This window comes from Lactuca sativa, chromosome 3 (assembly GCF_002870075.4).
Source record: "Lactuca sativa cultivar Salinas chromosome 3, Lsat_Salinas_v11, whole genome shotgun sequence".
Lineage (NCBI taxonomy): Eukaryota > Viridiplantae > Streptophyta > Magnoliopsida > Asterales > Asteraceae > Lactuca > Lactuca sativa.
Genome location: NC_056625.2, coordinates 265,645,801 through 265,717,889, shown reverse-complemented (window position 1 = coordinate 265,717,889; position 72,089 = coordinate 265,645,801). Strand labels below are relative to the sequence as shown.

Sequence of the window (72,089 nt, the reverse complement as noted above, 5' to 3'; positions counted from 1 at the left end):
TAACAAGAATTTATACTAGCATGCAATTCATAAAGCTCATATGCATATAACAGGCACATAAGGCATCCTTCCTAGATCCTCAGTCCTAGTCTAGCATGCAGTTCTCATACTCATATCATAACATAAACTTGTATGGGTAATTTGGGTTACTTCCTTGAGCTTGGTTGATTGGATGCACCACACCCTTTTCTCTTTTCAAAGTTCTTTTCTTTATACTTTTCTAAAGTTGTTTTCTTTGCTCAAAACCTTTTTACATAATCGATTTTCCTTTTTTAAAATTTCTATACCAATTCCTCAGTTTGAGTCCAGACACACCCGAGGGTGTATCCGAATCCCTCAAACCAAGTCTCTGATACCAACTTGTAACAACCCAAAAATCCATAACAAGAATTTCATTTTTAATTTGATAAACAAACCACAAGTGTCAACCATTCATACAAAACATATCACATCAGAGTATCATGTCCAAAACATTATTCTATTTTATCAGAGTAAAACATCCTAAGCTAAATAAGCAATGGTGTGTGCCATGCGATCACCCCGAGCTCTTCCCTCCTCAACCAGAAGTACTTGAAACCAACATTGAAAACCGTAAGCATGAAGCTTAGTGAGTTCCCCAACCTACCACATACCATGCATAATCACATACTGCAAGCATCGGGCCTCGCCCGCTACTTCGGGCCCCGCCCGATCCTAGGCCCCGCTTGGTATACAGATCTGTTTTTCTTAGGCCCCGCCTGTCTCTGGGCCCCGTGCGCTAAACACATACGAACATATAACCCTAGCACATAACACATAGACTGGACATACCCTACTGTATTCCTGTCCTAAGGCCTCGCCTGTCTTGGGCCTTTCCCCTGTCCTGCTACTGGTGAGCCATGGAACCCCGTCCAAGCTCCTGCTAATAGCGAGATACGGGCCCCCACCCACACTCACCTTCCTCTTATCTCGGGTGTCGCCCCTGCTCTGCTACTATTGAGACACAGAACCCCATCCACACTCTGCTAGTGATGAGATACGGGACCTCACCCACACTCACCCCCTACTAGGCACATATAAGTATCACACAGACAACAAGTATAATCTAACATGCAAGCATTCCTCAGGCACCCGCCCAACATCGGACCTTGGTCCGGAATATCATACTAGCATGCATTGCCTAGGGCTAACCCCCGGGTCTTCGTACTCATAACTACATGGGCTGGCATTGTGGCCTTAGACCCATTCACAAAGTGAGGATACTTAACTTGCACTGCTGAACCCTTGTTGATATCCCTCTGGCTGCTATGTGACAAGTCCCGAACTGCTGCTCCTTCGGCTCCCCGAGCTAACAACACCAAATATCACTTAGTCCAATACATTAATCCATCTTAGGGTAAAATGACCATTCTACCCCTAGTCCAACTTGGTCCATAGCTAATGCCCAAAACCAAGGCCCAATACTAAGTAAGCTTCCTAAGCCCACTAATGCCCCAATTTGCCAAAATGGGCCCAATCCCTTTAATGGGCCTTACCTAAAGCCCAATTATATTCCTTGGCCCAAATTATCTGATTTCTGATGGCCCATTAAGTCCCAAATACTTAAACATGCCCCAATCTGCAACCCAATAATTCATGACCCAAACAGACAAAGTACGTGGGGCGTACATCTACGTATGCTAAGCGTACAGGCAAGATGGTGCGTACATTCGGCGTACCTGCATGTACGCTCAGCGTAATACCTCTGTTAAGACCTTTTCCCAATAAGTGCTTAATACCCCGTTCTAGAGGCTACAAACTCAGATCCAAGTCCTCTTCCACGTGTTAACCCATAAAGTTGCTTACTTGATGTCTTGTAACCCATTAAATAAGCCCAAACTCCAAATGTGACAACCTACTTCCATTAAAATGGTCCTACCTCTTACATGACTCCAAAAATACCATGAAGGTATCAACCTTCTGCTCTAGGGAGTCATTTAGCACCAAGGGTGGCAACCCCTGGCCTGGAAATCGGATTTAAGCTATAAAGCTTCCACCTTTGGACCAAAAACTACTCCATAACCAAACCACACTAGATCTAAGCACCCATAAGTAAAGTTGTGAACTTTATACCTCCAAAGAGTTCCAAAAGATGATGCTATCTCAAATCTACGAGCTCCAGCTTCCAAGGTTCCTCCTTGCCAATCTTCTTCCTTTCCTCTTCCAAGCTTACACCACCAAAATGAGCTTCTTGAAGTCAAAATCACCCAAGGATGAAGAAATTGTTGGATTAGTGTCTAAGTCCATAACTATTTTGGTATGTACTTGACCCGATGGTGCATGGTCCTTTTGGGTTGCCTTCCCAAAGCAACTTGATAGGATGAACTATGGAGAGAAAGGATTAAATATGATTTATTAATATATTATGGGAATAATATATTAAAGGAGAAATCATATTGTTTAATTAATATTAGTCAATAATTAATTGGTAATTAGTTTTGTGACTAAAAGAGATTAATTAAACTTAAGGGACTGGAATTGTAATTATAAGATAATTGCAATTGGGCCATGGATTGCCTTGTATTAAGGAGTGGACGAATTCTATGGGGAAACCCATAAGGAAATCGTCCAAGGCCTTAAGGAAAGTGATCCATGGGTTGCTTAGGGCTTAAGCATCCAAATTAGGGTTTCCTTGTTAGATAACCCTAATAGCCTCCTATATATATAGATCCCTTATGACCCAAAAACGTGGCTAAGCATCCTTCTAGGGTTTCACACATTTTTGGCAGCCTCCATCCTCTCTCCTGTTCATCCTCTTGCTCTTGGTGTTTGTGAACCATTAGAGGAGTGACATTTGTGACTCTAAGCTTTCTAAAGTCAATACAAGAAGGATTTGGGATTGTTATTGCTACATAACAATCAAGGTATGATCTAAACCCTAATTATATGTTATATTGATTGTCATATTCTAGATCTAGGTTTTATAGTCTTGGATAACTTGCATGTACAATAGAGAAACCTAGATCCAAGCATTAGGGTTTGTATGAGCACATAGGATGTTCTTAGAACCAAAACTCATCAGAAATGAGGCGTTCTAAGGCTTCTCTGGGGTTGAGGGACAGATAAGGAGGCTAGGGTTTGGGCCATTATGTTCCTTATATAGTGGCATGCCCTAAAATTAGGGTTTCTGGACGCTGAGCGTACGCTGGGCGTACGCCAAAAAGGTCCCGCGTCAACCTCCTTTCATACGTTGGGCATACCCACGCGCCTCCTACTTTCCTTGCATGGCCCTTCTCGGCCAACTTTTCCATTGAGGGACCATAAATGTTAACAGCTTCAAAATGCTATAATTGCTTCTTCCTAAGTCCGTTTCCGACGAACTTTATATCCACGAAAAGGTGGCGAGAAGCCCTATGCTTCTAGCGACACATCTCGGCCCAAAACTTCTTGAATAAAACACCAAACCCTTGAAAGACCAAAACGCCCCTAGCCTTGGCCTCCGAAATCCATAAATGAATACTTTCAGAACAGGGTGTCACAAGAAACAACAAAAGTCCCAATTTTTTTCCAACGAATTAGGAACTAAAACTGAATACATTTGCTGCTTTTGCAATAATATAACTTGCCATGGCAAGGTTTTCGATGTGTAAATTTCTATGCTTATCTTGAAAATATGTTGTTCATTTGAGATTTTTGTTTTGTGTATTTGTTCTTTGGTAGTTAGTGAACAAATTTGGTTAATTCTGGTTGTTTATGTGCCCCTTAGTGTGATTCAGGGATGTTTATATTCTATTGATCTCAAGATTATTTCTTTTCTCATATCATGCAATTTAGAAGAATTCGATGATGATTATGATATTGAAGATGAGTACGCGTTAGAAGATGTAGAACCCAAAGTAAGTTGCTGATTCGCTAAGTACTTTAAACAAATTCACACATTTTATTAACAAAGCATAAAGAGAACGATTAAATGAAGCTGAGGCTGATGGACGTATTCCTAATATATCAATTGAGGTACTACAAAGAAATTATAAAAAATTTACCCATTTTCATAAATGGGTTTCTTGGAATTTCTTATAGCAAAGAAAAAGAATTTATAAATTTAATGTCGATTTTTATTGGATTCATAGGAAACTAAAAACATCTGTCAAGCCTACAAGCGATGATGAACAACTTCAGACAGTGCACAAAATGTTTTCTCACTGTTTCTTTATTTTTAAGCTATTGCTTATTATTGGTTTAATCTGTGATATGAGGTATGAAATAATAATCTACAAGGCACCATTTTATCTCTAATTTTCAATTCATATGTTCTTTACTTCTTATATTGACTGTGTTTGTGTTAAATCTTCTTAATCTTTACTTGTAGTTGGATAAACAGAAGGAATGGACAACGGAAGAACCACAGGTGGTTTACCGTAAATACGTATGCATAAAACAAGTTATTAACAACATTAACACGACGACTAATGTGTAAAATGACGAGAATGCCCTTGGTGTTTGTATCAGATGTGGTGGAGAAATCAGTAAAAGTTACATGTCTGTATTGGTTATCACAAAATTGAATGATTTGTTTTGAGGAGGTTAAAGAGAAAGTAGGAAGAATGCTCGTACAGAAGTGTGAAGATTTTGTGAAGCCTTTCCAAATAAACATGGAAGAGGTATGAAAATGATTCATACATACATACATATTTGATTTGGTTTTATAATAAATCCAATAACAATTTGTTTTTATTATTCTAGGAGGACTGTTGCTTCACAATGAGCGGTTGAGTACTGGATGTTTACCCAACACCTCTCCACAGATGTTCAACAGCCTATGATTTTTGTAGCTTACTACCAAGATGTCACTGTTATGTATGAAGTTATAAGCACATATTTTTGGATTATTCCTTTAACAAAAAATTTAGAAAACAATCAACTCACTTTTCTTTATCCACTTTGTTGTGTTCAGTTCAACTCTAACACATTGCAACCAAGGCACCACAAATTTGAGAGTGTCAGATTATGATTTCAGACCATGGGAAGGATTTCAAAGCGTCGTAGCTTTCAAATTTCTAATTTCATCTGTTTCTTTTGTAGCTTTCAAAAAATATGAAGTGGTTTCAAACTTCTGATTGAAATACTTATTGGACAGGTATTTGTTGTTCACTCATTCAAAAAAAATCTATGTGTTGTTATGTTTTACCTTCACAGTTGCTGCTACTTTTATATGCTACAATATGATAAAAAACAACCACATATATCTAAAACTATGTCTTTTTTTAACATGTTAGGTGATTTTTCTAAGGAAAATCTTAACCAAAACAATCTATTATTTGATTAGTCAGAAGGATTATATGTCATTTTTATAGATAGTGTAAAATTGATAGAAGTGGGTTAAGTTTTAACCTTAAAAAATGCATATATATATATATATATATATATATATATATATATATATATATATATATATATATATATATATATATATATATATATATATATATATATATATATATATATATATATATATATATATATATATATATATATATATATATATATATATATATCCATATTATTTTTTTTTTAACATTTTGGTTATTTTCTATAGTTCATAGCCATCAATCTGTCAAGAATGAATCTTATTTTCAGTAATGCCCACATATATCATATCACTTCTCATTTTTTCATTGAAGTTTTCTTTCTTGCGGTATACAACAAGTATTTAATACATGCTAGATCACGTTTAACTTTTTAACGACTCATTGTTAAATGATATTAGGATGTTAAAGAAAAACTAGCAGGATTGGACCCATAGATGTTTGAAGATATACAAATAAACTGGAAGAGGCAAGGTATATATAATATTGATGTTGTGGATATAAAATGGGTTTTAATTTGTTATTTAAATGGTATATGGTGATAATGGGTTTCCTTTTTCTAAGAAGTGATGATGCCTCACACTTACTAATTGAGCATATATCTTTAACATAAAACCTAACCACAACAAAATGGGTTGTGAAACCGAACTATTAAGCCTTCAATCGGTATATTTTACCCTAATTACATTTTTTTGTTTTCCTTATTTTTACAGATACAAGGAGGCTCTCAATGATGAAATTTTAAACTGGGTATGCTATAGAAAGCATGTTTGATGGAAGCAAAAAAAGGATTGAACATTAGTTTGTGGAGGTAAGTCAAACCTCATGCACCGTTCTTTTACCTACTTTAGTTGTATTTATGAAATTTATAGTTTGATTACCGCTTTTTTGTATTTCATTATGGTTGAGGAGTGATGAAGTAAGTCTTTTTGTGTAAACAACGTTGTAGTTTGGGGATAATAAACGAAACATCTGTTTTTTCTTTCGAGTATATGAATTGTTTCAACCAAATGACCATTTTACCCCTTCTTTTCATCTATGTTTCCTTAATATTTCATCGAATTCATGTAATCATGATTTCTGTAATTGTGAAGGACAGAAGAAAAAGAATGACACTAAAAGGGTAAAATCCAACTTTTGGACTTACATACCCTTTTGTTGAACAGCTATAATTGAGCCAAACAAAAGTATATTTTGTAATCTTAATTATACATTATTAAATGAATTGCAATTATACTTATATAGCCTTATGTTTTCATGCTTATTTTGCAGGAAAAACAACTTTTTGAGCAATTTAAGTCTCACGATATAATAAAGGTAGCATTGGATGCTAAACTTTAAGCCTACTCAAGCTAAACAAATGGTCTCTGTAACAAAATTACATAAATTAGGTAAACAATGGGTACTTACTATCTCTTTATATTTTATTATACTCTATTTGAGTTAACTACAAACTATCTATTTTATTAACATGGATTCTTTGAATATACAGGGATTAAAGTGCATTATTACTTATTTATACATTTTTATTAGTAAATGTTTTTAAAGAGGCAAAGTTTTAATTTGATGCATTCCTAATATGGGCAAGACATTACAACTTTAATTAAACTTCAAAAGAAACATATTATATGACAAAATTTACTGCTTAACATCCTGTCTTTATCCATTAGAGTACATTGCCTAACATATGAATATTTTAATGAAAAAATAATATGCCCACCAATTGCAGTTTTAACTTAATTTATGTGGACCAAGTTTAATGTAATGTTATTTTCCATTTTCCAGTTTTTATTTTGTCCCTTTGACAATCCAAGAGGAGCCCTTTCAAATGGTTAAAAAGGCTACAAATGTAATTACACAAAAAAAATAAGTAAAAGAATTAATGAATTGAGAACAGCAATGTAAACATTTAGATAATCACACAAACCTCTTTTCTGTTTCCTAACCAAACCGCATTCTATAGTTAACTCTATGGTAGAAAATTAATATTTTGTACAAAATTCATAGTCAAGCCATCACATTCTGCAAACAAATTGTCTATGCAAGAATATCTACATAAGACAGACCAAATTACCATGTAATCCTCTCTATCGATAACAAGCATGAAGTGGCCAAAATGATCGGAGCTGTCCAAATTCATCCCAGCAAAGTGGGGCTCCTCATCTAGTTATAGATTATCCTTTGAAGCTTCCAGAAATCTACACAAAATTTCTGAAAGACTCCAATTTTAGGTGGATTTCATTAAATAGATGGAGGGAACCGGTTGTTGTAGTATTGATACATATAGTAATGTGACACTTGAAGACAATTTAGAACGCAAACCTGAAATGAAATAGGCTAAAAACAAAGACTTCACCTCTTCGAGGGTATTTTTGCCCTGATTGCCCTCAATAGAGTATTCCTAGATTTGCTTGTGTACGATTTCCCCTGCCGTACATTTGAGTTTTGAGCGCCTGCCCAAGTCCAATATTATTTAGTAAAACTCCAAAAAAAATATTATCTATGTGAAGACGACCAACCTTTCTTTTCTTTTGAATAGATTCAAATTAATACTTATTTTTAAAGTATGTTACCACATATTAAGCCAAAATCCATACCCATCCTCATTAACGTTGTTTCCAACATGATGGTTCGCTACCTAATCTCATATAACAGCTCGTAGAAAAGAGAAGGCATGCAATTTAGGACGAAAACACTACTAGAAAAGCTTGGGTTTTCCAACCATAATTGGCAACTAAAAATTTTCGTCCGTAAATACCAACGGAATAGTGATAAAAGGTGAAACCTTAATTTTATGATGACCAAATATCCAGCACTTGTAATCTGCCATAAATACACAAAATAGCGACTGATGTTTAAAAAACTTAAATTTAATTAGTTTTTAAAACTCCATTGGTAGTTGACAATGCTAAAAGAATATCAATATTTAGTGGAGACGGGTGTTGCCTCTAAACATCCAAAATGTCGCCCCTAAAGGACGCCGTTGTTGGTTCATCGCTAATGCTCTAATGGTCGCCTCAATTGCCTTCCATCTCCATTAAAAGTCCATCGCCCCTAATGTCATATGTCGCCATTAATGCTCTTTGTCCTCAGTAAAGATGTCGCCACTAACTTTCGTTTTCTCTTTCTTTTTTATTTTTTAGTTTTTTATTATTTAACATTAAAAATAAAGAAAAACGGTATAAAAATATAAAAATTGCTACGAAATCTTAGTCGTAGAAATATTGATCGAAACATTAAAATTTAACAATACGACGTCCCAAAGCATTAAGCTAAACATTAAGTGCAAGTTTTGCTTTAATTCGAACAAAACATTACGTAAATCCTACAAGTAGCTACATGTCATCATCACTCTCCATGCTCCCTCGCTCCTGTCATTCCCTACGGTATCAATTCGCAGTGGCAATAATTGAAACATTTCTTCAACTGTCACACTATATGTCGGGTCTTTTAGCATTGTTTGAAACATATCGATCAAGAAAAGTAACAACATAATCTTATAAGTTAGCAAGTAAAAAAACATAACCAAACCAACAATTACCAATATATATAACCAACTAACAATTGTCAAACTACAAATGCTAACATATTAAATTATATCCAAACTAACAATTAACAACATATCAAACTTTACCAAACTAATCATTACCAAAACATAACCAAACAAACAATTACCAAACTACAAAATATCAACATATCATACTATAATCAAACTAACAATTACCAACATATCAAACTATTATCTAACTAACAAACATAATCAAACTAACAATTACAAAAATATAACCATCTAACAATTACCAAACTATAAAATACCAATACATCAATACATATAGAAATACACATACATACAAATACATATAATGCATAGAGTTTTTCTATTTTCAGTGTAAACATATACATTTATACATACATATATACACATATTACATACATTTATACTTATATTACAGATACATACATCATAAGCACATACATGGTCAACATAAGAACTAGACAAAAATACTTCATGAAATTGAATAGAACATACGGTGGAACAAAACCAGAATGGTGGTGGTGTTTTAGAGGGGGGTGTGGTAGCAGCAATACGACAGAGGTAATGAAAACCCGAGCAAGGAGGTCAATAGTGCTTAAATCAAACTATTATCTAACTAACAAACATAATCAAACTAACAATTACCAAAATATAACCATCTAACAATTACCAAACTATAAAATACCAATACATCAATACATATAGAAATATACATACATACAAATACATATAATGCATAGAGTTTTTCTATTTTCAGTGTAAACATATATATTTATACATATATATATATATATATATATATATATATATATATATATATATATATATATATATACATATTACATACATTTATACTTATATTACAGATACATACATCATAAGCACATACATGGTCAACATAAGAACTAGACAAAAATACTTCATGAAATTGAATAGAACATATGGTGGAACAAAACCAGAATGGTGGTGGTGTTTTAGAGGGGGGTGTGGTAGCAGCAATACGACAGAGGTAATGAAAACCCGAGCAAGGAGGTCAATAGTGCTTAAATCACAAAATCAAACACTCAAGCTTACTAGATGCATTGTCACAAGAGAGAAAAGAAAGAGAAAAGAGGGGAGGAGAAAGACATGTAGTCGACTTCCTCTATAGGGAAAGCCGCTAATGAGGTTTTCCATCTCTTGTGATACAACTGCTATCACCGATGATGTAGGTTATTGTCATCGATGATAGCTGTTGCACCTTCTAATCAATCATCGGTGATGCACGAAATGGTATAAATCAGGAGAGCAAAAAGAACAACAAAAGATAGGAAAGTGGGGAAAGATGAAGGTATATATGCGAGGAGCATTAGCGTTAACGCATGGGTTTTTGTGGCGATGCTAGGCTTTTTGTGGAGAAAATCTGGAGGGAAATTCTATCGCACAATTATTTTCGAGTATTAGCGGCGGCAGATTGTGCCGCTACTGATGTTAGCACTACTAATATGTACGACATTCGTTTTACAAGTGTTGGATTACGTACCCGATCAACATAGAGGGCTTAAAATCAGCTTTTGTCGTGGATCGGGGTCAACCACCTTTAGCGGCGATATATAACATGAAAGTTATACGTCGCCGCTAAAGATGTCGCCACTAAAAGTGATTATTCGTGTGGTGGGATGGCAAAAAAACCTCAAATCCTTTACTATAATTAAGAATTATACAAATACACCCATGTACAATTAATCATAAACATACATATGTAATTCCTTTTAATATAACAATACACATACCAACATATATAACTAATAATCATAATAAAATCTAGTAAAAAAGTTTGGGCTTCGCCATGAGTCGATTTTTTTTTAGTATAGTGTTATAAGAAATTTAAGAAATTTAAAGATTACTGGAAATATATTAGAAGAAACCTTGTTACGTAAACAAAAATTTAACTTTGACTTCACAAAACAAACGTACATGAAGTTTGGTATATTCCAACAGCAAGTGCATACTACTTGAAGTCCAAACAACGCAAATCCCATGTAAGTTTAAGTAAAATATCCTAAAATTCAAACAATGGAAATCTCTTTCACCCAAAAATGTTTTGTACATATATGAAATCATCAATACGGTATTTAACTCCTACGAAAGGTTTACATTTTGACAAACACATGGTGTTCGTTACATGCTAAAATAGAGCAAATCTATTTAATTTCTCTTGAAAAAATGTTTCTACAACTGATCTTGCATTTTAAATGGTAGTAATAAATTAGAATACAAAAGTATCATGATTATACTTGTCTATGTGGATTGTTTAGCTCAACAACATCATGATTCATCATACTTAACCGATCTGTGACAATTTGGCCACATTGAATTATTTTATATAAGATACCTAAAAGTAAAAATATATAGTTTGGAAACACAAAAAAAAAAAAAAAAAAAAAAAAAAAAAAAAAAAAAATTCAAAAGCTACAATAAAAAGCACTTTCCTCACCTACACCACATGTCTTAAAAGAAAGTTATACACAAACAAATGTCATTGATGAAAAAAAAAAAAAAAAAAAAAAAAGGTAAAGATAAATGTTAAGAATTTCATACCAGATCACGTGGATAACGTTTTCATTGTTGTAATTGGTCATGGTCTTTTAACACTTATTATCAAGAAGATAGTTGTAAAGGGAACCTTTCTAATTTAAACTAAAAAATTAGAGAAAAAAAAACCTTAAGCATAGCTTTCAATTTTGGTAATTGAGAGAAAGGGTTAATCTTGATTTCTTGATATGGAATGAATTATAAAACGTTCGTTTTTGGATAATCACTTGAGAAGCCTCATTAACTTCAAGATCATATCATGTTGCAAATTCAACTAGGATGAATCCGTGGAAAAATGATGGACAAAAGAAGAAATGTTATGCATCGGAAAGCACCCTTGAAAATCATGTTCTTAGCTCTGCAACGCATAGTCAAGGATCACGGCCGTGGAGTGGCTAAATCCTAAAGAAATCGGTAGATGAAGGGAGGAAACCACAGTTGCTGGTTTTTTTTTTGGTTGAGAATCAATTCAATCATCTATTAGACAAATCAATGCCGCTAAAAACCGAATTAGTGAATTAGCAATCAACGAAAGAAGAGACGATTAGGAATAGTCTGAATGGGCAATTCCTTAACCCGAGTTCAATGGATTTACAAAACGGAGAAGGGGGGGGGGGGGGGGGGGAACGTTGAGAGATGGAGAATGTTTTTCTGAATTTAATTGGAGAAAAAATTAAGGATATGAGAAGTAAGTGATGAATAAGAAACATGGAGTATTTTGAATATTTTGTAGCAGTTAAGACGGTAGAGAGCATACCAGAAGTAGAAACTTAATTGGAAGCGAGGGGAGGAAGGGACTAAATTTGTGAATTGAAGAAAAAATTGGCCAAAAATGTCAAACTAAAAAAATTATTGTTTATAACGTTGGTTGTCATTTAATATATATAACTAGAATATGACATGCAACTCCCCGCTTTTGGACTATGTCATAGAAGTTAAATATCAGCAAACTTTAAAAGATGCGTTGAAAGTGTAAATCGCCACAAATAAGGGAGAAAACCGACAACCCCTAAAAATAGATGTCAAAAGTGTATAACCTGTAAGGTCCTGATTGTGATCAATAGCAAACACAATCACACAAAACAAGAATAGAGACGAAAAGAGAATAAACCAAGCTTGCACACGTTTTATAGCTATAAACGTCTGATACAACTCGATAGAAAGCCGTGAACAATAAGGTATCAACAACTACAAAACATCTGACTAACCCTCTATTTATAGGGACCACGATCGAGAAGAGTTTACGGCTGTAAGGTGTTTACGGCCGTAAACTCATTACAAACCGTAAACTTGCTATAACGCCTACTAACATACTCCATCTAAACCAAACTACTATTACATTGCAAAGCCTAGACCAAACCACTAAATTGAGCCCTTCAATCTCCCCCTTGGTTTGGTGCTAGCTTGAAGCTAACCTTTATTGACTACCATAACATCTGCTTGCCCCATTCCACATACGCTTGTTAAGAATCTCAGCAATCATAGTCGTATACACCTTCGCAGCATCCTCAAAAGTATCCTCTGCAACCAAAATCTGAAAGTTGCTTAGGTGATGAATATCCCATTTTCGAAATTGTAATAAATCTCTTCGATCATAGAGTCGAATGCATCCATTCTTGAGCTTGATGACCGCAGCAGAAGTAATTTTATCAAAAACCCAACACTCCATTGAACTTAGAGATCCATCTTGATAATTTTGAAGCACAGGGAACTGTTTGACCTGCTTGGTTGCGGGCCACATCACAACTTGCAAAGGCTTGTCTGTTTTAGGATCAATGATATCAGGATGCTCTACTATAATAGACTCAGCAGTTTTCATGGCAGGAAACCCTTTCTTAACTTGATCTTCAAGGAAGTGCTTGAACTGAGTCGCCTGTGGATTGTTTGTGAGATTAGAGAAAGAAGCTCGAGACAATTTTGTCAGATCGACCCTAGTCCATGAACTAAAATCATGACTATCTCTGTAAAGCTCATAGTTGCCACTTTTCCTTAGCACGATCCACATCTTCAGAGGATCATGAAATCCTCACGAAAAAATTCCCGATCTATCACCGAAAGTATCTCTGAATCAAACGACTTCAAGATCAGTCATTGTAATCGCAGGTTCATCCCAAGAAGCATTCTGATTAGGGTTTCTTTTAAACAGCAGTTGCCCTTTCTTAGCTGCTTCCTGTTATGCATCGTGAATGGTTACTGAAACATGGGGGGGGCTTGAGGAGGCTCATCTTCAACACGATTAACTGCTCCTGATGTTTGACCAGTTGGCAAAGAAACTAGAAAGGCTTGAACATGTAGATTGATCTTGTATTCATCAGTAGACGTCTAGTATTTATCATCGAGGTCCTCCTCAAGTTTCTTCTTTAGCTCAAAATAGCTTGAAGTCAAGAGATTGAAGTGATCTTGAAGATCAGAAATATGTTTTGACTTAAAATCTTTGTCCTTAGTAAGATCAGCTACTTGCATACCAAGTTTTGAATTATTAGATTGAAGCTCAGACACTTGAACATTAAGCTTTGAATTTTCAGCTTGAAGACCTGACACACGAATGTCAAGCTCAATGTTTGTCTGACTCAACACTGATATATCCTTCTGTAGCCCTGAGATAGTTAGGTTGTCTCCTCCAGAACCACCATCCCCTATACAAATACCTTTACCGCGAGGAGAGGGCATCAAAAATTGCTCCTCAGCCAAATGCATGGCTAATCTCATAGAAGTCTCATCGTGATCAGATCGAGGAGGAGTAAACCCTAGTGGAATAGAGGAACCACCAACATCAAAAGTAGTGTCTGGACCCATAGTAAAAAGTTTGGTTGTGGTAAGACTGGGAGTAGTGGTAGATGGTACTGGGAGGCCGCTAGCGATACTTGCAATTAGCTCACTCTGCCTCGGATCCCTTCTTCTTCTTTTCAACGGGGGTTGACCAGTCTTTGTTGTTGCAGAATCACTCACAAATAGCTCTGAAGTAGGAGAAACAGAAACAGGAGGGGAAATCCCATAACCATCTCCAGTGGAATGGAAACACGTGCCATTTGGTTTGAAGTAGGGGTTGCAGTTTCAAAAACTTCATTAGACTCCCTTGTCTCCGTTGTTGGAAGAACAACTTCATCGACATTGTTAAAGATTCTGTCAAGTTTCTCATTCGACACCAAATTAGAACTACTGGCTAGAGAAGCTGCAATATCATCGTGATCAAAACCAGTGAGATCAAGATCACTAAAGGAATCATTTTTATCTCCCTCAACATTTGCTTCAAACTCCACATTCATTCCTGAAACATCACCTTGAGCACGATCAGACATTAAGCCATGTTCTACCACATGAGCGTCAGGAGTAGGAGTATCTTCCTTTTCAGTACTTTCATCATCAGATACATCAATAACAGCGTTGTTTGGAGATGACTTCTCAGAAGATCCAAGCTCAGAAGAAGCCTGGTCAGATGAACCATAAGATTCTACAGGTTTATTCAGTTCAGTGAACTTTCCAAACTTTTCAAGCAGGTATTTTCCTTGAAAAATAACCTTTCCTCTTCGATTCTGTTTGATGAGTCCTACAGTGTGAGGACCCAATGATTTCATATCCTGAATATCACCTTCTTTTCTCACATCCGGAAACTGAGCATCGATGAATAGATGAATGAATCTAGGATACAATAAGAAAGTATCCCGAGTTGAAGCTTGAATGTTCACAACAAACTCATCCAAGATGAATCTCGAAAAGTTGAACTTCACTCCTGTAGCGAGAGAAACAATTGCACCAGTATTCCTTTGAGAAATCTCATCTGCTCCCGATCTTCTCCCTGGAATGCAGCTAACGAACATGTGTGCTAAAAATCTCCAATACGGATGTAAGAGCTTCTTTAAAGTTGGAGGTGCAGTGCCTTCATAACTCATTCTCCTTAGAATTCTCTGAGTGTCCTCAATCCCAATCTCCGTAGGGAAATTAGGTTGATCATCAATCAACAACGTCTCTCTGATAAAGCTTTCATTAATCACAATTTTGCGTCCTTGAATTATAACTTTAACAGTAAAATGACCGGCATCACTAATATCCATGTTGGCAGTCGCCTAGAATTCTCTAATTAAATTCTGGTAAACAACAAGATTTACTGTAATAGCATATGTCAAACAACACTCCCGAAGTCTGTGAATCATCGACCGAAGATTCGAGTGAACAGCTGGAGGATCCACCAAGACAATAGCAAGATTGTGCATATCCACAAATTTGAGGTTCACTTAACCATACAAAGTAAGACAGAAAAATAAGCCAAACGAACAACAAGAATTTTAATTTAATTTTGATCCCAAAAATAACAATATTAATTATTTTTTTATTTAAAAATTTTGGTCAAAAATTAAAAAAAAAAAAAAAACTTTCATTTAAATCAAATCTAAATTTGCAGTCAACACTAATTTGCGGTCAACACCAGTTTGCGGTCAACACCAGTTTGCGGCCCAAGAACAGAGTTTGTGGCCGATGAACTAGGTTTACGGTCGACGAACAGATTTTACGACCAACACATGAAGATTGCGGTTAATAAGGATTTACGGTCGCAAATCGGGACAATAGACTATCAATCATTCGGAGTTTGCGGCCGTAAGCTTAGGCCGTAAACTCCCTCGTGTCCTTTTTCTCGATTTCTGCGTCGACAACTCGGTTAATCACACAATACAATACATATTCCTGATCCAGAACTCACTACCTTCGAGACTATCGGATTAGATTTGCAAGATTTGACGGAAATTTTTTTGAAGAGAGAGAGAGAGAGAGAGAGAGAGAGAGAGAGAGAGAATGGGAGGGACGTTTGCAGCCGGAATCAAGGATATGGAGGAGATTCCGGCGATAAACTCCTTTTTATACTCATTTACCATTTACCTGATAACCACACAGTATTGAACAGAGTCCAACACAGTCAAAAATCTTAAAATAATTCTTTCTGAGGATTTTTCTAAAGGTAAAGTTAAAATAAAATAAAATAAAATTAACTATGCATAAAAGAAAAAAATTAAAATAAGATAAAATAAACTTATAAATTTTAACCGAAAAAAAATAAAATGAAATAAGTAAAAATAAAAATAAAAATTAAAGATAGAATAAAAATAAAATTAAAATAAATAAATATATAAATAAAATAAAAACAAAATTACAGTAATTTAACTTCAACTAAAATATAATATTAAAATTTAACTACTGTAACTGAATTTGTGACGCTGGGATCAAAGTTGTTGGACAACCTTATTCCACTTGTGGGTACCCTTATCTTCACATCTTCGTCTGATCGATCGTCAGTATTGTGGTCCACTTAAACACGAAAAATTTGTGACAAGATTTGGACAATTTACCAATGACATGATACATGCATATATCTGATTATAACTTTATTATCATGATTGGCCCAAATTCTTAAATAGATTTTTCTTATGACCATTTAAGTGACTACAACCAGGGATATTGTTGTCCACCTAAATCGAGCAGCGAGATCTACAGACAATCTGTATGTGTTCAATTTTAATTATACTAGAATGTGTTTCCCGCTTCCTGATATGCCCCAGCCATCAAGGACTTCTAGAGTACTCCTTACATCGGGTGAGCAAAGAATCATTAGGAGAGAGGATAGATTCAGATTGTTATTACTTATAGTTTTAGAGGGATTGAGAAGTAGAAGGTTGCATATGTTGTGTTCCAGGTTGGATTGTTAGTCACGCAAGGGAGACAACATATCGCTAACAGATAAGAAGAATTTCATAGATATAATATGCAGAGAAATAGAGTTGCATATGTTACAGTCCAGGTCGGATCTCCCGATCACGCAGAGGAGGCAACATATGACCAACAGACAGAAAGAAAGAAAACAATTTTCTACAGACCTAATTCATCGGAATTTATGAGTCGCCCCATCCAACCGGAATTAAGGACAGAATCCGCACATCAAGGAAAAGTGAATCCACAGTTCTAGATTCAGGTTATTTAATGTGACCAGTAGATTCCCATGTATATCTCCCTGCTCAACCTATCTGAGCGTCGTGAAGTCAGGCTAAACGAATCTAACTAGGTCAAAGTTTGTCAAGTCCTTAAATTCATTAGGTTCAACTTTCCATAGTCAAGTCCATTTAAAATCTTCCGTGCCTACCAACGCATCGAACACAGAGCGTAGACGATTCAACTTAAGTACGTTACGTCGATTCAGATTGCCCGTTATCACTTGCTAATTTCATTTCCCGTCACAACACCTACAAACAAAACTATCAGCAATATTTTTAATTTTCTGGGTTTTTTTTATTGTTTTTGGATTTTAGAAATTTTTATTGTTTTATTGTTTTTGGATTTTTGATTATTTCTCCCCCTAAATTTGTGCATGTGTGAGAATAAAAATAAAAGAAAAAGAAATGCTCAAATTTAATCTATCCTAAGAAATTAAAAATTAAAAAATAAAAAATAAAAAATAAAAATAAAATTGAAAAATAAAATTGAAGAATAAAGAAAAAAAAACTTAATCCTCAAAACGAATCATTTTCAGAAAACCTACAAGCACATCGAAGCAAGCTTTGTTAAATGGCTTTGTGAACAAATCTGTCACATTATTATCAATGTGGACCTATTCCAGCCGGATTAGCGAACGTTCATAACAGTCTCTGATGAAATGAATTTTAATGTCGATGTGCTTGGTTTTATAATGTTGGACTAGGTTTTTGGCAATTTGAATAGCAGCTTCATTATCACAATAAATGGGGGTATCTAAATAATTAAAACCGTAGTCCAACAGCTGATGTTGGATCCAGATAACTTGAGAGCAGCAGGCCGATACAGCAACGTATTCCGCCTCTGCTGTGGAAGTTGAGACAGTGTGTTGCTTCTTGCATTGCCATGAAACTAGTTTGTCACCTAGGTATTGACATCCTCCATAGGTTGATTTCTTGTCAAGATCACAACCTCCATAATTACTATCAGGTCGGCTTGTAGTAAGATACATCAGCGATCCGATCATCGATCGATAGTGAGTCTAATCTACGGATTCGCCTTCAGGATCTGGAGTCAGAAGAGGTCATTCAACCATTGGTGTTGAAGCAGATTTAGCATTGTGAAACTCGAATTTCTCAAGAATATCCTCCACATACTTGGCTTGATGTAGCAGGATTCCGGTTGAATTTTGTTTAACCTGAAGCCCCAAAAACAAGGTCATTTCTCCCAACGAACTCATCTCGAACCGCTTCTTCATTACACCTTCGAATTCTTTGCAGAGCTACGGACTGGTCGACCCAAAGATAATGTCGTCAACATAAATTTGCACAAAAATTTGATCATTGCAGACATGCTTGATACACAAAGTCTGATCGATGGTGCCACGAGTATAGCCATGCTCGAGCAAATGCTTAGTTAGAGTTATGTACCATGCTCGAGGAGCTTGATGTAACCCATACAATGCCTTGTCCAACTTGTAGACATGATTAGGAAATCTTGAGTCAACAAACCCAGGAGGTTGATCAACATAGATTTCTTCCTTCACCTTGCCATACAAGAAGGCAGTCTTGACGTCCATTTGATACACGGTAAAGTTCATGTAAGAAGCATATGCTAGAAAGATACGAATAGCCTCCAGGCGAGCTACTGGAGCATAAACTTCAGTGTAATCAAGACCCTCGACTTGCCGAAACCCGCGAACTACCAATCGAGCTTTATTTCACACAATAACCCTTGAATCGTCCTGCTTATTGCGATAAACCCATCTTGTGTCAAGAGACTTCTTCCCCTTTGCTAACTCAACAAACTTCCAAACACCGAGTTTTTCAAATTGATGCAGTTCCTTATGCATTGCATCTACCCAGTTCGGTTCATTCAGAGCCATTTCAACATTCTTGGGCTCTATTTGAGAAATAAAGCAAGAGTATAGACAAGTATAACATCACCACTCTGACTTCTTGTTTTAATACCGTCACCCAGCTGACCAATGATGTTATCGATCGGATGATCGCGTTGAATTCTTGAAGGTATCTCTTGGCTCATATCATTGAGAGAGACAGGATGAGTGTGAATGTTGATACCTCCTTCATTTGCTGATTGAGCCGCTCCAGAAGGCTCTACTACAAACTCATTTGAGATAAATACAGGAAAGAGTAGTTCCATAAAGTTTGAAGAGGTTGTGGAAGCATTATTAGGCATGAACTCTCTCTACATAGGTGTAGATGGTGTAGCTTCAGCATCAAGAGTATCATCTTGGACTGGAGATTTAGAACTATCAAGTTGCGCAGATGACTCCCTCTCTAGTGAAGCAGAGAACTCCCCCTCAGGCATAGCAGAGGACTCCCCCTCAAACATAGTAGAGGACTCCCCTTCAGGCATAGCAGAGGATTCCCCCTCAGACGAAACCGAAGACTTCCCCTTGAATGAAGAAGGGGATGCAGATGGAGTTCTGTAGACAACTTCTTCGTCTTCGTCTTCAGAAATCTTCTTCAAACCAGAAACAGATCCATATGAGCCACTCGAAGACACATTTATTGATTTGAATAGCGATGTGTAATCAAACAACCAATCCAGACCCACTCTAGCTTCCGTCTCATTTTCTTCCAACCAACGCACGTCATACGATTCCACAATCCGTTTTGTCTTCTTATTGTAGACTCTATAGGCAGTGTGAGCAGCATACCCTATGAAGTAATAGTCATCAACCTTTGCATTAAACTTCGGGTTGGCATCTAAGTGAAGAAGAGTGCAAGGGCATCCAAATACACGGAAATGACTGACTGATGGCTTGTGACCATAGAGAATCTCATACGGGGTCTTTATCTGAGCTTTGTTGATCAACACTTAATTCTGAACATAACAGGCAGTGTTTCTCGCCTTGGCCCAAAAGAAAACCGGTAGCTTTGAATCACACAGCATCGTCCTTGCAACGTCCTTTAAAGTTATGTTCCTTCTTTCAGCAACACCGTTTTGTTGGGGTGTGTGTGCAGAACTGAATTGACGCAGGATACCCTTTTCTACGCAAAAGTGATTGAGTACAGAATTCTTGAACTCTGTTCCGTTGTCGGTACGAAGCGCCTTCACTCGATTGTTAGTTTGGTTCTCAACTAATACAATGAACTTCTTGATCAAATCAGCAACACCAGCTTTGTTGGATAGAAAAAAGACCCACGTAAACCGAGAGAAATCATCAATCACAACCAGACAAAGAACTTTTGTTGATGCTGAGGACGTTTACTGGACCAAACAAATCCATATGTAGCAATTGAAGCACCTGGCTAATTGAGTTGACCTGTTTTGGAAAGTGTGGTTTTCTATGATGCTTTCCTTGTGCGCATGACACACATTTTTCAAACGTGATGAAGTCTTTGACAGGCAATCCACGCACCATCTCATTTTTCGCAAGACGATTCAGATTCTTGGTATTAGCATGACCTAGTCTTCTGTGCCACAGCATTGCAGTTTGTTCGGAGATCTTGGAGAAAAGGCATGTAACTTGTTCTGGAAAATTGCTATTTATATCAATGATATAGGCATTTCCATCCCTTTTAGATTTTACAAGAATCCATTCTTCTGGGATGACAAAGCCTGCCTTGAGAATCATGCATTCCTTATCAGTGAAATGTGTAAAATAGCCCTTGTCACAAATCTGAGAAACACTTAACAAACTATGCTTTAGCTCGAGAGCAAAATTAACATTCTCGAAACTTAAAACCCCATTTGAGACAGTTCCTCGTTGAGTGATTTTACCACCTTCTCCACCCGCAAAGGAGATATATCCCCCATTAAATGATTGAATGTTGTGCAGTTGGGCGATATCTCCTATCATATGTCGGGAACAGCCGCTGTCGACGAACCAGGGTCTGACGACATTTCCCCGCAACTGTCCCTGCAAAATGTGCGGGTTTAATTAGATTTGGGAACCCAGGTCATTATTTTCCTGGGTGGCCCCGATGCCTTTTTAGATTGATAGTTTTTGAATTTTTTAGAAGACACGGAAGATGAATTAGAAGGTAGTTTGGGCAGCCATTTATAATTTGGTTTTCTAATAGTCCCGGGTGTTTTTGAGATCGAGTGTTTATCAGTTTGCTTAAGGCATGTGGGTTTTCTACCAGATTTGGTTTAAGACTCACTGCTGATCTTGACGAAACCGACCTTGGCTTGGCCATGCTCGGTTTTGGCAAACTGCCTGGGACTTTGTAATAAAAAAAACCTTTTTATGCTTTTGAAAAATGGCTCGTTTTCTACTCCGATCATCTTTCCAATCATCATTCCGGGAACGATTTCTAGAGGACTTTCTAGTTAAAGACCTTCCTCTGGATTCGTTCTTTCCTCTTGGAAATTCGAAATGTACAAACATACGATTTTGACAATTTCTAGCTATAGGACCACCAGCACCACAATTTAAACAAATATGTTTGTTATTGTTATAGCTTGTGCTACATTGATCAGATTTGTTTTCCATACTATCACCCTTGCTTCTCTCACAAGAACATGACGAAGAATTAGGTTGTGAGGCAAGTGAGGGTACATTAGATGGAGAAGTTTGTGAAACTGGTGGTTCTTCAAAATTATTATCACATACATCAGAATTGTCAACCAAATTGTTCAAACTAGACACTTTCAAACCATCAAAACAGTATCAGAAGTAATAGAAACACCACCGCAAAAAATATTGTCACTTAAAACATCAGAAAAATTATTTTCTTTATTAAAAACTAAAACTTCTGGTTCGGACTCAGTTTTATTTTCAGAAACAAATCCTTCAACTTCGTGCTTTGACTGATTTAAGGATTGATCTGCAGGAGAAGTAGAAATGTTAGTACTTTCAACATTAATAAATCCTCCCGAAACAAAACCAAATGGCTTGCCACAAACCATGAATGGTTCATTGGCAATCTCTTCTTTGGACAGGGGCCTATGCTGATATGAATGATTGAAAGGAGGAGGCACTTGATTATAACCTAGACCCTTTGATTGATTTCTCTTAAATTGCATGCAGTGGTCTATCATATTAGCAACTACCTCACTCGAGATATCAAATTTCCTAAAATCAAAACCAGCGGTTTCAAATTTGCCCTTTAAGGATTCAATTTCAGCCACTAGTTCAGCATTCTGTTTCATTACATAATCATAATTTTCGCATTTATTACTGTAGTCTTCCTGAAGTCTCCTAAAGTGCTTTATTTTTTATTCCAATTGAGCTTTAAGTGGTTTTTACCCTTTTCTGAGTTGGTACCCTTCATATCTAAGGTCTTCTACTTCCCTTTTTAATGAGTCATTAAGTTCACGAAGAACTTTAAGGCTTTCTACTTCACTATCTAATGTCTCAATTTTCTCATGCAGAATTTTAACATAATCAATACAGGCTTGAGAACATGATGGTAGACTTACCTCGGTTGTATTCGGTTCATGAGAAGAGGATACCATCAACGCAATCTCAGTCGGAGTATCATCACAGACCTGTGCCACAATCTCAGTCGGAGCATCATCACAGACCTATGCCAGGTGAGCATTTTCAGGTGCAGACAAATTCAGGGCCTGCATCTGATCCTTCCAGTCGAAAGACTGTGCAACCATAGCTTTCTTGTTGTTTATCTGAGTACCACTTCGATTGTTTCCAACTGCAACTATTGTCCTATCATTATTTGATCTTTTGTCTGGCTGCGGACAATCACGAGCAAAATGCCCTGGCTCGTGGCAGTTGAAACATCATAGCTTTCCCTTGTTGAACCCAACTTTCTTGTCAGCACTCATTCCCCAGTTGTTCTTTCTAGTCTTTCTGGCAAACGTCTTCAGGGTGAATCTGATCAACATCGGCAAATGATAGTTGGGGTGGAAGATCCCCGGCTACGAGTGCATTGTAACAATTGAGAAGCCCTGAAGCAAGAGCAAGATTTTCATCACCCTTCTTTCCCTTTGAAGAAGAGGCCCCAGTTGAGGATGAAACAACTTGAGAAGCCACGAACGATTGATTCTGCAAGAAAGGCATGGCTGATGCAGAGGAAGCTGATGGAGTGGGGAAATTCTGAATCTGAGCTAGCGGAGTAATAAATGATGAACCTACAGAAGGAAGAGAAAAAGAAAAGGATGAAAGAGCATTGTTAGAAGAGATGCCAAGGTTTGCAGCTGAATATGAGTTCACATGGTTTATCTCCCGCTGCTTGTCCCAATATCACACGCCTTGATGACTGCCATCACTTCAGCGAGAGAGAAACGACTGAGATCCTTATTCTTCTTGATGACAGCTACATTCATGTCCCAAGATTTTGGGAGAGCATTTAGTAGCTTCTTGTTTATCTCTGACTTTGTATAGAAAATCCCAGCCACAGTCCTTTCTATATTGAGAGATGCGAACCGCTGCAGCTGTGCTTCAAGAGTCTCTCCAGGAACATAATTGAACATATTGAATCATTGTCGCAACATGTCTTGGCGACTCTCTCGCATGTCTTCATTCCCTTCATAAACCTCAATTAGGGCTTCCCACAAAGCCTTAGCAGGCGTATACTCTCTTAAACCTTGAGCAATATATGGTGACAGAGCCATGGTCAAGATGGCCAACGCCTTCTCCTGCTCTTCCACACTCTCAAAGTCTTCATCAGTGTAACTTTCTATCTTCTTGTCAACCACTTGCCCTGCAACTGAAGTGGTTATTCTGACTGGATCCTTGATGATGCATTTCCAGATCTTGAAGTCTTTCATTTTTATGTATTTCTCTATTCTGTACTTCCACTCGGGAAAACCATCAGCAGACATTAACCTTGGAATTTGTGTAGTGGTGCCCATGACAGAATCAAGTTCTTGAAAATGATTTTGACTTTGAGATTCCATTTTTTATTGTTTAATAAATGTGAAACAAAAAAAAACAAATTAATTAAAATTTAGATTGAGTTCTTGGTCAAACACACTTAAAATCTGATTTACTGTCAAAAAGAATTTACTGCCCAAAATCAGTTTGCGGCCGTAAACTCTAAGTTTGCAGTCAAAAAGAGAATACAGTCCAAGAATGTAGTTCACGGTTGAAAAGAGAATACGGTCCAAGGTTCACGGTACAAGATCAATCAGTCTTCGATTCCGTGTTTACGGCTTAGGAATGCAGTTCACGGTTGAAGAACTATGATGAGATTGTGGCCGTAAATAGTGATTACGGCCGTAAGCTCGAGCCGTAAGCAACGATTTTTTTTGTAGTTTTTTGATGAAACCAAAAACCCTCTTGCAGAAAAACACGAACTTGATCTCAAGCCAATAAAAACTCGCTTCAAAAACGATTGTAGAGTGCCTTTGACGCTGGTTCTACTCTGATACCAATTGTAAGGTCCTAAGAATGGATCTTACCAGTGATCAATAGCGAACACAATCACACAAAACAAGAATAGAGACGAAAAGAGAATAAACCAAGCTTGCACACGTTTTATAGCTATAAACGTCTGATACAACTCGATAGAAAGCCGTGAACAATAAGGCATCAACAACTACAAAACATCTGACTAACCCTCTATTTATAGGGACCACGACCGAGAAGAGTTTACGGTCGTAAACTCATTACAAACCGTAAACTTGCTATAACACCTACTAACATACTCCATCTAAACCAAACTACTATTACATTGCAAAGCCTAGACCAAACCACTAATTTGAGCCCTTCACAACCAAAAGAAAGAACATTGATAGACATAAACGAAAAATGTTGTGGATATATTGTGGAAGTTGCCAAAGTTGAAAAAATATGATGGCAAAAGTCTAAATGAGGTTTTTTTGTGTTTTTTATGTCAAAATGTAAATGTTTTGACTGCAATGTTGAAAAGTGTCAAAATCACTAAAAATTTGTGGCAAAAACATCAAAATATAAAAGATTTGACTGCAATGACGAAAAGTATCAAAGTCACTAAAGATTTGTGGCAAAAGTCTAAAGGCACAAAAACTTAATCAAAACTTAAAAGTTTAAAAGTTTTCACTTCGAGGACTAAAAATGTCAAATTCATCAAACAATTGTGGCAAAAACCTAAAACAAAAAAGATTACTATTCATAAGGTCCCTTGGATTTAATATATATATATATATATATATATATATATATATATATATATATATATATATATATATAATAAACAGGAATAATATAATAATAATAAAGATAATAAAAATTAAATAATATTTTAATTACTATTATTTCTACTATTTTAATTTTTATTCTTAAGCTAAATATTATTATTATTATTATTATTATTATTATTATTATTATTATATATATATATATATATATATATATATATATATATTAAAGTTATGAAAAATTGTAACAGTATTTTGATTTGATTGGTTGAAATTTTTTTTCCATTAATGTTACAACATTCACCTTTCACCTTTATGTTTTTGTTCACAAACAACCCTTTCACTTTCGTTTGAATTTTTCATAACCCTCGCCTTTTATTACATATTATTATTATTTAGTCATACTAATATTTTTTTGGCAGAAATGGTCCCTCAACTATATTTGGGTCATTTTAAAGTTGCTTCCTTTTTGTCTTTTTTAGTCTCTCTACTTCCGTTGGTTATTTGTGGCATTATAGGTTCCTATGTTTTCGTTTAATTGTCACTTTATGTGTTTTTCTTAAAGATTCATTGATGTTTTTTTTATTTTTTTTATTCATTTATTTATAGATCAGTTAAAGAGGGAATGAATGAGCAACTCAAACTATAAACATTTTCAAAGAACAAACAACAAAAAAAATTGTCGCATCCGACCCCCGCAACGCGGGGGTTCCCCATCTAGTTATTATTGTGTATGTGCATGTATGTATTATTAACACATAACTCGACACAAGTTTTATTTATACGTGTATATTCATTTTTATATTACGTTCATTCTTTGATTAACTTTTATGGGATCAGCCAAAAAACTCTAATTCAATTACCGACGACTTTCTCTTTTTCTCACCATGGGTACCAATGCCAGCAATACTTTTTCTATCGTCTAAACTCTCTCACTCACAACATCCTACCTTACCTTAGTTTAATTCCTGCCCTCTCTAAAACTCTCCTCTACAAATTACATGATTTGGAAAACTCAATTTGAGGCCTTTCTACACGGTTTGGATCTCTACAAATTCATCAATGACACTTGTCTCCCACTACTACTCACTCTTGTTGACGATGTCTCCACCCCTCATACTGATTTTCCATCTTGTTTTCGTCGAGATTGACTATTATTTGGCAGATTTATTGGTACTCTCTTTCCCTCCATCATACCCTTATTAACTAAAATCACTCGATCCCTAGATTCTTGGAATATCATTTCCATCATATATGACCATCCTTCCCGTGGCCACATCAAGAAACTCCAACATCACTTAAAATAGTCCACGAAAAACCTCTAAACAAACCATCATTGATTACATGCTATTAGTCAAAGCCATTTTTGACGAACTAACATTTTTGTAAAAATATGGATGTTGAAGATATCATTAATGATGTCTTAAATTGTTTGGATTCTACATTGTATAAAAAAATTTATTGATGTTGTCCATACACTGATATCTTTTCATTAATTACATGGAAAACTCATCAACCATGCACTATCTTCACGTTAACAATCTTCTACCACTAGCAATTTTCACCAACTCATAATGCTGTTTTCAACAAACAAACTCCCTCCAAACATTTCATTGAACCACCGTAACCAAGTCACATCACTTTCCCATCTTCCCACTCCCACTGTATCAACCCGCAAATTCATCTTCCCAATCCTAATAGAGCAACCAACGAATTCCTTGGCAAATGCCAAATTTTTGTCACCAAATGTCACTCCCTAGCATCATGTTATGCTTTCAATAATAAGTACCCCACATGTTTCTCTACCATCATTTCCAAATAAAAATTACAACAATCCTCAAGTACATGTCATGACCACTACACATCCTGATAAAAACCCAAACGGTTGTTGGATAGGAGTGCTTCTCACTCCGTTACTAATGATATCACTGGCATATACTTAGATGCACCTTATGACAGTACCAGCAAACTCGCTATCGTTGGTGGTTCGTCTCTTACTATTATTATTCATGTTGTATCTCTAATTCTTTATCCTTTAAATACCTTATTTGTTTTAACCAACGCTCTTCATGTTCCATCTATTTCAAAGAACATTTCTATCTCTTGACTATGTCTTGGTAATAACATAATAACTGAATTATTTACATTCAATTTTATTATCAATGTAACGCCCCGGTTCTCAGGTATTGCTTAAATAAGGTTTATTGGGTTAAGTTCTACTCGATGAGTTGGTTGACCTACTTGTCAAGTAGCAGCGGGATGGGATCGCATGTTAAGTGACCTACTCGACGAGTCCATTTTGGGACTCGGCGAGTAGGAGCTGGTAGAGGAAACCCTAAATCCCGGGGTTTGCACCCCTATTTAAAGGGACCTCAGCCTCCCTTGGGTATCTTTATAGATCTAGAGAGTCCTGAGAGTCCTTATACGTGTGTGAGTGCCTTTGTGTGGTGTTTGAAGCTTAGAAAGAGAATCTTGGAGGAAAAAAGCTAGCAGTGCAAAGGAATTGAAGCAAGGAAGGCGTGGGAAGCAGGATTTACCTTAGCTAGCATTTTTTGGAGATATCAAAGTGTCATCCTTACTTCCCTTTTTCCCTTTTGTTGAGTTTCTAGGGCTTTTTATGGATTTTCAAGTTGGTATGATGAGTTATGGGTTAGATTTGAAGTTGTAATTTCAGATTTGGACCCTCCTTGGATTTTAGAAGCATAAAGTTACAGTTTTGGTTGTGATTGAGGTACCTCTTGGGCATGAAGCCCCATTAAGAACTTAGATTTGGCATTTGGAGCCTTTAAGGCCATGCATGCATGTAAAGTTTGCAACTTTACGTGATAAGCATGCCCTAGAAGCTTGGATCTGTGATTTGGAGCCACTGCATGGCTCAAAACAAGTCTGTATGGAAAGAGGACTAAATGGACTCGGTGAGTCGCAAGGTTGACTCGACGAGTCACATGAAGATGGCCATGAACTCGACGAGTTGGATGAACAACTCGGTGAGTACGATGAAGATTACCGTAAGACTCGACAAGTTGAAGAACAACTCGGCGAGTCAGATGAGTTTCTCTTGGATTTGTATGTGTGGGTATCTGTTGAGCTGCAAGGAGGGAACCTGACGGGTGGCCTTAAAGTTTGAATGAGAATCGAAGGAACTCGACGAGTCACCGCGATGACTCAGCGAGTTGGATCGTACTTCAAGGAACGCGGCGAGTAGCCGAGGGTACTCGACGAGTTGGGGTCAACATGGACTGTTGACCTTTACTGAGGACTTTGACCTTGACCAGGGGTTGACTAGTGGGTTATGGGGTACCTTATAAGGTTAAGGACTTATGAGTATATTGTACTATGATCATAGGTGGTGGAGTCGGTGTCGGGTGATCCGAGGGTTGGAGTGTATCTTCCGAGTTGACATTTGCAAGGTGAGTTATCCTCACTATATCGATAGGGTCTACAACACCAAGGCCGGCCCTTTAGTTGTTAATGTTATGGTATGCTACATGTGGTTATGATCCGTTAGATCGGAATCAGGGTAGACAATATGGTATGCTATTATAATCCGTAAGGATTGGTATGTTAGTGACCTGTTAGGTCGGCACTTTAGTTACGAGAGAATGCTATGATTGATGATCAGTGTGATAGATATGTTTGATGTTGTATATGCTAGTATAAGATAGTTATGCACACATGGTTATTTGCTTGTTGGTTGGGTTGAGGTGGTACTGCTTTGTGCTGAAGGCCAACATACCCTATGAGCGGTCCGGGGAGACTGCAGGCCCACGTGGCGGACCAGTCATGCCAAACGCTCGGAATAGATCCAGTCAGACTGTAGGCCCAGTAGGGCTATCCAGTCAGGCCGATGGCCCAGTATGCATGATTCATTGATTGATTATTGCTGATATGGTATTTTCAGTGTGGTATTGGTATTTTGGGGGTAGCTCACTAAGCCCTCGGGCTTACAGTTTTCAGTTTATTGTTTCAGGTACTTCAGGAGATCATGGCAAGGCGAAGGCGTGACCGTACCGCTCCTCATCCTTATGTTATGATTTTGGGACACTCTAATGGATTTGTATTTGAAAACATTTTTGTAAACAAACTTTGTTTGATTTTATTTATGATTGAAAAAGTTTAAAATTGGCGTAAAATTTATGGATGTACAATCAAGCACTTCAACACCAAACAACTTCTACTATAAGGAACGACTATTCGTGGAGTCTATGAGCTTCATTCCAACTATCAACCTATAACATTTCACACACATACTCCAATAAGTTCATTTCTTGGGACCATCGACTTGGACATCCACATTTTCAATTTTTACATCATTTACATCATTCAATCTATGAAGCATAATTGAAACTCTTGTTCCATTAATAATGTCATAAGATTAATTTTCATAACACATCCCTTACATCTACCTCACCTTTACAATTAAGTTTTCTGATATATAGTCATCTTCGATTATATTATTTGATGTATGCAAATATTATATTATTATTTTTAATCATTTCACTAAATACACATGAATATACCCATTAAAACATAAATTAGTTTCTTTGATAACATTCATACGCTTCTAAAGCCTCGTGTAAAATTATTTTAAGACTAGTATCAAACAACTATTCTCTAACAATGGTGGTAGATACATCAAACTTGTCACTCATCTAGCCTCATATGCAATCTCTCATCTCACCTCTCCTACTCATACCCCCAGACATAATGGCTATGCTGAAAGGTGACATTGTTACATAGTCGTAACAACGATGTCTCTACTTTCTCATGCCATTAAAATTATGGTTTTTCAAAATCACCACCACAACCTATCTCATAAACAGACTTCCAACCACCACCCTCCAAAATGACTCCTTTACTTCCGACTTTTTCATACACTTCCAAACTACAACAAATTACAATATGTCGGTTGCTTAGTATACCCTTTGGCTTCATCCTTACTCCAAACATAAACTTCGATCTAGATCTAAACCTTGTATTTTCATTACCTACACCTCCTCCCAAAGTGCATATCACCTACTTGACCCTCTCAAAAATAATATATATACATCACAAAATGTCCATTTTGTTGAAGATGTATATCCATACGCCTTACTCAGTATTCAACTACTCCTTCACCTCCTAATCTTGACACATGGCTTCATGTCAATTCCAACTCCTTAACACCAACTCCTCATACTTTATCTAACTCATCACAACCAACCCTTCTTCATCCTCTAAATGAAAACATTACCCCCATTCTTCCAGAAAATGATCAACCTCATCCCCCTCAAAATATCAAAAATTCCCCTAGGTCGAACACCAGGTCAAAGGTTAAAGTCAGCAAGTCAAAAAGTAAAAGAAAAGTCAAGTTGGCTGAGTATGCCCTGCATACTCAGCTACTATGATGGACGTAGTCGCAACTCATCCAAATGTGACAACTCGAAATTTCCGTTTGTATAAACTCCGCAATTAAGCAATCCAAAAATTAGCCAAATTTATTTCAAAACATTTTTGGCCGGATTTAATCCTGTTGGAATATTTTAAACAATATTCGTCAAGCGAACCAAAAATAAGGAAGTATAAATTTAGAGTTGCCGTGTTTAACGTAAGTCGCGAAACTCCAAAAATTTGGAGTTTGCTGGAGAAAACTCGGAGTTTACGACCGTAAAACCCCGAGAGTATAAATATGACACTTAGTCATTTTCTCTCATTTTTCCAACTTCCACCTCAAGAACACTCCAAAATCCTCTCAAGTATCATATTTCTTTTCCGTCAAATCCGTCAAAACATAAGTGTTTCTTGCCTAGATTCGTTCATATAACACTTAATCTAGTGTTTTTACATCACTTCATCCATGGATTTTCGATTTTTGCTTAGATCTTCAAGTGTTCTTCAAGAACACACACTAGTGTTCTTGGCCAAAAACGATCATCCAAGCTCCTAGAACGTAAGTACACTTGCCCTAGCTTCTTGTGTGCTTAGTATGAACTTGCTTACACCCGAAAATCATCATTTCCGCATGTTCATATGGGTTTACGGTTTGGGGAGGCCATCCCAAAACCGTAAACACCTCCAAAAGGTGTTTAGATGCCCCTAATGACTTCAAATGGTTGTGTAATGGAGTAGAACCTTACTTGCATGAACTAGGGACCCCAAGAACATGAAATGAAGGGACAAAGATGAGTTTACGGTTTGGGAAGGTCTCCCAAAACCGTAAACACCTTCTAAGGGGGTTTAAGTGCCCTTAACACCTTCCAATGCTTGTATAAGTGACTAGAACCTTGCATGCATAGCCTAGAACCACCAAAGCATAAGAGAAATGGACAAACATGAGTTTACGACCGTAAACTCATGTGTTTACGGCCATAAACTCCCAAGGGAGTGGTCCAAGGACCGTAAACTCCAAAAAGTGTCGATTTTGAGCCCCAATCACTTCGTAAGCCCTTGATTCGAGTATAGCATAATTCCTTGAGTGGTTTAGGACCTTTGAACACCCAATGACACCACTACCATGAGTTTACGGCCGTAAACTCATAGGGTTTATGGTCCAGAAACCGTAAACACCCCTAAGGGACACCATTTGAGGAGTAAACTCCAATGTGAGGCCATACTCTTTTTATATGCAACCCTTGGTACTCCTAGCACTTGTAGCAAAGTGTTTCCATTCCTTAGGATGTCCTTACTTGCATATTTGGTTGTTAAATGACTAATTAGATACTTAAATGTATCATTACTTGTTAAATAGGATTCACGTGTGTGGTCAAGTCCTCACTTGACACTTAGCATCCTATACCGTCCGTTCATCCGAATCACCCACGTCAGGTGATTTCATACCCCTGAATCAACCTTTTAAATGATTTTAAATGCTTTTATTGGGGGGAATACAAGTTGAACTATAGAGTTATTAGACCAATCACATGTGATTAATAACTATATAGCAAAATAGATTTTGCTTGTCAAACTGCTTTATCCAGCTGAAGGTTTTCAAATCTCGTTTTCAAATCTTGTTTTAAAGTATAAATTTCTCTTTTAGATTATCAAATATTTTCCAAAGGTTATCCAAAGGTTTTCAAGGCTTGTTTTTATAAAATGACATCAAGTCATAAATTCTTAATTGTAAAGTTTTCCAAAGGTTTTACCAAAGTTTCTTTCATGCTTTTATATTGTAAAATGCATGCCTGTATATGTATAGTTATATAAGTAATGCTTAAAGGACATAGGAAGGCTAGCTCGCCCTATCTCATTTTCCTTGTTTGGATGTGGTTCTGGGGTATCGGTTATCCCTCCGAAGGTCGTTTAATTATTAGTTATATATCATATATACATATATAGTCATAAAGGTTTCCATCAACCAGTTCATTTTCTTTAGGTAGCAAAGGCATCCTTCCATTCATTGTTCTTATACCTGCACATTTAATAACTATTATAGGAATAGTTAGGAGGTTTTATTTACTCTTTCTAGTACGAAGAATTCCACAAAAGTCAGTTCATTCGCGATTTTATACTATTATTATAATACTTTGAATAGAATGTGACACACTATTCCCCGATACGACGCTTCATAGCGCCATCGCTGTGTAACCAGAGTCTCCTGGAGGGAGAGCGGACATCATGTGTATAAATCTATATGGGACAGACACTCCCGCATCCTGACTACTAGCTACAGTCCAAGCCGGTAAGGCCCATGGGTGACATAATGTTACTAACTCTACGTGAGACCTGGAGGCTCATCAAGGATTCAATCTTCAATCATCATGGTTACATACGAGTTCACATTCACCCTTTTTATTCTATTTTAGACTGAGCCAGGCATATTGTTCATTCAATACCCTCCTGGAGTCTATGTATTATTCTCCTTTAGACTGAGTCAGGCGTATTGTCCATTCGATGCTTTCCTGAAGTCTATGTTTTATTATATTTTAGACTGAGCCAGGCGTATTGTTCATTCAATACCCTCCTAGAGTCTATGTATTATTCACCTTTAGACTGAGCCAGGCGTATTGTCCATTCGATGCTTTCCTAAAGTATATGTTTTATTCTATTTTAGACTGAGCCAGGTGTATTGTTCATTCAATACCCTCCTGGAGTCTATGTATTATTCTCCTTTAGACTAAGCCAGGTGTATTGTCCATTCGATGATTTCCTGGAGTCTATGTATTCATTTACCTTTTTAGACTTTGCAAGGCGTCCTGCCTGAAGTCTATGATTTATTTACCTTTAAGCTTTGCGAGGCGTCCTGCTTGGAGTCTAGGTTTTATTTACTTTTAGCCAGCAGTGTTTCTACTGAAGTAAAATATTATTTTTCCCTACTATTTTTACTTGTGACTTTTCTCACAATCCCTTTAAAGTAAAAACTATATTTTGATAATGATAGTAGTTTTGGGGAAATTACTCCTTAAACATAAAACCGTCGGGTCTTGGTAGAAGACTGCTTTTAGTAGAGATACTCCTTGGTTTAAACACAAAACAATTGGGTCTTGGTAGAAGACTACTTTTATTTAGAAAATATAGGATTTTCTGGAAAGAATTCTAATACTCTGTATATTCTAAACTACCATCTCTCATGAGGTTATTTTGAATAAAAATGTGTATTTATACAAATGTCATTAAGTACTTATGAACTCACCAGCATTTAAAAATGCTGATACTCGCTTTCAAAATAACTTGTATTCTCAGGTCATCGGTAGACAGGTACATCCCGGGAGCTTTTGCGAAGTCAGCCTAGAACCCAGCTACATCTATGTTATGTTCAGTATTTACTTTGATGTCGCTATGAAATGTAACCTATGTAAATTTATTACTATTAATGCAATGGTTGTTGTACTTTGATTGCTATACTACATATGTTGTGATACTTAACATGACGTCCTCCACCCCAAAACGTTTCCGCCGTTTTGGTTTTGGGGTGTGACACCAAAACCATGGGACATTAACCCAGTACGTGCATCTTACGCCTTGGTAATGCCCAACGAATTCCATCTGAATCCAAATCTTCATATTAACAGGTTATTCCTTGAAGACCTTTCGTCCAAACTCAGATCTAGAACCAAAACATCATTCTAAGTTATAAAGTTTCCAACTTCATGACTTTCCATGGATATAGAAAGTCGAAAAGCTAAAACCCTACCTTAATAAGCCATTAAGACAACATAAATCTTGCATGGAAAAGATAGAAGTACCAAGATCACATTTTTATGGTTCTTAACACCTAAAAACATCTGAAAGGACAACTCTTCTAGTTAGAGTAATCCAAACTTATGAACACCAAGCTTATGGGACTAAAAATGAACACAAACTCAAGGCTAACAAGATTTAAGCAACTAACTCATCAAGTTTCAAACTTTATACCTCCAAAGGATGCTTGAGGGTGAAATACTTCTGGATCCAAGATGCCTTGAGCTTCCACGATGATTTCCCTTCCTTCTTCCTTCAAGAACACCAAAATGCACTCTGTAGCTCAAAAAGGCTCACAACAAGGATTGGGTTTTGCTAGGTATGAATTGGAAGATGGTGTTGGATTAGTGTCTAAGTCCATAACTATATTTGATATGTACTTGACCCGGTTGTAGCATGGTCCTTTGGGGTTGCCTTCATACTGGTAACTAGACAGGATGACTGTTAAGGAAAGAGACTGATTTATTGTTAGGAATAATAATTTGGGGTATAAATATGATTTGTTAATATGTTATATGAATAATATATTAATTTGGAATCATATTATTAATTAATATTTAATCAGAAATTAATTAGGAATTAATTTGGGATTAAAGGAATTAATTAATAGTGCAGGGGATATTTTGTAATTATTTGATAGTTGAGACTTTGGGCCATTGGATCACCTTTATTAAGTCTTGGCTGAAAATCCTAGAAGGATCTAGGAGTTTTCGTCCAAGGGCTTAAGGAAAGGAGTCCATGGGTTTACTTAGGCCATAAGCTAAGGGATTAGGGTTTCCACCTTGAAACCCTAGTTAACTTCAACTATAAATAGCACCCTAAGGCACTCAAAATCGACCTTCCTTTGTAGAAAACCTAGCAGAGCCGATTTTGTGAGCTTGTTACCCTCCATCATCTCTCTTCATCCTTTAACTCAAGTGTGTTTATGAGCCATTAGAGATACTACACTTGTGGTACTTGCTTTCAAAGCTAAGGAGATTCAAGAAACAAGTTGTTATTGCTACATAACAACAAAATGTATGTGTTCTATTCTTCTATGTGAATTTTGAAAATTATAGAAGCATGCCAGGTTTCTATTTTGTTCATAAAGTTGTATGTCTAATAGTGAAAACATAGATCTAATTAGGGTTGCATGCACATATAGGATTGTTTGTATAAAACCCAAAAGATGGAAGTTGATAAGGGAAAAGGTATTGAGAAGTTAATGATGCTTAAATAGTGCTCAAACCCTAAAAATTAGGGCTTGTACTTTTGCTACGTATGCCCTGCATACCAAAGAGTATGCCTAGTGTAAGCACAAAGTCACGTGTTTCTCATTTAAGTGACATTGGGACCAAATTGCAATAAAATTCCACTTTGGGTCAAAATAGTAATTTTACCTTAATAATGAATGCCACGGGCAGCATATTGTGTTCTGATCCAGAGTTCGGTAGCTTGGAGTGGTGTCCAAGTTACTTTAGGATCCTTAAGTAATAAAGAAAAAATTGTTGGTGATTTTAGTGTTATCAAAATATTTTGGTGTAATTATTATTAATAATGAGATGAGATAGGTCGAGCTCCATTTACTAACCGAGCTAGGAGGTGCGGGGTGCACACTTAAAGTGATAGATGTGAATGCGGGAATATGAGGGCCCGGGGGCGGTGTCTGTGGTGAGGTCTAAGGGCAGCGCCCCTAGCAAGATCCAAGGAGCAGATCCAATTCCCTTTTAATACAATGTTAGAAGTTAAATTCAATGTAGAAAGCTTACTTATGGAGATCGAAGCACATTTATTTTACTACATCCCAAGGTATGTGCATTTAACCTGTATTGTTAAAGTAGGTTGGTTAAGTTCTTAATAGTTTTGTTGAAAAGTGCATCAACAAGTGTATGATATACAAGGATTACCTATGTGAGTGTGAAGTGTTGTCGCTTCAGAAAGCTTGGGCTAGGCTTTTATGCACTCATGAATGGATTAGACACATGGTTGTAATAGTGTCAAGTATGAAACATTAGGTATTGTGTTTAACTTATGTGTATAGTATCTTCAGTTACTCAAATGAGTTGAAGGGTTCAATCCCTAGGACATCCTGATTATCGAGTATTTGACATTTATATTATACTAATGTGAAAATTCAATCTTCAAGATATTTTCATTTATGAATAAGTTTGATTTTGTGTTTGGTTTTAGTTAATTAAGGATTACACTAAAATGGGGGAGGAATGTTGATGATTTTAGTGTTATCAATATATTTTGGAGTAATTATTGTTAATAATGAGATTGGCCGAGCTTCATTTACTAACCGAGCTAGGAGGTGCGACATGCACACTCGGAGTGATAAATGTGAACTCGGGAATACGGGGGTCTAGTGGCAGCTCCCCTGGGTGCAGGGTTCCAATAGACAGTGCCCTACCGAGGTCCAAGGGGCAGCACCCTTGGCGGTGGTTCTGCTAACCGTTCAGCAGACGGAGTTCCAAGGGGCAGCGCCCCTGGGTGCAGGGTTCCATGGGGTAGCGCTCATGAACATAAAACAAAATTTTACATGGGGTATGAATCTAGCCATGCATTTTCCCGCCATAAATCACTTGATGACATGATGATGATGCAGACGTTAGTTATGTCCATTAACTAACAGTTGTGGCGCCAAATTAGGATGTAACCGCCAAGAACCAGATTTTCCCACCAGTATAAGAACATTCTTTATGTTCTAGAAAACGAGTTACACGCCTTATACTCACAAAATCTTATTATTAAGATTGTATCTATATCTCAAGAACACATTAACAAGGTATTATTTATTTTCCGTCTTTAAGTAAAGATTTTGTTTTTCTTGTTAAATTTTGATTGTTTTATGTTGATGTGAATTGTATTATTTTACCTAATTAAAAAATTCCAGATATTGAAGTGTTATTAGTGACGTGAGAAAGTAGGTAGCAACTTTAGCACAATAGTTTAAGAAGGTACATAAACTTAATAAAAAGGAATAGAATGTCACGTTCCGGTGAAAGGAAATAGACAAAGAAAGATAGCTATTGTTATCTATATATATATATCTAATGGTATAATGACTTAAATACCCTTCAACAGTAGTCATATTTAAATTGGCCACAAAACAATATTCAAATGATTAAATGAATAGATACACATGCCAATAAACATATCATTGTGTGTAAGTAAATTCAATTTACATCGGTCTAAATGAAAATTTGCAAATTTTGTCAATGTTTTTCTCATGATTTTGATTAATGACCTTTTGATATACGATAAGGCTAAATTAATCATTTTAATATATATATATATATATATATATATATATATATATATATATATATATATATATATATATATATATATATATATATATATATATATATATATATATAAGACGAAACGTTCTTTTATCCTCAAATTAGAGTTGTCTAAATTTGTTGTTGTTATGTTGTATTTTCTTAGTGCTTATGTCCTTTTTCATGTCCTAGATGTCATCTTTTCTCTTTGTTAGAACATCAAGGTTGCAAGAGATTAAGAAAGTGTACTTTCAAAGTTCCCTTATTAAAACTTTGTACTACGAAATGACAAAGTATAATTCAAGATATGTACATATTATATTTTTTCTTCATATAATATTCTTATTAAGATATTTTATTTTAAAAATTCATTAATTATAACATTCTACCTTTATTCCATAAAATAGCCAAATAACCGATAGTGAGCCATTCTCAACATCTGAACTAATGCTACTCCTACACGAACATTGGTATCTAAACCAACACTAATTACATGAAAATGAATCACTTTTCTCAAACTCAAACCAACCTCACCAAACTAAACAAATCACACCCTTTAATAAAAATAAGAAATGAGTAAGAATCAGGTCCTTACCCGATAACTCGTGCTTCGTTGTAAAAAAGAAAACATTTTTTATACTAGAATTACTCGAAAGAGGATCATAGTGTTGTAAAGGTATATGTTCTTGCAAGTCTTATGAAAAACATTCAAGTAGCATTGGTCCACAAGACCTTTATCATAACAAATGATAGGGTTAAGACCATCTGCATTGGTCCTTTCAGATGGTATATCAACTTGCCAAATCACCATAAAATCATGTCACATTATCTTGGTCTTTCATTTTGTGAAAAGCATTCAAGTAGACCTGGCAATTCGAGACACGAATACATAAATATGTGAGAGACACGACACGCCACAAATACTTATTGAAAATTAAGATAAAGTTTATTTCTTATCTTGTTATCGAATCGTGTTAAATTCATGGTTGAGACGTTTTCATAACACGAATACACGAATTGTCAGATCTAAATTCAAGCAATAGACCCCATCATTAATTTGCTTTTCTTTTTCAATAATATTTTTTTCTTAGTATTCAATAATTATGTGAATGATTGTATAAAATAATAAATAAATTGACTATAATTTTTTAAACAATAAAAAGTGTTTACAAAGTATTTTATTAATTTGTAAGTGGGGTTACTTTTGAAACAATGTTGGCATTTCACTGATGTTAGACTTGGGAAGTGGTGCGGTAAAGGGAATGTGGTTTTGCCACCTAGGTAGCGAACACCGCCCATGGATGCGGTTTGGACCGCAGTGTGGTAAAAAATGGTCGTGTTTTGTGATTGGGAGGGGGAGAAAATTAAAGTTTTTATTTAAATTAATTTTTTTAAAATAAGATGTTGCACCACTCCTTGGGTCTAACAAGAAACCATATTTTTATGATAAAAAATTATGTGGCACTTACGGGACCATTTATAGACATTTGTTTTTTAAATTGATAATTAATAAAAGAAAATTTAAAAAGTAATTATAACAAAAGGATAGTATAGTAATTTCAGATTTGACAAAGACCTACCATACCATAATAAAAAGCATAAGAAAAGGCCTATATCCTAAAGTTTTGAAAATCACGTACGATAACAAAAAAAAAAAAAAAAAAAAAAAAAAAAAAAAAAATCTGAAAACTACATAAACCAAATTTTTTATTTTCTATTATATAAAATAAATAAATAATTTTAAAGAAGAATTTTCTTAATTCTTTTTGTTTTCCATTTCTCTCTCCTCTACCCAAAACAACGGCGCCTACTAATCTATCCAACCCATCTCTCTCGATCTCGACCCTTTCCCCTTCCGAAACTTCAGTACTCTAGTTGTGTGGGGATAGCGAAAAACAGTTGTGGGTGCATGCATCTTTTTATTTATTCTATTCAGAGTTTTCTTCAGACTTTATGTGGAAAAAGCTACAAAATCTTGGCGTTTCTCCATTGATTTCCACTAATTCAATTCGACCATGAGGGAATTTTCCTGAATTGGGTTTTTCTCAAAAGAAAAAGGAAAAAAAAAGTTTATTTCATTAGAGACCCAGATTTTGTGTTTCAGAACGCTATGGAACTTTGATTTTTAAAGAGTTTTGTTTCCCATTATTGATGAGGAGAAACGGGTTGCATTTCTTGCAAGGTACAATTCATATCTTCTGCCTACATTTTCGCTTTTTCATCGATTTCTATTTTTAGTAGTTTCTTGTTTTTAGTGTATAATCTGCAGAATTTTGAGGAAACTTAAGCAATTTAGAACAGTTTTCGCTACTGAAATCTGTTGAAATTTACAAATTACAAGCTGAGGTTATGAAATCGAACTGTTTGATTCAATTTCTGAAAAGGGTTTCGTCGATTTTCCATTTCTGGTTGATTAATCCTTTCCCTTTTTCATTCTGTTTTCTCTCGTTGAAGAGCAGGATGCTATAGTCTTCAAACAAACCGATAATTCTCTCTAATCAAATCAAATTATCCAACATAACGCGTTTAATTCACCCAATGTCGAGAAAATTATCAAATTTCATATTACTTTTCCTGTTCTTGGTCTCTGTTTCTGCTTCCGATAATGGATATTCAAGCTGTAACTGCGAGCTTGAAGGTTTTTTCGGGTACAAAAACATCATGGAAACCCAAAGAGTGAGTGATTTCTTAATCGCAGTTGCTTATTTCTCGATTCCAATCGAACTTCTTTACTTCGTAAGCTGTTCAAATGTTCCTTTCAAATGGGTTCTCTTTCAATTCATCTTATTCATCGTTCTCTGTGGAATGACACATTTACTCAACGGATGGACTTACAATGCCCACCCTTTTCAACTCATGCTCGCACTCACCATTTTCAAATTCCTCACAGCGTTAGTCTCATTCGCTACAGCGATTACCCTAATCACTCTAATCCCACTTCTTTTAAAAGTTAAAGTTCGTGAATTTATGTTGAGAAAGAAGTTTTGGGATCTCGGAAGAGAAATGGGAATGATCAAGAAACAAAAAGAAGCCGGGTGGCATGTCAGAATGCTGACTCATGAAATCCGAAAGTCCCTCGATCGACACACCATTCTTTACACAACTCTCGATAAGTTATCAGAGACTTTGGATTTACAAAATTGCGCCATTTGGATGCCTGATGAAGCTAAAACTGTCATGAATTTGACTCATCAGTTAAAAGGGGTTGAACAGAATTTAACAATCAACGATTTTTACATCCCGATTCAAGATTCTGATGTTCAAGAGATTAAAAGAAGCGAAGTGGTGAAGTTACTCGATCGTGAATCAAGACTTTCGGCGTTGAGCAGCGGTGGGTTAGATCCGCCGGGAGGTGTGGCGGCGATTCGAATGCCGATGCTTCGTGTGGCGGACTTCAAGGGTGGCACGCCGGAGATGGTTCAAGTTTGTTACGCGATCTTGGTGTTGGTTCTTCCCGGAGGAAATTTCCGATCGTGGACTAATTCCGAACTCGAGATCTTGAAAACAGTCGCCGATCAAGTGGCGGTGGCTCTTTCTCATGCGGCGGTGCTAGAAGAATCCAGACTTATGAGAGACAAATTAGTGGCGCAAAATCAAGCTTTACAACAAGCTAAACACGACGCCATGAGAGCAAGTCAAGCTAGAAGATCGTTTCAATCAGTCATGAGCACAGGTTTGAGAAAACCGATGCATTCAATCATGGGTTTACTTTCGATTCTACAAGACGACAATCTAAACGATGAACAACGAGTGATTATCGACACCATGGTGAAAAACAGCAACGTGCTTTCGATTCTGATAAACGATGTCATGGATGATTCCACAAAAGATAACGGCAAGTTTCCTTTGGAAATGACGTCGTTTCGGCTTCATGATTTGGTTAAAGAAGCTGCGTGTCTTGCGAAATGTTTGTGTGCTTATAAAGATAATAAATTTGAGGTTAATTTTGATAAATATTTACCGCATAATGTTTTGGGAGACGAAAGGAGGATTTTTCAGGTGATTTTGCATATGGTTGGGAATCTTTTAAGTTGGGGGAATGGTGGTGGGTGTTTGACTTTTAGGGTTTTTGGAGAGAGGGGAAGTCAAAGTCAACAATGGCGGAGTTGGAGGTCAAAGTCTAATGATGGTTATGTTAATGTGAAGTTTGAAATCGGAATAAATGATGCGGTTTCGGTGGTGGAGAGATCTTCCGGTGATCTGAGAAGCCAGAGAGTGGTGGCGGAGGAAAGTTTGAGCTTTACTATGTGCAAAAAGTTGGTCCAGGTTAGTTTTAAACAATATTTTTCATGATTTTTTTTAGTTTAAGTGCAAAAGTAGCAACATATTATAAGAATTTCTTTTATTAAAATATGTTATTAAAATTTTTGTCGTGGACATTATTATAAAAATTGTTTTGTATTTGGATGACATTGTTGTAACAACCAGATGATGCAAGGGAACATTTGGGTAGTCCCGAATCCAATCGAGTTCGATCAAAGCATGTCACTGGTTCTCCGGTTTCAGCTCCGGCCATCGATAATGCTGGCCGGATCTGAAACCAGTGAACCCTCAGACCACCACCACCCACTATCAAACTCCATCTTGAAAGGTGTTCAAGTTCTTTTAGCGGATGAAGATGATATAAACCGGGCTGTTACTAGCAAACTACTCAAGAAACTTGGATGTGTTGTCACCACCGTGACCAATGGTTTAAACTGTCTCACCGCCCTCACCCCGCCTGTTGCCGCCTACCAAATCTTGATTTTGGATTTGCATTTGTCGGATTTAGATGGGTTTGAAGTGGCTTCAAGAATCAGAAAGTTTAGGAGCCGGAATTGGCCTTTAATCATTGCTTCGACTGCTTGTGGGGATGAAGATTTGTGGGAAAGATGTTTGGAATTTGGGATGAATGGAATTCTTCGGAAACCGATTCGTATGCAAGATATTGCTGATCAATTGAGAAGAGTCTTGATTCAAGCCAATAAAGTGTCGTGAAGTTTTTTAAGTCGGAAGAAGTTTGTCGAAAGAGCTAACATATCTAACTAAAAGTGGGAATATTATCGATATTTGTTCGAGTTATATTACTACGTATAGCGTAAAGATAAAGTAAATAAAGATTGTATGAGGAACACATTGAAGCAATAATATTTGATAGATTTAATAAGTTACTGGCTATTAGAAGTTTCTAGCAACTTGTTTTGCAAAAATATGTTATTCTTTCAACCACTTGAGACCTCATCCCAAGTGCAACAACCAAGAGGTAGATCATATACATTGTAATTAGAACTCCCATAACAATAGCCATAAACCTAGGGCCACTTCAATCGATTTTTTGTTGCAAGGATTTGGATAACGTTTACTTCAAACTATTTGTTTGATAAAGGTTTTGTAACATGACACGTCGAAGTAGAAAAGACATGCGATGAGAAAAACGATAAAATGTATTATTTGACATTGGAAATGACATGTGACATGCACATGGTGTCATGTAGTGTATGTACTCAAGGAGCCCAATATCAAAGGGAAATAACATGTAGTTGTTTGGGAATCATATGCTGATGGAAAGAGTGCAGAAGCATGCATGAATTTGGTAAAGTATGGTGACATCTTCCATATGTTCCAACGTTACATGACAATTGGGACCCTAATGCCTTCAGGGTGCGCAACTTGATTTAAGGTTTGCTTCAATGTTAATATATATATATATATATATATATATATATATATATATATATATATATATATATATATATATATATATATATATATATATATATATATAGAGAGAGAGAGAGAGAGAGAGAGAGAGAGAGAGAGAGAGAGAGAGAGAGGGGGGGGGGGAGGGGGCGGGGGAAGAAGAAAGGTTCAATTAAGAAAAAAAAAATATTGAGAATGCGAGAATGAATTTGGGTGATATATTTCACAATCTTACATTTAAACACTTTAACATACCGGACCAAGGAAAAATATATTATTGATAAATCAACAAGTATCTTCATATATGAATATTACATAGTAATTGATGTGTGTAATTGATGTATGTGAAATGCATTAGTTTTAATCCTACAAATTTAAACACAAAATAAACACACGAAATGCAGTGTACCTATCGATTAGCAATATACTTCAAACAAGCAGAGTATCGAACACAGAAAACGGTAACAATTAAGATTAATTACTAGAATTACCTAAATAAAAAAAACAAGAAATAAAAGAGTGTTTTCTCTGGTTTTGCAAGACTAGAAACTTAAATCAACTAATAACACTCAAACAAAACAATTAACAACTAAAGAGAATAGAAGGTAACTAGATTCAATAATAGAAGAGACTTCCGCTTTGTCCTTTATGCTCTACTCAAATTGAAGTATGTAGTCATGTGTGTGTCAGTTGTGATGTGGCAAAGAAAATTTGGAATAAAGTGCTTAAGTGGCTTGATCTCCCTTTTCCTTTGTTTGCAAATGTTGCAGAGATATTGGATTGGATGGATGTCATCCCTTCCAGTCTGTCAAAAAAACGAAAGCTTGAAGTTATTATCAATACCACGATCTGGGTTATTTGGGCTTACAGGAATTGTGAGGTGTTCAAGACGTACAACATGCGGAAAAGTCATATTTTTGAAAGCATTGTCATTCATTCTTTTAATTGGTTCTCTAGTAGAAATAGCAAAAATTGAAAGCATTATCATTCATTCTTTTAATTGGTTCTCTAGTAGAAATAGCAAAATTAATATATCTTGGACCTAGTGGTTGCGAAATCCCCTTTTATATGACTCTTTGTAATTGGTTTTTGTTCACTAGCTTTTGCTAGTTATTTTTTTATAATATGTGGCTGTTCAAAAAAAAAAAAAAAAGAGACTTCTGTTCAGATTCGACTCATTTATTCATATGGTTGATTTCATGGCAAGTACAATGGATTAATATATCATTGGCTACCGATTTCTAATGTGATTATGTTCACTATTACTAATCCTTAGCAAACAGGTTAATTCAAATAGTGGCCAATTGATTAAACTAACAAGTTTCCTAGTGTTAAGTTCGGATCAAGTAAGACTTATAATATTAGTTAACTAAATTTGTCAATTCAATCAACTCATGTATGGTTGTTCATCATACATGCTTACACATTTATGTACTTGTTTTCTAGTTAATCTTAGGTTCATATTCACTAATACTAGGCATACAATATTGTGTTCACAAAATTATATGATTCAAGCAATTAAGAAAATGTTCATGCAACTCAACAACTTGATTATTAACAGAAAATAATTATTATCAACACATAAAGGTCTTTAACAAGCTTAACAAGACAATTCACCAAATCAAATTAATCTAAGCCATAAAATCACATCATATTCATAAATTCATCTACACTAAACAGAAGTTAAAAGCTTTTAGCTCATATCTATAGCAATTAACAAACTAAAATCGAAATCTGATGATTCAAACATTGTTTATGCAAAAGATTAAGAAAAAAAAATAGTGTTTATTGCCTTTGATCTCTTCTAACTTGACTTCCAAGTTGAATTCTCAAAAACCAGAGCTTCAAGAACCCTTCTGATCACCAATATGTCGCCAAAAGTCTCCAACTTCTTTTGGGTTTCGGGAATAACTGATATATATAAGAATTTTCAAAAATTATGCACCGACTCGTTGAGTTATTAGATCCAACTCAACAAGTTCTTAACTTAAAACGCGTGTACGACGTGTACGGTAAGGCATTGTTGGTTCACGAATATTCCATCCTACTCGTCGATTTGATGTCCAACTCGCCGAGTTTCTCCTCTTTTAAGCTTTATTTCTTCAAACTTTAATTCCCAAGCTTCTAATTGCTAGTTCTGCTTCTTTTTTTCACTCGAGCATGTCTTTAAGGCTGAAAATATAATTTTAACATAATTAAGTACCTTTTGTTCATAAATCGAGGCAAAATAGCCAAAAAGTATTAAGATATTATACAAAATATTTGATTAAATATGCACATATCAAAATACCCCACGCTTGACTTTTGTTTGCCCCCAAGCAAAACCGAATTTTAGCACACTAGCATCACATAAAACAATCCCAATCAAACCCATCCATTATGCCAAGACCACAACGCATGCATTTGTGTCTAAAATTTTTCCTAAGAACTCTCCTAATCCTAAATACTCACAATTCTCATAAACACCCGCCCACTTCTTTTGAACAATGCTCGTTTTATGCATCCATCCAAATCCATCTCTATAAAACTTTCTTAACTTCAAGTCATTTTTGGTTAAACCCGCAAGCACACATACGATAAAATAACCTAGAAAAGAAAATTACAATGAAAATAATAATACTTGATAACTTTGAATCTTCAATAATTTGTAGCTTTTCTTCTTGATATTTCTTATTTGACTTCATTGCTTTGTAGATTCTTTCTTTCAAATATTACATCACTCTTTTTTTCTTTTTTCTTTTTTGTTTTTTCAACTTTTTTTTTCAACAATCACTTTCTCCTCTAAAAAAAAAAAAAAAAAAACGTATGCTTACGCAAGGGGATTTAACTTCATCCTTCATTGGTTAAAGGCATTAGTCTCATGTGCAATGACTACTTCAGCTTTCCTGGATACATTTATGGTACACGATGCTAAACATATTGCATCCCTCAAACTAAGCGAGATTATGTTTTTGTCCCATGATTTCACTAGAATAAAGGGGGTCACAAATACAGTAGAACGTATATATTGGCTCAACTAAATATTTGGGTCCTCATAAAATCATCAAACATAATGCTAGCATGGAATCCTAATTGTTTTTACCAAAATTTTCTAAATTAAATCCTAGCAATTTTTATGCCATTTTTTAAAAAACTTATACCTAAAATTAGGATTCCAATGGTACTAATGTAACCAACCCCCTACCCCACACTTAATTTATGCAATATTCCCATTGCATGTTATGCATGATATAAAACATAAAGTAAAGAGAGAATTGGAACAAATTCTCATGGGATAGTAGTTGCGAGGTTGATCTTCTTCTTGTTAAGCTCCATCTTCAATTGACTTCAACATGGGAACAGCTCATCCATGCCTTGGGTATCAAATATTGTGTGGTATAGCTCCAAATATATATGAAAAAAAACTCTTGGAAATGCTCGGAAAATAGTCTTCAAAGAATTTAACAAATGCCCACGTCGAATGGAATCAAATCATAAACTTGAAAAAAAGAGAATGAGTAACTCGTCGAGTTCATGTGGGGACTCGCCGAGTTATTGCTATAGTGGCAAAAAAGATGCGTTTTTACGCTTGGACTTGTCGAGTTCACATATGGACTCGACGAGTTTGTTCGTTGTATGGACAAAAACTTCCTTCTACTCCAGGTCCGTTTCTGGGGTTTAAGGGGAGTATCAAAACAACTCTTCCCCTTGTTTTTCTTTAGTAAAAAGACACTTTTTAACTGCTCTAATTGTCAGACTCGAAACCAGACTCAAAACTCCTACTCTTCTCGTCTAGACTCGATTTCTCACGTTTATTCCTCACGCTCTATTCAGGAATTCAATCCCTCACCCTGAATTCTGAAAAGATAAAAAAACAAAAACACAAGTAATAAAAAGGAAAGCAAATTAAAAATCCTACTTACTACCTAATTAAATAATAGTTTAAACATCAACCAGCCAAACAAAAATAAAAACACACCAAACAAAATAAAAATTGTCTTAAACAAGCCATCACAATAAAAATAATAAAAGGATAATTAATCTTCATCTTCCTCCTCGGCTCTTCCAAATCCGCTTCCGCCCTATCCGCTTCTTCTTGCATTCAATCTCTCCTCCCAACTTTTAACATAAGGGTAATCGAGGCCATCCATCCTTGGAATGTTCAAGTAGCTCATCATGTGGGCGAGAGTCATATGATTGTAGTTCATGCTCCGCCCTAAATCATCGTGGTATTGCCTTGTCTCCATGCTAACCCAATCCATAGGCAACTCATCTTCGTACGGGATCACGGGTGGGTCTTCATGTATATCCTCTTGCCTTTGCCTAACCCTCCTACCCGGTTGTTCGGGTACTACCACTTCATCTTCATCCGGGACAACAAAGTTACCCCCACCATAATCTTCAACTATCCCCACCCTCTTATAAAGGATAGGATTAAATTTAGGTGTCGTCAGCATTGTTAAAACATTTCTGGCTTCTCTCTCCAAAATACCAAATGATCTTGCCAACTTCGTCACAAACATACCCCCGCAAATTATTGAAGTTTTTGTATCTTTTACCGCACCTTCACCCAAATATTTTGCCAAACAGTACGGGATGTTGCAGAAAGTATTAGGCATGACAATGCACCATAAGTAGAACACATCAAATCTTGGGACATTATCATCATCTTTGCGCATGTTGATGGTATTCACGATGATTCGGTGGATTAAACGGTGAAGTAGTGACCTTATGCTTCCCTTTTAGGCCACGGATGGAATGTACACACTATTTGCAATCGTAGTCCACCAATTTGCTCCATTTGTTCCATCAGGGACACCTTGTGACAAATATCCAAGAAGGTCCCCAAAGTTGTAGTCATGATCACCGATTGGTCATATAAGCCCATTCTCCAACCCAACTCATCCATGCTGCACTCCCGATACTCACCACCAAGACAAAAAGTCAAGGCGTTAGTAACATAATAGTCATCCCCGCCTCGGAATGTAACTATGTAAAAAAACGTCCAAACACAGCTCCTAATACACCGGCTCCTGCATCCTAAGCAATATCCTCCACCCATCACATGTCACTTGTACTCCATTATGAATGAAAACTTTAGTCAAATACGGGGTCAGGGCCTCCACCAAACCCACTTGATCTAGCCAATTCCAGCTCAAGTCATTTGGGACTTAAAAATCCTTTGACTTGAGTGTTTCTAGCCTTTTTCTCCACTTGATCAGAGTCGCCTTCGATCTAATTTGCGGGAAGTTAAACCAAGGGAAGTCCCTTTGGCCTCTTTGAGAACTTTAGCCTCTGCTTCTAAACATTTTCTGCAAACTCAAACACAAGAAAAACCACACAAACCACAAAAAATATTAAAATAAAAATTTGGAAAACAGCAACACAGACTCATCGAGTTCATAGTGCGACTCGACGAGTCCGATGAACAGTTTGGGCCTCCATAACTGATTCAAACATATTCAATCTATTATACTCAAAATTACTCCAAGGGTTTGTTCAGGGTGGTAAACCAAGCATTAATTCACAAAAAATTTCAGTCAAAACACTCTAAATTAGCCCAAATCGAAACCTTAATGTTCATTTCAAAATAAAAATCGGGTTTTTAACAAATTTTAACTATTAAACTACTAAAAATTGAACCTTTAACAAAATTATGAGTGAAAAAACTAACCTTTATGTGAGAAATGGAGAGAAATCACAAGAATGAAGGTTGGTTGCTTGAGAGAATTCGCTCGTCGAGTGGTAGGCAAGTGGCCGCTGGAATGAGAAAGCTTTACCCCTTTTAGGGTAAAAAGCCTAATTTACTGAGTTTAAAAATTAATTTTTTTCCGTAATAAAAGTCTACTCGTCGAGTTTGGGGTCCCAGACTCGTCGCGTAGAGACGAGTTTTTACGAAAAATCATGAATTTTTAGATGGACTTTGTAACGCCTTGTTTCCAATCGTTCCCATTATGGGATGGTGAGCAAGGAGTGGGTATTAGCTGAGTTAGAACCTTTGAAGAATCGAGTTTGGGCATCATTTGGAGGTGAACAATGTAGTTTGGATGATGCAATTACCCGATTTGTGGTTTGGAGCCCAAGAGTATTGGTAAAGGCGTTGGTTCGGCCCTTTTATAAATTTTGGATTTTTTTTCGGTTGAGTTTCATCAAAAATAAAGTTGATAGAAGTGTAGGGCTTCTCGTTACGTTTTTGTGGATATAAAGAACGCCAAATTCAGAGTTATAGCGAAGAAGTTATGGCCATTTGAAGTTAGATGGGTTTTTGGGCCAAACCAGGTACGCATGGCGTTCAAAGGAAAATAGACGCGAATGCATATAGGAACGCCATGCATTCCCCAAGGGAGCGCGCTGCGTTTGTCTGGGCAGACTAAACCTTAAATTTCGGGTCTTGAACACTATTTATATACCTTAGCTCACATACAACCCTCATTTCTTTCAGCCTCCATCCTATCTAACCCTAAGAACGAAACCCTAAGCCTCTTGCATACATTTTGAGCTTACCTTGAGCATCTTGGTGTTATTTGGGTGAATTTGAAGAAGAAGGTGTTTAGAGAAGAAGCAAGGGTTTGAAGAGAGCGTGTAGATCCAGAGGTTTTACATCATTTCCAGCCTATTGAAGGTATAAAGTTCTCATCTTGGTGCTTCTACATCATAGATCTAGGTTCTCATGGATATTTGTGACATCCCAATTTTTACGGCCAGAAAATACCGGTTTTGTTTATGTTTTATAAAAATCAGAGTACCTCTTTTAATAAATATGTTGCGAAATTTGTTCCTAGAAAAACATGATAAATGTGTTATCAAAGCATTTCCAAATAAATGTATTTTAGTCCTTTTAAAACTTTGGGATGTCACCGTCAATACATAAACATAAGCATAAACGGAACTTACATTCATTTACACTAGTGATCTACACCTCTTTAATCTCTCACTGTAATGTAACTTCGTATCGGCACCTGTGATTTAAATAAGCTTGAGTGGGTCAGGTTGGGAAACCTGGTGAGTACATAGGGTTTTCAACCCACAATAATATAATTATTATGTTTAAACATCAAACAATCAACCCAATTACCCATCCCCATTATCTTCTTTACTCTTAAGGATCTACCCTAAGAATTAGCTATCCCCTGTTCATTCATTCCTAAGGATCATCCTAAGGAATCAACATGAAATCCATCGTTGCCAGGGTTTACTCGATAGGTACTAAGTCGTACAGTCTCCAGGATTTCGGCACTAAGTCTCATAGTCGTCAGGGTTTACACAATAGGCACTAAATCGCATACTCACCAGGGTTTAGAGTACACCGGGTGAACACGTCGTTCACAACACCTAGAGGTTGCGAGCTTTCTAGTGTTCCACTGGACTGTCTAGAATAGTTCGTGGTTTTCATCCATACTATGCTAGATGACGGGGCCATCGTTTGGCTCATCGCTTAGGTCATCGCTTCTCACCATAATTTACCACTCATATATCATCGCTCATCATTCATCTCATTTTCATCGCTCATCATTTATCTCATCTCTAATCTGCTCATATTTTACCCAACATATTTTGTAGATATAAAATACATATACAGTTTAAGTCATTTAAAATGTGTATAAAATCATTCATCCATCATAGATAGCAAGTATACTATAATTATATGGACACGTAGCACGTAATTTATATAAAATACTTCATATCTCTGTGTAAGATGAAAGTAACTATGCACTCACCTGTAAAGGTGGTGATTCAGAACTCAGACAACGCTTTGCTTCTTAAAAATATTTTCCTTCGACGAAACGTAGTATCGTTACCACTAGATTATAGTCAAATATTTACCCTGACTAATTATTAGTCTTATTATTATTATTATTATTATTATTATTATTATTATTATTATTATTATTATTATTATTATTATTATTATTATTATTATATAAGCGTTTAAACAATATTTTCCAACCACTATGTATAGACAGGGGCCAGACATAAAACCCTAGATGGCAGGACCATTTTGGCATACAGCACTTCTGAAATCCAACAACCCTTTGCAGCCCTTTAAACAAGATTCCCTATACCGCGATTAGTTAAAAAAAATATTATAACGACACTTATATAAGTCATAATAATAACCCAAATATTTATTATACGTTCATAATAACAATACTAATTTAAAATATAAGCTATATAAAAATAGGGTAAGCATAACTTACTTACAAGGGAGTTTTAGCTAGGAGTCGGGCTCTGTAGGGGCAGAACTTTGTCGCTGAATCTTTCTAAGTAAGATTCGTGCAACACTTCAGCGCTCACCTTACTATACTAAAACTACAGAAAGAGAAGTTGAATCAAGAGGGACCAAAATGCTGGGGGATAAGAAGAAAAAGACTCTTGAATCAAGATAATGGTGCAAGAAATATGAGAGCCCAAGGCTCTTATTTTATAGTAATCGAATTTTCAAAAACTACCCTCATAGTTACTTAATGACCTTATAGTTATATAAACAACTAAACACCCTTTTATAATACTATTTTTAATAGATTTAACGATATTTGTAGTAAACTAATGTCGAAAGTATTCAACATTAGTCTTATAATGACCTCATCGTTGATACCTTTCCAATGATATATACATATGTATATATATGTGTACGTATATATGATTTATACTTTATTTTAATATGTAAATATGTTATTATAATTTGTAACTCGTTCATACGAGCTTTGTTTTTGATGCTCTTTATATCCACACGTAGGCGGAGAAGTATTCTATAAATTTCATTTAGACCCTGTCGGCTAATTTGACTTTATTTTTAAAGTTATATTTTTAACATGTTGGGACAAGAAAAATCCGTTAAAAATTCAAAACTTTTTCATCCGATGTCCATTTTTGTTTGTCTTTTTACTGTTGCGCTACTATTAATGAGGTCTTCAATTCTCATTTAGGTTGCGTAGGCCAAAAATCGATCGATCTAAAATTCGAATTTTGGGTTGTGCACTGCTATGCCAAATCTTAGAAAATCATAACTTACTCATACGAAGTCAGATTTTGACGTTCTTTTTATGCACACTCTTGGTTTAACGTATATTACAACTTTCATTTATATATCTAAGGCTAAAAATTAGTTTATCAAAATTTTACTTTTTAAGTTATGCGGTCTCGTGCCGATTTCGTCGTAAAACTTCGATGGGTCATATCTTCTTTGTTATAACTCGGATTTCAGCGTTCTTTATTTGTACAGAACCCTTGTGACATATACTATAACTTCGTCAAGATTATTTATTCTAAATAATCTTATATTAGAAAAAGTTATTTTTGACGCTTAATGTCTCTAAATTGACTAACCCAAATCTGCGGGTGTTACAATTATCTCCCACTTAGGATGATTACGTCCCACAATCATCAACGAAATAGGGCTTGTATAATGACTCCATACATTATCTTTTCATCCTAGGTAATAATCGTAACTCTTATGTTCCTTTGAGTGATTATCTAACTCTTCGACTTCTGGACTGCAGGCGGTGCTCGATCTTGCACCCGCTCTCTATGTCACGTTGGAATTTCAATCATGACCTTCAAGTCAAAATATCGATCCTTATTGGAGACTCCTGCTCCTTCAGAAACCGTCTTTACTTTGATTACCGTAATAGACCGATGAGACATGTTCTAATGACATCTCGTCGTACGATGCAACACTTAGACTCAGGTCTTTTACAGTCAAATTCCAGAACGGAATATACCTTCCTTCATGTTCTAATGTGATTGATATATGCATATTTAGCTCATATTAAGTATAGATTTTTATTCATTTATTAGCTAAATTATTGCATTTCATGGACAAAAGGTACTTAAAAGTGTTTGAATTATGTTTTCAGTCCAAAAATGAAGCTCGGAAGCAAAAGGAAGCAGGAGAAGCGGTTGAGAGTTCGAGAATGGAACAAAGAAGAAAAACACTAAAAATAACACCTACTCGACCAGTAGGGTCGACTACTCGGCGAGTCCAAGCGAAGATTCGAGAAGATAAAGACTTGGAAACCTAGAGACTTATCACAATACGGGGACTGAGAGATGGACTCGACGAGTCGATTCGCATATATAAAGATAACTCCTCAGAACGATGGGAGAAAAAAATTCTGGAACGATTCTGGAGAGTTTAGCTGCGATTAAGAAGTCAGAAAAACCCTAGAAGACAAAGTTATAAGCTAGAATTCAATTCGGAAGGAGATTTGAGGCAAATTTCATCATTCTACTTAAGCTTTTGTTTTGTCATTATGGTTAAACAATTAGACTCTGTTTGTTTGCTCTTATTTACTTCAATTGTGAGCTAAAACTTTTAGACTTCTGTTTGGGGATACAAAATTGATACTATGGTTTGATTGTTGGTAGGATTAATTCTAAGTTGGTGATTTTTGTTATTTTAGCTTGCTAAAGAACCTTGTATGTGAATAACAATTAATTTTCTGTTAATAGGAAGATAATTGATTAGCATGAACATCTATTGATTATCAACCTCATATGCTATGTGACCACTCTATCATATGTCTAGGATTAATGAACATGAAACTAGAGTTAATAAGAAAAGTGAGTAAATTCATGTGCAAGCTTGTGTGATGACCATCAACAAGAAGTTAATTAAAAGACCAAACTAGTTAACTATTGCAAGTCTAAATTAACCCGAATAATTAATCTAGTGAATTTAATTAAATTAGACAACTGGCCACTGTTTAGGTTAGTTTATTTGCTAAGGATTAGTGTAGTGAACGCGAATCTAGTCACTTGAATCGGTAACCAACAAAAGAATTAATCCATTACACCATTACCTTGAAATCAACCATAGGATCAATTGAGTTGAACTAAACAGAAGTTCCTTCCCATTATTGAATCTAGTTAATTCTTTGTTTTTCTAAGTTTTAGATTAAGTAATAGTTAGTAAGTTTTCTAGTCTTGTAAAACTAGAGAAAACCCCCTACTTATTAATTAATTTAGATAGAATTAGTTTTTAATTTTAATTTGTCGTTCCCTGTGTTCGATACCCTACTTATTTAACTATACCACAATTGATATGTTTACTTCCTTTGTGTGTTTATTTTATAATTGAAAGTAGGTTTAAAAGGAAGTGAGTTTGCACACATCAGTGATATAATCAAATTCTAGCATGTAGCACTTCTAGGTACAAGCTTCTAACCTTAACAACGATTGCGAACTTCTATTGATCACTTCGATTAAATTCAATCTTCTGACTTAAGTCAGATGCTACATCGATCTTGGTTCTTTGAACCACGTAACATACTCATCTTAGTCAGACTCGATTTGATATGACCACTAGGGTCAGATTAACAATCATCTTCTTTGTCATTACCGAAACGATAGTAACGACAAACATGAAAAAAACATAATCAATTACTAGTTCCTTGGTAACCTTGTGACTTTCCATGATCCAAGTGTGAGTCTTATGCTTTTGGTAGTATAGGCCTCTAGTACCTTTCACACCTACTCATACTCGTCCCAGGTATTATCTTGAATTTCTCCAAGTTATTATCACAAAAACAATTTTAACACATACAAATTTGTCCAAAAAATCATATAATTTTACCTAGACTTTACTAGGACTTCTTCCATGCGTATCTTCAATCATCAATTTTGATTCAAATCGGTTGGTGATGGAAATGTCAGACGATGGGATAACTTCATGCATTATACCAAAAATCTTTCCTTCTGCTAATCGAAAGTGTACTTCTCTTGTACTAGACGTATTATTTATTAGATGCATTCTAAAGGCAAGATATCACTCTTACGATATATTCTAATAGGTGTCATTCATTATCGTAATCCTTCTCATGTCCTCCATTTGCTTAGTCAGCTATGAGTCCTTATCATGACATTCTATACACCCAAGAAGGCGTTTAGTGTATAGAAACAAGAATATAGATAGAGAAGGTTTAGATGCATATTCCTCCTTATTACCTCGAAAAATTATATGCCAATTCTAATACCGTATTTAAACGTTTAGAAATCTGAACACATAAAGTTTCCAGATCCGGCCAGCAACAGACCATAGATCCGATCAAACGATAACATAAAGCATCATAAACCATTTAGCACATAAAAACATGTTAGGCATTTTCCCTAATTAAGCTAGTGCTTGTGTCTATTCAGGTGTACTTCCTAAAATATATTAGACATACTCCTCATGATCATCGCTTAGCATTCTAAGTTTAAGTCTAGAAATAAATCCTTATTCCTAGTTCGCTTAAACTAATTCTCTGATACCAACTGTGACATCCCCATTTTTATGGCCAGAAAAGACCGGTTTTGTTTATGCTTTATAAAAATCAGAGTACCTCTTTTAATAAATATGTTGCGGAATTTGTTACCAGAAAAACATGATAAATGTTTTATCAAAGCATTTCCGAAGAAATGTATTTTAGTCCTTTTAAAACTTTGGGATGTCATCGTCAATACAGAAACATAGGCATAAACGGAACTTACATTCATTTACACTAGTAATCTACACCTCTTTAATCTCTCACTGTAATGTAGCTTCGTATCGGCACCTGTGATTTAAATAAGCTTGAGTGGGTCAGGTTGGGAAACCTGGTGAGTACATAGGGTTTTCAACCTACAATAATATAATTTTTATATTTAAACATCAAACAATCAACCCAATTACCTATCCCCATTATCTTCTTTACTCTTAAGGATCTATCCTAAGAATTAGCTATTCCTCGTTCATTCATTCCTAAGGATCATCCTAAGGAATCGACAAAAAATCCATCGTTGCCAGGTTTTACTCGACATACACTAAGTCAAATAGTCTCCAGGGTTTAGGCACTAAGTCTCATAGTCGTCAGGGTTTATACAACAAGCACTAAGTCGCATAGTCGCCAAGGGTTTAGAGTACACCGGGTGAACACATCGTTCACAACACTACAGGTTGCGAGCCTGCTAGTTTTCCACTGGACTGTCTAGAATAGTTCGTGGTTTTCATCCATACTCTGCTAGATGACGGGGCCATCGCTTGGCTCATCGCTTAGGTAATCGCTTATCACCATAATTTACCACTCATATATCATCGCTCATCATTCATCTCATCTTTCATCGCTCATCATTTATCTCATTTCTAATCTACTCATGTTTTACCCAACATATTTTGTAGATATAAAATACATATACAGTTTAAATCATTTAAAACGTGTATAAAATTGTTCATCCATCATAGATAGCAAGTATATAGATAATATACACATGTAGCACGTAATTTATATAAAATACTTCATATCTATGTGTAAGATGAAAGTAAATATGCACTCACCTGTAAAGGTGGTGATTCCGAACTCAGACAGCGTTTCGCTTCTTAAAAATATTTTCCTTCAACGAAACTTAGTATTATTACCACTAGATTTTAGTCTAATATTTACCGTGACTAATTATTATTATTATTATTATTATTATTATTATTATTATTATTATTATTATTATTATTATTATTATTATTATTATTATTATTATTATTATTATTATTGTATAAGCGTTTAAAGATTATTTTCCAACCACTATGTATAGATAGGGGCCAAACATAAAACCCTAGAGGGCAGGACCATTTTGGCATACAACACTTCTGAAATCCAACAACCCTTTGCTGCTCTTTAAACCAGATTCCCTATACCGCGAGTAGTTAAAAATATATTATAACGACACTTATATAAGTCATAATAATAGCCCAAATATTTATTATACGTTCATAATAACAATACTAATTTAAAATATAAGCTATATAAAAATATGGTAAGCATAACTTACTTACAAGGGGGTTTTAGCTAGGAGTCGGGCTCTACAGGGGCAGAACTTCTTCGTTGAATCTTTCTAAGAAAGATTCGTGCAGCGCTTCAGCGCTCACCTTACTATACTAAAACTATAAAAAGAGAAGTCGAATCATGAGGGACCGAAATGCTTGGAGGATAAGAAGAGAAAGACTCTTGAATCAAGATAATGATGCAAGAAATATGAGAGCCCAAGGCTCTTATTTATAGTAATTGAATTTTCAAAAACTACCCTCATGTTTACCTATTGACCTTATAGTTATATAAACAACTAAACACCCCTTTTATAATATTATTTTTAATAGATTTAACGATATTTGTACTAAACTAATGTCGAAAGTATTCAACATTAGTCTTATAATGACCGCATCGTCGATACCTTTCTAATGATATATATATATATGTGTGTGTGTGTGTGTGTGTGTGTGTTTGTGTGTATGTACGTATATATGATTTATACTTTATTTTAATACATAAATATGATATTATAATTTGTAACTTGTTCATATGAGCTCTGTTTTTAACGCTCTTTATATCCACGCGTAGGCGGAGACGTACTCTACAACTTTCATTTAGACTCCGTCGGCTAATTTTGACTTTATTTTTAAAGTTATATTTTTAACAGGCGGGGAGAGGAAAAGTCTGTTAAAAATTCATAACTTCTTCATCCGACGTCCTTTTTCGTTTGTATTTTTACCGTTGTGCTACTATTAATGAGATCTTCAATTTTCATTTAGGTTGCGTTGGCCAAAAATCGATCAATCTAAAATTCGAATTTTGGGCTGTGCACTCCTTTGCCAAATCTTAGAAAAATCATAACTTACTCATACGAAGTCAGATGTTGACGTTCTTTTTATGCACACTCTTGTTTTAACGTATGTTAAACCTTTCATTTAGATATATAAGGCTAAAAATTAGTTTATCAAAATTTTACTTTTTACGTTACATGGTGTTGTGCCGGTTTCGCCGTAATACTTCGATGGGTCATACCTTCTTTGTTATAACTCGGATTTCAGCACGCTTTATTTGTACGGAACCCTTGTGATAATACTATAACTTGGTCAAGATTATTTATTCTAAATAATCTTATATCAGAAAAAGTTATTTTTGACGCTTATTGTCTCTAAATTGACTAACCTGAATCTGCGGGTGCTAAAATATTGTCCCTTTTTGGTTCCATGGTTGAAAGCTTGTGGTTATTATCACTCTAGAAACTTGAGTTGCTTCTTTTGGATGTTAATGATGTCTTAGACTCATAAAGTTTGAATCTTTTAGAGTTGTAGAAGCCCATGCATGAGATTAAGCCCCTTTTATGGAAGTTGATTGCTATTTCTTGAGATTGGGACTTTTGGGGGCATGAAAAGTTACCAAGTCCGTGACCTTATAATTCTAGAGGTCCTAGATAGCTTAGATCTATGTTTGGATAACATGGATTAAGCATTAAGTGCTTAATGGACGGTTTTTGGAGACTGGACATGAATGCCCTACGTAAGGCTCTGGAACATGCTGTGTTCCCATTTTGGGTTGCGATCTGAACCAAATAGGAACGCCCAACGTTCCGCAAGGGAACGTCGTGTATCCGTGGCATTAGTGGGCCTCTTTGGGCCATTTCTTTGGACGATATGACTATGGGCCTTGATGGATTATTCTTTTGGACTATTAATGGACTATATTATATGTTGGGCTTGAGGGAAGGCCCATTTGAGAAGTTGGGCCCAATTTAGAAAATTGGGCCATAAGTAGGCTCGGTGAGTATATATGGATTTGGGCTTTCATGTTATGGATTTGGGCCTAGGTCATGGGTCCATTTAGATCAGGGGTAAAATGGTCATTTTACCTAAGAAGATTGTTTGGATTTTGACTAAGTGTTATTTGGTAATGATAGCTGAGGTAGTCGTTGGAGCAACTGATAGAGATTCCTCACCGAGAGATTCAACAGCCAACTTTGTGAGGTGATTTTTCACCTGTAGGAACCAGTCCAAGGCACCAATATTAGCCCATATATGTATGCTAGTATGTTCCAGACTAAGGTTCGATGTCGGGTAATGCCCGATGTAGGTTATTATGTTTTAGGACTCCAATCTGATGTCGGGCGGTGTCCGAGGAATGTTTGTATGCTTGATGTCTTCGTGATTCTTGCATGTGCTTATTTTATATGTTTCCGGACTTTGGTTCGATGTCGGGGAAAGCCCGAGGAAGGTTTGTATGCTTCCGGATTTCGGTCTGATGTCGGGCGGGGCCCGAGGAATGTTTATATGTATGTTTCTAAACTACGATTCGATGTCGGGTGGTACCCGATGAAGGAATGCATGTTTAGTTATACTTGTTGTCGTTGTGATACTTGTATGTGCCTGGTAGGGAGGTGAGTGTGGGTGGGGTCCCGTATCTCATGACTAGTTGAGTGTGGATGGGGTTCCATATCTCATTATTCACATATTAGGGGCGGGGACAATGATAGGCGAGGCCTTAGGACGAGAATATATAGTACTGTGTATGATTCTTTATGTGCTAGCATGATTATATGTTATTGTCTGTATGTGTATAGCGGGCGGGGCCCAGAGACAAGCGGCGCCCAGAGATAGGCGGGGCCTGGAAGAAACAGATTCGTATACCGAGCGAGGCTTGATGCTAGGCAGGGCCTAATGTCGAAAATTGTCCGATGCCGGGTGGGGGCCCAATATATGTGACTATGTGTACGGTATGTGGTAGTTTAGGGAGACTCACTAAGCTTCGTGCTTACAGTTTTCAGTTTTGGTTTCAGGTACTTCCGATAACAAGGGGGAGAGCTCGGGATGGCTGCAGTGCACACACCATTGTTTAGCCTAGGATGTTTTTACTCTGATATGTTTTGACAGATGTTTATGATATTTTGAGATATATGACTTATGATTTTTATGTGATGAATTGTTAACTATGGTTTTATTAGTGGTTTAAAATGAAATATTTGATCCGTATATTTTGGGATGTTTCATGTTGGTATCAGAGCCTTGGTTTAAGGGATTCGGGCACACTCTTGGGTGTGTCTGAACTCAAACTGAGGAATTGTTATGAAAATTTTCAAAAGAAAATCATTTTTATAAAAAGAATTTTGAAAAGACAAAAGGGTGTGGTGCATGCAATTAGTCGAGCTCAAGTAAGTTCTCCCAAATTACCCATACACGTCTATGTTATGATTATGTGATTTGCATGTTAGATTAGAGATGAGGGTCTACCAGAGATGCCTTGTATGCTTATATGAGCTTGTAGATTTTCATGCTAGAATTGATCATCTAGTGGTAGGATAGCCTGTTTAGGTTATGACTGATTGTATGAGTCTTTGAATTTCATGCTAGTACAAATTCCTGATTAGAGGACAAAATGGTTTGATTAGATTATATAGGTTAGATTTTCCAATGTCTGAATGTTGCTTGCTTTGTGCTTTGTGGGAATCCTGGCAATGTGAGTTAGCTATTAAGTGAATATGCTAAGTCACATGGGGCACATGCCAGATAATCTTAGAGTAATGGACTTGATCCTATTATGCAGCTCTTTTCTGATTCCAACCGTTATAGGGATGAGTCTTTTACTCGAAGGATTAGTTGATCTCTGTTGCATGTGGCTATATTCATGAGGTAGCTAGTTGACATTGATGGGAAATCCTTCAGCAGCTAAGGATTGGGTGGGCAGAGATTACCCTTGGGCAAGCCTAGGATGTGATTAGTGCTGGGAGCAGTAGTAGTGAAAAGGGACTTGGTGGAGTCGAGTTAATCCTTGAGGAAAGTACTGATAGATGTGGAAGGTAGTATGGGCATGTACTACTGAAAGTAGAGGATCCGTACTCGAGTCAAGGAGGGCTGAGATAAAACCAGGAAACTTATAGTGCGTGTGTGATTCCTCGATAGTGATGAGTATTCTAATGGATGTTATGTTATGTTGCAGCATGGTGATGCTACGTACTAGACCAACTAGCGGTTCAAGCGTCAGTGAGGGATCAGGCTCGGGATCTGGAGCCGGGTAGCTCGATGAGTAGATGAGAGAGTTTATTTCAGCGGAGATTACGCACAATATTATGGACCAGACTCCTGTGATCTTCGGTATGGTCAAGGAGGGTATCTTGGAGATACTTGATGAGAGGTTGGGTGCTTTTCGCACCGAGATGGCGACCATGTTAGGGGCGCGCACGATGACTTTTCGGAAGTTCAGAGCTTGTGGAGCTCCAGACTATCATGGGGCTAAGGACCCCATTGCTAGCAGCCGGTGGTTGGCCGATATCGCCAATGCTTTTCGTACTAGCGGGTGTCCCGAGGGTGACAAGGTCCAACTCGCCTCTTGTCTTCTAAAGGACAGAGCACGTGATTGGTGGGAGGAAGTTGGACATGCTATTAGAGACGATGCCGCTATTGATGTGATGACATGGAGTGACTTCTCGGCCAGGTTCAGGGCCAAGTTTGCACTAGTGATTGAGGTGCATCAGTTAGCACATGAGTTCCAGGTTCTCCAGCAGACTACGGAGACGGTGGCGGAGATCACTGCGAAGTTCAGGGTAAGGGAACTTCTTGTTCCGTAGGATGTAGAGGATGGAGAGATGAAGAAGGCCCGATATCACGAGATGTTGAGGTGCGACATCAGGCAGTTTGTGAGCCGGTCCAGCTGCAATACGCTGGAGGATATGATCGCTCGAGCCAGGGAGAGGGGGATCGAATTAGAGGCAGAGAGGAAGAGGAAGCCAGACGAGGTTCAGATATCTATGGGTTCGGGAAAGAGGCCCAAGGTATCGGATTCTAGATTGAGGGATCATCAAGACCGTAGCCGTTGTGGCAAGTGCGACAGGACACACGAGGGTGCGTGTTGGAGTGGTAGTGGTGGTGATTCTTGTTGTTTTAAGTGCGGCCGGATTGGTCATTATAACAGGGATTGTACTACTACCACCACCCATGGATCAGACTTGATCTGTTTTCATTGCAGTCAGCGGGGCCACAAGAAGGGCCCAATGTCCGAGTTTGGCTGCATTTGGACAGGTGATGACACCCGCCCCTACGAAATTGAGGATCACCGACGGTCGTCAGGGTCGGGCAGAGGCACCTGCAGCGGGGAGCAGGGCTTTCCAGTTGACTACAAAGGAGGCACGCGCAACTTCCGATGTTGCAAGTGCGTATCTTTTGCTTTCCAATCAGTTTTGTTTACGATTTTATTACTACTGTCTTGCATCTATATGAGTACTTGTATCTTAGACTTATACTTCCTGCTTATGTTCGGGTTATATGCCATCTACATACCATGAGTCTTAGAGTACTAGTGTGAGGTTGTCTCTTTATATAGTGAGTTATCAGGATGCGGTAGCTATATCAAGTGTGGTTGGAACTCGGGAGGTGTTCTGTTAGTCTCGAAGAGTCGTACTACTTTAGTGTTGGTTAGTTTTGGGAACACTAACAGTAGTAAGCGTTGGTCTCCAGTAGATTGATCATTGAATGGTAAGAAGGATTGGAAATCCTTCCAGTCTTGTGTGTTGTAAGATATTAGCTGAGTTAAAGTGGGGGAGAATCGTTCGGGTATCCAGGAACTAAAGTATATGCAAAACTAGGATGCGTTTGCATTCCCACTGGGGAGGAAGACAACCCAAGTGGTTGTTTGGGTCTAGGAGTGTGTGAGTAGGGAGTTTGAGAAACTTCCCAACATGGGGTTCACATCTTCTTAGTATTTGATAGCTGGTGTTTGGGAATCAGGTTAGGAATTCCCGTCAGGACGCGAGTTCAGTAAGGATGCTAGACCGCGTGAGTGCTCGACTTCGGACGTGTTCAGATTGGTAATCAGCGATAAGACCATGGTCAGCGGTTGAGATAGCATGGAAAGTTTTGTAAGACTGCGGGATAGTCGTAGCATTCACTAGCAGCCAGATAGCACGGGAAGTATAATACGATTACGACGCGGCCGTAGCATTCTTCATGTGGTCAGATAGTGTGGGAAAGTGTTGTTAGATTGTGGAGCGAGCCATAGCATTCACATATTCATTCAGAAAAGTTAGACTAGGGTGGGTCAGTTCGCAATATCATGGAAAGGCCACCACAGGACCGGAATCAGGATGGGGTAGATAGTGGAAAAGTGTGGTAGAGTTGGGCCCGTGTAGCCCTAGATAGGTGGAACCTGTGGGCAAGGCCGCTCCGTGATATAGTTTGGGTGGGACCCATAGGCAAGGCCTGTGTGCTTATAGCAGTGCAAGTGGGACCTCGTAGTGACTGTTGGGTCAAGGACTGGGGTCGGGGATCCCAGGCTTTATAGAGCCAAGAGTGGCAATACGGATAAGGCAGTCTCGGTAGCCGACGTTTTCTTCGGAAGTCACGAGGAGTGACTAAGAGGGTGTTCTGTGGTTCAGCAACCAGGTGGGAATCTGGTATTCCAAATGGTTGACAGATAAGTTGGGACCGGGGAGGTCTCGGTTCCTTCAGAGGTCTCTTGTGTGTGGGGTAGCTTGCGGATCGAAAGAGCGAAGACACTTCCAGTTGGATTAAATAATCTCATAGTAATTTATTTTACCATGTTGTGCATCTCTCTTCTGAGTCTAACCATTACAGGGATGAATCTTCTACTCAAAGGATTATCTGAGCGTTCTGTCAAGTATAATTATCTTGCAAATAGTTATGCATGGGCAGTCTGTTAGGAAACAGACCACTATAGATTTCAAATTTCAGATAGGCAGAGGTGGTTTTGCGGGAGTTCAAGGCTTATTTTTTTCGAGTTGGAATTTCGGTTTGGGTTTGGTTGTCTCGGGAAGGTTGACTTAGTGCATAATCGTCGGTCTTGTTCCCCAGATTGTTTGTTTTGATATGGGTGAAGGAAAGGATGGATTTTGAGGATGAAATATAATTTAAGTTGGGGAGAGTTGTAACGCCCTATTTCAGATTGTTCCTATTATAGGATGGTTACAAGGAATGGGTATTAGGTGATTTAGAACCTTTGAATTACCGAGTTTGGGCATCATTTGGAGGTGGATGATGTAGTTTGGATGATCTAATTACCTGATATGTGTTATGGAGCCCAAGAGTATTGGTAAAGACGTTGGTTCGGGCCTTTTACAAATTTTGGAATTTTGTTCGGTTGAGTTTTAGGGTAAATAACGTTAATAGAAATGTAGGGCTTCTCGTTACCTTTCCGTGGATATAAAGAACGCCAAATTTGGAGTTATAACGAATAAGTTATGGCCATTTGAAGTTAGAGGGTTTTTTGGGCCAAACTAGGTATGCATGGCGTACCAAGTACGAATGCATGGAGTTCAAAGAAAAATGGACGCTAGTGCATATGGGAACGCCATGCATTCCCCAAGGGAATGTGCTGCGTTCGTCTGGGAAGACTAAACCCTAAATTTCGAGTCTTGAACACTATTTAAACACCATAACTCACCTCCCACCCTCAGTTCTTTCAGCCTCCATCCTATCTAACCCTAAGAATGAAATCGTATGCCTCTTGCATACATTTTGAGCTTACCATAATCATCTTGGTGTTATTTGGTTGAATTTGAAAAAGAAGCAAGGGTTTGAAGAGAGCTTGTATATCCAGAGGTTTTACATCATTTCCAGCCTATTGAAGGTATAAACTTCTCATCTTGGTGCTTCTACATCATAGATCTAGATTTTCATGGATATTGTCCCTTTTTGGACACATGGTTGAAAGCTTGTGGTTATTATCACTCCATAAACTTGAGTTTCTTCTTTTGGACGTTAATGATGTGTTACACTCATAAACTATGCTTCTTTTAGAGTTGTAGAAGCTCATGCATGAGATTAAGCCCCTTTTATGGAAGTTGATTGCTATTTCTTGAGATTGGGACTCTCGGGGACATGCAAAGTCGCCACGTCCATGACTTTATGATTCTAGAGGTCCTAGGTAGCTTGGGTATATGTTTGGATAGCATGGATTAAGCATTAAGTGCTTAATGGCCGGTTTTTGGAGACTGGATACGAACGCCCTGCGTAAGGCTCGGGAACGCGTTGCGTTCCCATTAGGGGTCATGATCTGAACCAAAGAGGAACGCCCAACATTCCACAAGGGAATGTCGTGTGTTCGTGGCATTAGTGGGCATCTTTGGGCCATTTCTTTGGACTATATGACTATGGGCCTTGATGGATTATTCTTTTGGACTGTTAATGGACTATATTATATGTTAGGCTTGAGGGAAGGCTCTTTTAAGAAGTTGGCTTGGTGAGAATATATGGATTTGGGATTTCATGTTATGGATTTAGGCCTTGGTCATGGGTCCATTTAGATCAGGGGTAAAATGGTCATTTTACCCTAAGAAGGATTGTTTGGCTTTTGACTAAGTGTTATTTGGTAATGATAGCTCAGGGAGTCATCGGATCAGCCGATGGAGATTCCTTACCGAGAGATTCAGCAGCCAGCTGTGTGAGGTGAGTTTTCTCCTGTTGGAACGAGTTGATGGCACCTATTCTGATCCGTTTATGTATACTAGTATGTTCCTGACTAAGGTCCGATGGTGGGAAATGCCTGATGTAGGTTATTATGTTTCCGGACTCCAATCCGATGTCGGGCGGTGCCCGAGGAATGTTTGTATGCTTGATGTCTTCGTGATTCTTGCATGTGTTTGTTTTATATGTTTTCAGACTTTGGTTCGATGCCGGGGAAACCCTGAGGAAAGCTTGTATGCTTCCGAATTTCGGTCTGATGTCGGGCGGGGCCTGATGAATGTTTATATGTATGTTTTTGAACTACGGTTCGATGCTGGGTGCTACCCGATGAAGGAATGCATGTTTAGTTATACTTTTTGTCTTTGTGATACTTATATGTGCCTGGTAGGGAGGTGAGTGTGAGCGGGGTCTCGTATCTCATCACTAGCTGAGTGTGGATAGGGTTCCATATCTCATTATTAGCAGAGTAGGGGTGGGGCCCATGATAGACGATGCCTTTAGGACGAGAATATATAGTACTGTGTATGATTCTTTATGTGCTCGCATGATTATATGTTATTGTATGTATGTGTATAGCGGTCAGGGCCTTGAGACAGGCGGCACCTGGTAGAAATAGATATGTATATCGAGCGGGGCTTGATGCCAGGTGGGGCCTGATGTCGGACATTGTCTGATGTCGGGCGGGGCCCGAGGAAGGGGTGGGGGCCCAATATAGGTGATTATGTGTATGGTATGTGGTAGTTTAGGGAGACTCACTAAGCTTCATGCTTATAGTTTTCAGTTTTGGTTTCAGGTACTTTCAGTAGCAAGGGGAAGAGCTCGAGATGCCTGTGCACACACCATTGTTTAGCGTGGGATGTTTTTACTCTAATATGTTTTGACAAATGTTTATGATATTTTGAGATACAAGACTTATGACTTTTTATATGATGAATTGTTATCTGTGGTTTTATTAATCATTTAAAATTAAAATTTTGAACCGTATATTTGGGATGTTTCAGACTCATCGAGTTCAGGTATGGACTCGTCGAGTTTTTGACCCTGTTCGAAAAAAATTTATTTTCTGTAAATTAATTCTACTACACCCCCCACTCAAACTTTGCTTGTCCTCAAGCAATCATTTTAAGCTAAAATGAACATTTAGACTGAAAAATCCTAGTAAAACACACAAAAGAAAAATAAAAGACTAAAAATAAAACGAAAAGGAAAGCGTAAAACAAAGCAAACTCAAACAACGGGTTGCCTCCCGTAATAACTTCTTTTTTAGGAGTCTTTAGCTAGACTCCTTCTCGCTCTACGTTGTAGTGGCTTTCTCAAAGTCCAACCCTTGTTCTAGTCTTTCTTCAATTTGCATGCCCTCTTCATATTTCTTAACTCTATGCCCATTTACTTTAAAGCTCGACCCATCCTTGCTCCATAACTCAATCACCCCGTATGGATAGACATGTTTGATTATAAAAGGCCCGAACCAACGAGTGCACAATTTTCCCGGAAATAGCTTTAGCCTTGAATTGTACAAGAGAACTTTTGATTAGCTTCAAACTCCTTGTTACATTTCAACCTTGCGTCACGCCACCTTTTTGCCTTGTCCTTATAAATCAAAGAGTTGGTGTAAGACTCGTTCCTCAATTCTTCTAAAGCATTCATTTTCAAAATTCAATTGGGACGCAACTCACTCGGCTCAAAATTGCATGTTTTCAAAGCCCTATAAGCTTTATGTTCACGCTCCACCGGTAGATGAAAATTTTTACCATAGACTAACCTATAGGGTGTGGTGCCAATGGGTGTCTTGAATGCAGTCCAGAATGACCAAAGTGCATCATCCAATTTATCCGCCTAATCTTTCCTATTGCTACCCACCAATCTTTCCAAAATCGTTTTGAGTGCCTATTCGTGATCTCGGTCTGCCCATTCGTTTGTGGATGGTAAGGTGTTGAAAATCTTTGGCATACACCATATCTTTGCAACACTTTTGCTAGTTGATCATTAGAAAGATGGGTTCCCCTATCACCTATTAATGCCTTTGGTACCCCAAACCTAGAAAATAGTCTTTTAAGAAACTTCACCACGACCCTTGTATCATTGGTTGGTAATGCTTGCGCTTCTGCCCACTTTGATACATAGTCTACCGCCACAAGTATGTATTTGTTTCCTTTAGATTAAGGGAATGGCCCCATGAAATCTACAACCCAAACATCAAATACTTTACACACTTGGATGTTCCTTTGAGGCATTTCATTCATTGCAGAAATATTACCCTACATTTGGCAAGTATCACACTCTCTCACATAGGTGGCAACATCCTTGAAGATTGTGGGCCAATAAAACCCCGCATCAAACACCTTCTTAGCTGTGTATCGCAACCCATGATGTCCTCCTTCCGGCACATTGTGGAAATGCTCTATAATGTCATAGATTTCCTTTCCAAATACACATCTTCTAATAATCCCATCGGCACAACTCCTAGATAGGGATCATCCCAAAAATAATATTTAATTACTGAAAAGAGCTTTTTTTTCCTGCTGGTGAGTGAGCCCGTTTGGAAGAAAGTTGCCAGCCAAGAAGTTCGCTATATCAGCATACCATGGTTCTTCCCCCATGATCACCATCAAATACTCTTCTGGGAAGCTATCTCCAATACCCATGTTGTCCATCTGGTCCCTTTTTGGATTTTCCAATCTAGATAGATGGTTGGCAAGTACATTTCCATCCCTTTCTTGTCCTTGATCTCGATGTCAAATTCTTGAAGTAAAAGCACCCATCAGATCAATCTTGGCTTCACATCCTGCTTGGAAAATAAATACTTAATAGCAGAATGGTCAATAAAAATAGTAGTTTTAGACAAAATAAGGTAGGGACGAAATTTGTCAAAGGCATAGACCATAGCTAATAATTCCTTCTCGGTTGTTGTGTAGTTTTCTTGGGCCAGATTTAAGGGCATGCTTGCATAGTAAATGGGTTGAAAGTGATTGTCAACCCTTTGACCGAGTACAACTCCTAAGGTAAAGTTGTTCACATCGCACATTATTTCAAATGGCAAGTTCCAATTTTGGGAGATAATGATCGGGGCATTAGTTAATTTTTCTTTCAAAATTTCAAAAGCAGCTAAACATTCTTTAGAAAAATTAAAAGGTGCATCTTTCAAAAGTAATTGAGTTAAATGTCTAGTTATTTTAGAAAAATCTTTTATAAAATGGCGGTAAAAACCCGCATGACCTAAATAACTCCTAACGTCCTTCACATTGGTTGGTGGGGGTAATTTTGCAATAGTTCCAATTTTTGCCCGATTCACCTTTATCCCCACTTTGGATACTTTATGGCCTAAAACAATGCTTACTTTCACCATAAAATGACACTTTTCCCAATTTAAGACCAAATTCGTCTTTTCACACCTAGCAAGCATCAATTCAAGGTTAGCAAGACAATCATTAAGAGAATAGTCAAAAACAGAGAAATCATCCATAAATTTTCCACAATATCGTGGATGCAATCTTTGAAATCTTGCTAAAGCATTGCATAACCCAAAAGGCATGCGTTGATAGGCAAATGTTCCACTTGGGCAAGTGAAAGTAGTATTCGCTTGATCATTTGGGTCAATAGGAATTTGGAAGTAACCTAAAAATCCATCTAAGAAACAGTAATAGAAATGGCCAGATAATCGCTCAATAATTTGATCAATAAAAGGAAGAGGGAAGTGGTCTTTGCAAGTGGCATCGTTTAGCCTTCGGTAATCGATGCACACCCGCCAACCGATTACCGTTCGTGTAGGTATGAGCTCGTTCTTTTCGTTCGTCATGGCCGTCATCTGTCCTTTCTTTGGCACTAATTGAACGGGACTAACCCATAGACCATCCAAAATCGAATGTATGATCCCGACATCTAAGAGCTTGACAACCTCCTTCTTGACCACTTCTTTCATGTCTGGGTTCAACCGCCTTTGATGTTGCACTACCGGCTTTGTGTTGGATTTGGTGTCTAGGACCATAACTATAATTGGTATGTACTTGACCAAGAGTAGCATGGTCCATTTGGGTTGCCTTCACCAGAACAATCTGATAGGATGGATATTTGAGAAAGAGGTTATTTATGATTTATTAATATATTACAAGTATAATATATTAATATGAAATCATTATTTAATTAGTATTGATCAAGAATTAATTTGGAACTAATTTTTTGATCAAAAAAGACTAATTAAATTAACAGGGACTGATTATGTAAATCAGTGATATATATTGTTTGGGCTATTGATCCATGATGGGATAAGTTTATGTAAGTATCCATAAGAGTTGGCCCACATGTGATATGGATCATAACCCAAGTGTATGGATTAGGGTTTACCCATGACTCTTGGAATCTTGCAATCTATATATATATATATATATATATATATATATATATATATATATATATATGTGTGTGTGTGTGTGTGTGTGTGTGTGTGTGTTACCCCTTTGCCAAAATTGGCACACCTAAGAGTTCTGGGAAGAGAGAAAACCGATTTTGGAGTTTCTAAACCTCTCTCTCTCTCTAAGTCCTCCTTTGTTCATGGTGTTTGTGGACCATTTGAGGCATCACACTTGAGGTGCTAAGCTCTTGAAGCGCCAAAACTACAAGCTAATATCTTGATTCTAACCCATGAAAATTCACTTTGCACCTTGTTAAGTCGTTAGTGGAGCGTGTGTGGTTAACCGACACACTAATCTAGGACTAACAGTGTGTGGTAAAGGGTAGCTTGATGTTAATCATGGATCAATGGAGCGTGTGTGGTTAACCGACACATTGATTGGATGATTTGTAACATTAAGTGTACCAAGCTAATTTTCATGGTTCTTCACACCTTCTTTGTGATCCTCGGCATCCCAGTCACAAACTTGAAGAGCATAATCAAGATTTAAACATGCCATTGAAAGGTTCACTGAATCTCAGAAGATCTGGGAATTTCAATTCATTTAAAACTTAAAATCCATTTTCGCTTTTCATGGTGGAAATTAGTAAATCGTCATTTAACCACCTTCAAATATTTTGCAATTGGATTACGACATCCTTCTTCCGAATTGTAAAATATTGTGTTGGGTCCTAGCCTTGATATTTCATTTTGGGTGTTATATTTAGGACTTAAATCAAGTAACTTGAATTTCCCCCATATAGATGTCTAGGTTAGACAACTATGGTCTGCCTTATCCTATTGGAAAAAGCTTTCCACATGAAGATGATATTCCAAAAGACAATCAAGGTGAAAGATTAAGCCTTTCTTCGTGCTATGGTGGAACTTCACTTCTGTAACACCCGATTCCTGGTATGCCTTTAATTCAAGTATTTATTATGTTTTCTTTGGGACTCGACGAGTTGGAGGCCCAACTCGTCGAGTGGAGTCGTGATCCGCGGGAAGTTTAAGTAGTCTACTCGACGATTCAGGGGACCGACTCGGCGAGTAGATGTTGTTTGAGTAAAACCCTAAATTGGGGGTTTGCACCCTATCTAAACACATTATAACCCCTCAACTCATCCCCCATCGTCCAGAGCAAACCCTAACTCGAAACCCTAGCCTTGTTTGAGTGTTCTAAGGTCATTTTGTGCATTTTGGTGGTTTGTGAAGCTTGAGAAGAGGAAAGGAGCTTGGGAGTTCAAGTGGGAGCTTGGGAGTTCAAGTGGGAGCTTGGAGATCCAGAGATTGTGTTCCATTTCCAACTCATTTAAGGTAAAAAGCTCCAATCTTGAACTTCCATGTAAATAATCATCTTTAAGGCTTGGATCTTGGTATATTTAGGGCTTTCTAAGCCATTTTCGGGTTGTGAGGTGTAATATGAAGTTATGAGTTCAGATCTAGGGCCATTAGGGGACTTTATGGGATAAAGATGCCAACTTTGTTGCCATAAACACCCCATGCATCTTGTAGACCATCTTTTATGGCTCTTTGAGCCAAAGCTCCCATGCATGTGCACCAAGCTTGAGACTTTACGTATAAAATGGACATTAGGAGGCCAGATCTATAGTTATGAGGTGTTAAGACCCATTTAAATCGACTGTATAGTAATGGTCAAGGATGGACTCGGCGAGTCGGAGTGTAATGACCACCAAATCCCTTCTGTCGAAGGGCCAGATGATAGGGTGGAAGGTTCCCCAGTTTTTTAGGCTCGTAAGGGACCTGGGAATCATGGGACTCAACGAGTGTTAGAACACACTCGACGAGTCCAAGGCAATCTCCGAATCTTTGAAGATGGACTCAACGAGTTGTTCTTACAACTCGGCGAGTCATAGACTGGATGCATTCATATGTTGATGATGAACTCGACGAGTTCAAGGAAGAACTCGCCGAGTCGATTGAAGATTGACTGAAGTATTGTTGAAGGTGAACTCGTCGAGCTCTT

At 37.0% G+C, this 72,089-nt stretch overlaps 1 protein-coding gene across 2 annotated transcripts; it reads left to right on the top strand.

Moving 5' to 3' along the window:
* Positions 1 to 39,663: 39,663 nt before the first annotated feature.
* On the top strand, positions 39,664 to 43,008 carry LOC111919145 (ethylene receptor 2). 2 transcript variants are annotated; one of them, XM_023914760.2, is made up of 3 exons: positions 39,664 to 40,044; positions 40,322 to 42,128; positions 42,291 to 43,008. In XM_023914760.2, exons 2-3 carry the CDS (start codon positions 40,401 to 40,403, stop codon positions 42,837 to 42,839), a joined length of 2,277 nt encoding a protein of 758 aa, XP_023770528.1. In that variant the 5' UTR covers positions 39,664 to 40,044; positions 40,322 to 40,400; the 3' UTR covers positions 42,840 to 43,008. The 2 variants fall into 2 exon arrangements, with proteins under 2 accessions (XP_023770528.1, XP_023770527.1); XM_023914759.2 differs by having other exon boundaries at positions 40,118 to 42,128.
* Positions 43,009 to 72,089: the final 29,081 nt, after the last annotated feature.

Excerpts from the sequence above, each read along its gene's own strand:
- LOC111919145 (XM_023914760.2), top strand. The coding sequence starts at position 40,401 with ATGTCGAGAAAATTATCAAATTTCATATTACTTTTCCTGTTCTTGGTC. Across the intron at positions 42,129-42,290 it reads TGTGCAAAAAGTTGGTCCAG|ATGATGCAAGGGAACATTTG; the intron begins GTTAGTTTTAAA and ends TGTAACAACCAG.